At 44.0% G+C, this 71,840-nt stretch overlaps 2 protein-coding genes and 1 long non-coding RNA gene across 3 annotated transcripts; 1 reads left to right on the top strand and 2 right to left on the bottom strand.

Annotated features, from left to right (window-relative positions):
- Positions 1 to 29,312: 29,312 nt before the first annotated feature.
- Positions 29,313 to 34,868, bottom strand: Krt1 (keratin 1). The gene is made up of 9 exons (XM_004872697.3): positions 34,216 to 34,868; positions 33,023 to 33,237; positions 32,642 to 32,702; positions 32,140 to 32,235; positions 31,810 to 31,974; positions 31,555 to 31,680; positions 30,822 to 31,042; positions 30,228 to 30,262; positions 29,313 to 30,138 (listed from the first exon to the last, which is right to left on the bottom strand). The coding sequence occupies exons 1-9, from the start codon at positions 34,798 to 34,800 to the stop codon at positions 29,792 to 29,794; spliced, it is 1,851 nt and encodes a 616-aa protein (XP_004872754.1). The 5' UTR covers positions 34,801 to 34,868; the 3' UTR covers positions 29,313 to 29,791.
- Positions 34,869 to 43,952: 9,084 nt separating this feature from the next.
- Positions 43,953 to 54,394, bottom strand: Krt77 (keratin 77). The gene is made up of 9 exons (XM_087209745.1): positions 53,764 to 54,394; positions 49,973 to 50,187; positions 48,724 to 48,784; positions 48,099 to 48,194; positions 47,014 to 47,178; positions 45,514 to 45,639; positions 45,173 to 45,393; positions 44,695 to 44,729; positions 43,953 to 44,248 (listed from the first exon to the last, which is right to left on the bottom strand). The coding sequence occupies exons 1-9, from the start codon at positions 54,319 to 54,321 to the stop codon at positions 43,953 to 43,955; spliced, it is 1,773 nt and encodes a 590-aa protein (XP_087065871.1). The 5' UTR covers positions 54,322 to 54,394.
- LOC147828496 (uncharacterized) lies at positions 44,240 to 47,002 on the top strand. The gene is made up of 3 exons (XR_015450698.1): positions 44,240 to 44,847; positions 45,065 to 45,424; positions 45,598 to 47,002. It is a non-coding gene; the product is annotated as an uncharacterized LOC147828496 (long non-coding RNA).
- Positions 54,395 to 71,840: the final 17,446 nt, after the last annotated feature.

Raw genomic sequence — 71,840 nt, 5'->3', positions numbered from 1 at the left:
TAAGTGCAAAGGTACAAAAAAGGCACATTCTCCTAACCTCAAACTTGACCCCTTTTCTTACAGTGAAGCTGCTGCTGTTGATTTTAAGGGGCCCTGGCCAAACTTGTAACTGAGAAGCCCAGCTGACAAGCAGCTGGTCCGGCCCAAAGTATGAAGTACCAGTCTCACACACACACACTGTGGAGAACTCATCCAGGAAGGAAAAGATTCCAGGAGATTTCTGCCAGGCTTTTATCACCAAAGCATGGTGTGCCCGCTGCTCAGAAACAATGCGGACCCCAGAAATGGGGAGAAGGCAGAAATATGGCCCTACCAGGGCACAGAAGGTATTCAACACATGTTGAATGAATGAACAAATGAAGCATTTCAGTAAACAGTGATAAGCCAAACAATGAAAGGAGACCCCAGCATAGCACCTGGCTTATAGTAGGAACTCAACAAATGTCACTTCCTTTCCATTGCTGTCACATGTAGCTCTGATTTTCTAACTGGGACCCAGAAGATTTGACCAGAAAATTATGCATTCTAGCTTTCTTCCTAGGGGGAATCAATCTACATCATACTTAATTCAGTTTCATATCATGGGCTTCAAACAACTCACTGGGGCCTGTGTATTTTTGCTGAAATGCTGTCCAGTTAATGATACTAGTGAAGCATTGATGCATGTGTGTGGTCCCAGGTCTTCATTCACAGAGAATGCACAAGGGTCCTCTGTGAAAAACTCTCAATGCTTCCACCCCAACTCTTGCTCCAGCCAAACTATTTCCTGGACCAAGTTCTCCTCCTATGCATAATATTTTATTTTTGTCCATTATCTATGGAGCCATTCAAACGCGGCAGGACCAAATAGTTGTCAAATATTCCATCCCATCCTGGCCAGGATTTCAAATCACAGGAGTCATCTTTATTATACCACTCACCTGACTTCTCTGGGTTTTCCCAGATTTAGCACTTCTCCCTTCCTACCCCACCCCTCAATCTTGGGGAGCCATCCTACTAACTTGATACAGCACTGCTGCCTCTGACAGCCATAATTCACTTCCAGTGCCTCTACCTGCCACTCACAGCAGTACCTTCTGCCAAGTGTTCCCAGAGACACCAGTAGACACAGCTAGCCCTCACCTTTCCTCCCACCTCATCCTCCCCATCACCTGGAGCTACCCCCACCTGTATGTCAGTTCTTTCACTTCCTTCAAGGTTTCTTGTGTTGAGTTCAATGGGGAAGATGTTAGGCAGAGCCTGTGCAGTAAAAGCACCCCTGCAAAAAAAAAAAAAAAACAGAGCTAAAATAAGCATTAAAACAATTTTTAAAAGGACTGGGGATTTTAGCTCAGTGGTTCCATCGCCTGCCTTGAAAGCGCAAGGTCCCGAGTTCAATCCCTGGTACAAAAAAAAAAATTTAAAGACCATATTAAGACCATATTCAAGAGATTCCTGCACCTCAGACTAGCAGCAGAGTTCTTGGAAACACTCAAACATGTGGTCCTCATTTTGAACGGAATAGCCATAGGCATGATCCCAGACAACTTGTTTGCTACAAGGATTCTTATCAAGAAAAAATAAGATAATGCTCAAAACTCTCCAGGTTACTTTTCCTATATCAGAAACTACAAGCCTGCCAAATTCTTCTTTAAAAGACTTTTAAATCCTCAAAAGCAAATAAAATCATTGTTAAGTAAGCAGTTAATATTTAATAGCGCGAGTATAGTCATTCATCTGGGATGTATTAAATTTATGACCAAATTATATTTTAATGAATCATAGGCACACTTTATAGCCCATCAGGTATTCAAAGAAATACAGTTAGTAGTTCTTTTATAGGGGAAGTTGTGTCATGCCCTGTGAAGAGTGTGTTTTGGAGCAAAGATTAAATTCCTCTCCCAGAGATTAGCCATGTCACCTTAGTGTGTCCCCTCCCTTGCTGGGCCTCCCTTTGCTAACCTGTGGACTGAGGGGCTTGAAAACCATAAGTACTGGGAGGGCCAGCGGAAGAGGAGGCAGTGGACCTTTGTCACACTTGCAGCCCTGCAACCACCTGAAACCCAACCATTCTGGGGCCAGCCCCCTGCCTTTCTGCCTTTTAATTTTCTCCTCCATGACATGGAGGAACTGAACTAAAGATGTGAACCCATGGTTCAGATGTCAGTCTGTGCTTCATGGGCACAACAGCTATTCCCTGTGAACAGAGGCAGCTCTGGGGGAGAGCCTGCAATCAAAATTACCGACCTAGACCCTGCTTCCCACAGCTCCTCACTCAGGAACAGAGGTAGAAGCAGCAGCAGAGAGGAGCCAGAGAGGAAGGGGAGGGCAGCCAAGGGCCACCCAACTGGCCAAGGGTTCTTAGCTGTCAGGCAGGACTGAGAACCACCTGCAGACTGGGCAGGTAGGATCCAAGAGGACATTTTCACTACATCTTTGTTCTAAGCTGTGAGCTCAGTGGGGCCTCATCTCTGTTTGTTCAAAGATGCCTAGAAATAGAATGGATGGTACATAGTTATCTTTTGGGAATATCATTCCATCTCCTCCAAATGCTGAAGGAAGAAGCTCAGATCTAACCTAGAAGCTTCTCCTCTAATTCCTTCTCTTCCCTTGGCACCAAAGCTGTCCAGCATACCTGGGGCAAGTGGGAGACTTCACCTCTGCTTCTGGGACTCCATGCTGACCACCTGTGAAGTTTGAGAAAAGTTAAAAAAAGACTGGAGTCTCTGGGCATATAAATTCCCCAGGTTCTCTCTCTCTCTGTTGGGCAGCAGCCCCTGTGCTGTTTCTGGCCTTTTTCCCAATATCCAGCCCCTTTTGGGTTGCACGCTCCAGTGCAGTGGCTCTACGCCTCCAAGCAAGGCCCAAAGACAGGAATGTCTTTGAGCCACCCAAAGAAGATGGTGCCTGGGCTTCTTTCTGTGAAAGGTTGAACACCATGCCATTCTCTTTTGGCAAAAACAAAACTTAGAGAGAAATGACAGTCAGAATTTTCCAATGAGGATGTTATGGCAGGCTTGTCTAGGCAAATCCATGAAGCCAGGTCCTTGCCAATGTTTCCAGTATCCTGGTCTCTGCAGATGCTCACAAAGCACAAGTTCCATCCCCACAGAAAGCAGAAAGGTGCATCAGGATTGACAGAGCAGGTCTGCCCAGGAGGCCCTCCTAGCTGAGCAGAAGATGAAGCATCTCAAGTTACCTTCCCATCAGAGAGGATGAAAGTAACCTGTTCACCTCTCTTTGGTCCCTTTAGTGGGACCTTCAACTCCTCTCATTTGTACAACACTTCATTCTTTACTAGGAGTGTATTTGTTTTTACTTTCCCAGTCTCATTTTCAATCCTCTAACAACTTCGTGAAAGGAGAATTATTACAGAGGGTAGAAACTGAGACAGGAAAGGACTCTCTGCAATCACACAGGGCTTGTTCCCAGGGTAAAAGTTAGTCACATTCACCCCAGAGATTCCCCGGGTCCCTGTGGGCTCCAAAGGGCTGATAGTATGGTCTGCCCACCCTCCTCCCTTCCTCTCCCCATTTCCTCCTGCCCTCCCAAGGCTCTCCCACTTCAGACTCCCTTTACTGGGAAGATTTTGCTGATAGTCCTAGTGGGTGCCCATTTTCCCTTAACAAGTGCTTCCTTACTCTACCACATCTGTGCCTCCATTTCCCCTTCTTTTCTTACACCAGATTTCAAGGTATGAGCCAAGTTTATGGGTCTCAGATTATAAACTCCTCAGCTGGATTCCTAAGCAGGAGTGCCTGGAGAATCCATATAGAAGCCACCATTGGGCTCTGGGCAGTTCCTACAAAGTTGGATGCTGCCCTGGGAGGTGCAGTTTTACTGAGGACAGGCAGTAAAGTTTTTGCAGTTTCTCTCAGGGCCCCGTGATCCACCTGTGTTTAGACACTGCTGTCCTGAATTGATCTTGCTTCCTTGTTTTTCTGCCCTAGGCCCTGGCTCCCAGAAGCAGCTTCAGCATACAATGTTGCTCAACCAATGTGTTGACTGGCTATCCCCTCCTGGCCACTGTTCCCCAGGCACACACCAGGCATGGGTACAAGGGTCTCTGAAGTGTCAGGATGCTCTGGATGTCAGCTCACACCCCAGACTGTGGAAATAGTAGGTGGCCTGGCTCAAAGAAGGGGAGCACTGTGTGGGTGCAGCTAAGAGGAACATCAAGGCAGGGGAGAGAAAGAAAGGAACAGATTATCAGGTGAAGGTGAGGAAAAGAGGTGGTCCCCTACTTCCTCCATGTCCTATGAGTCCATGTTTCACAAACTAGAAAGGACAGAGATTCTTGTTGCCCCCAGCACACACACACACATGCTCACATGCATGTACACGCACACTTAGAGGAAACCGGCTTGCCTCCTTTTGCATGTGTCAGTGCTGAACAGAGCTGAGAATTACTGCAGTCTTGTTAGGGACAAGCTTCAGAGGCCCTTGTTCTGCTCTTTAAGGACAGGGACACATGCAGCTAGCTAAAACTGAGCCAGAAGAGTTAGAAGGAGAGGCATTGGCCTGCCTGCACCAGAAACTCTGCTGGGGTAAAGGGGGAGGCAAGAAGGTGAAAGGACCCCTCCACACTGCAGGAACCCCCAGCCTCCCCTCCAGAGCAGGTCACAGTGGTAGTGAGAAGGCTGGGAGACAGACAGCTGCATCTCCTGGGTGGGAGGGAAGACAGGAAGGTGGAGAGACCAGATGAGCAAATGCAACTAAGAAAAGGGGAGCTGTCAAAGAAACAGGGAGTGCACAGCGAAAGGTGCTAATTACTGAAGCTGTTGGAAGACATCAGGCTATCTGTGCTGCATTTCCCCAGCTCCACACCCCATGACTTGATCTCTTACTCACCAGACACCCTTCTCCTGGATCCTCCTCCACTGCTTCCCTCCTTCCCCAGATTACCAGCAGGGAGACTGAGCCCTGCTGCATACCCCATTGCTCTCTATATCTGCATAACCCAGCTCCTGCAGAAGGTTCCTGAACCAAACCCTCACTCACCCAAGGCCTTGGTTCTTGGCCCTCTTGAGAGACCCGAACTGTCTGGAGCTCCCTAGGGAGGAAGCATCCCAGGAGAGCCAGCCAGCTGCTTACATTATTTTGGAAACCACATGTTGCTTCTATCCTAACAACTAGACATGGGTCTGCTGAGGGGTGAGAAGTCTCCCTGGGATCCCCTGAGGACCAGAGAAAGGAGACCTGCCAAGCAGAAGAGGGGGCAGGATGCAGGTTAGACCTGCAAGAAGCTTGGGAGCGGCTGTCTTGGGTTTCCTCACAAGTGTTTCAGCAGCAGCTTGGGGCCCTTGGCCTGGAGTTGGTGGGAAGCAACCTGCCTGCCCAGGTCTCTTCAGTGGACTGCAGGGATGGCTTCTTATCACCTTCCCTGGAAATGTGGAGGAAAAAGGGACTGAGAGGGAAGCTTCAGGGTGGATCCCAGGCAGAGCTGGCCTGCTCTGAATGGTGGGAGGAACCCCAGGCTTTCACATACTGGGCTAAAGGCCTCTTCTGTCCGTTAGGTCTTCTCTCTGCCCCCTGCTCCAGTGTAAAAAGTTGATAAATTATCCCAAGGGAAAAGATCCTGAATAATTCTGTTTAGAGGACTAAGGCTATAATGATTAGTTACCTGTTCATGAAGAACTAACTAGTCTTGTGTACTAACTAGTAAAAGATGTGGATTTGCCCAACTTCCGTGAATTGAGCCCCACCCCACCACTCATTAGCTTTTTGACCTTAGATGGGTTACCTACTCCTTTGTAACCTCCATTTCCTTAATTCTGAGGTGGGGATAATAGTAGTATCACTATGAAATCAGAGATGCCTATAGCACTCAGCCCTATTTCCAGCACAAAGTAAGTGTTTCTCCTTTCCCTCACTCTTTAGAAGCTATAGAAAATGTCTAGAACTTCCATCACTGTGAGAATAAAATTTTTAAAAAACGGTCTCCTAGGTGCTTCTTGCCAAATGACCATTCATTCTCACCTATGATAGTGGACTTTTTACACAAACTGACCAATGTGGTTCTGGAAGAAACAAATTAAAAATTTGACCAAAATGATTGAAAACATGAACCACAAATTTACCAAAGAAATAAACTGTGAAGAGGTATCCAACAGAAATCCCAGAAATAAAGAATACTATTGAATACATAAATAGCAGAAGTGGCCAACACGAGGAAAGAATTTCAGAAATCAAGTACAAAATTGAACCACATGATAATATATATACTCAGAGAAACTAAAAACTATTAGAGAGCAAGGAAAATTCATCCAACAGCTGCTAAGAGATTAACCTAAGGCTAACTGGATTAGGGAGAAATTAGAGGACAGCACTCTTGAAATTAAAAAATCTGTTTAGAGAAATCATAGAAAAATTTCCAAATATGGGGGGAAACTCATCATACAGGTAAATAAGTGTTACAGTTTGCCAAGTAACTACAATAAAAAAAGAAGCTTCCTATGACACATCACAGCAAAAATCCCAAAAGTCCAACACAAAGACAAAATCTTAAAAGCTGTCAGAGAACATCAAAAAAGCACTTATAATGGTAAACCCACTAAGATTGTACCACAGTAGAGTTTTCAACATAAACATTAAATGCTAAGATAGATTGGAGTAAAGTGTTTCAACCCCTAAAAGAAAACAACCCCAACCTGACTAATATGTGCTGCAAAACTATCTTTCAAAATTGATGGAGAAATAAAGGCATTCCATGACAAAGGACAAGTTAAGAAATTTATGAACATTAAACCAGCACTCTAAAAAATACTCATGAATATCCTCAGTAGAGACAACAATTCCAAAAAGTCAGGTGAAATGAGTACATCCAGCAAGGTGAGTAGTTAAACTAAGAGAAAATTACTTTTCTTAGTAATTACTGAATTACTGACTCTTAGGAGTCAATGACAGAAAAGAATACAATGACAGGAATAAATCAATACCTTTCCATAACAACTCTCAAATGGCCTCAACTACCCAATTAAAATACACACATTGGCTCAAAAAACAGAACACAATGGTCTACTGCATTCAACAGACTCATCTAACCCAAAAAGAAATCTATAGACTAAAAATCAAAGAATGGAAAACAATATTCCATGCACCAGGACCCCATAAGCAAGCAGAGGTAGTAATTTTATTTTCAGAAGAGGCAAAGAAGGTCACTACATATTAGTTAAGGGAACAATTCAACAGGAAGAGATAACATTTGTAAATATATGTGTAACAAATATCAGTGCACATAACTTTAAAAAACAAACACAACTGGATATAAAACATCAAATAAACACCAACACAATCATAATGGATGACCTCAATATTCCATATTCACAAATAGACAGATCAACTTAACAAAAAATTAACAAAGAAATTTCAAAGTTGAAACACATCTTCAAACAAATGGACTTAATAGATATCTACAGAGTATTCTCACTACTATGAGAGAATATACATTATTCTCAGCAACACATAGAACTTACTCCAAAGTAGATCACATACTAGTCCATGAAGCCATAAAGCTTGGCTAAATAAATACAAAGAATTTAAATCATCCTATATATACCATCAGATCATAGAATAGTGAAATTAGAAATCAATTCCAAAGAAACCATGGAAAGCTTACAAATACCTGGACATTAAATAACACACTTCTGGACACTCAATGGGTCACAGAAGAAATCAAGGAAGAAATTGAACAATTCCTAGAATCAAAAGATAATGCCAGTACAATATACCAAAACATGAAAGCAGTCCTAAGAGGGAAGTTTATTGCTGTGAATTCTCACATTAGAAAAACATAGTGAGCTCAAATAAATAACCTAATCATGCACCTCAAGATACTAGAAGAACAAGAACAGTCTACACCCAAACCTTGTACAAGGGGGGAAATCATAAATATCCAAGCAGAAATTTAGACTAAAAGACAACACACGAATCAATGAATAGAAGAGCTGCTTCTTTGAAAGAATAAAAAATATACAAACCTTTAGCCAACCATACCAAAAAAAAAGGAGAGAAAAGACCTACATCAATGCAATTTGAAATGAAAAAGGTGAAATCATAATGAACATAGCTGAAATCCAGAAGCTCTTCAATAACTACTATGAAAAATTGTACTCCCACAAAGTGGAGAATCTTGAAGAAATGGACAGATTCTTAGATACATATGAATTACAAAAACTAGACCAAGAAGACATAAAATCTCTGAACAATTCAATAACAGGCAATGATATTAAAGCACTAATTAAAACCCAGCAATTAAGAAAACCCCAAGACCTGACATATCCACCACTGAATTCTCAAAGAACTTTAGGGAGGATATAAACCCTTTAATGAGATTTAAAGGGAAAGAGTATTTCCAAACTCATTCATGGAAACCAGCATGATCTGAATCCAAAACTAGAAAAGGACCCAAATAAAACACAAAATTACAGGCCAATCTCTTTAATGAACATAGACACACACACACACAAAGATCCTCAACAAGATTCTAGCAAACAGAATGCAACAAATCATTTAAAATGTCAGATATGACCAAGTAGGTTTCATCTCAGGCATTCAAGGATGGTTCACCATATGCAAATCGATGAATGTAATATACCACATAAACAGAATCAAGGACATAAATCTCATAATCATCTCAATAGATTTAGAAATGCTTTTGACAAAGTCCAACATCCATTCATGTCAAAAAAAGAAACCTGAAGAAAATAAGTAGAGAGGACCTGATTTCAATCTGACAAAAGCTATTTATGACAAAACAATGGCCAACAGCATATTAAGTGGGAAAAAACTGGAAACTGTCCCTCTAAAAACAGGAATAAGATAAGGATATTTACTATTTCCACTCTTGTTCGATATAATACTTGAAACATTAGCCAGAGCAATCAGGCAAGAAAAGGAAATAAGAGGGATACATAAAGAAAAGGAAGAAGTCAAATTATCATTATTTGCAGATGGCATAATTCTTTACATAAAAGACCCCAAAAATTCTTAATTAATAACTAATTAATAACTAAATTCAGTATTGTTACAGGATACAAAATCAACACACAAAAATTAATAGTGTTCATGTGATAGGGAAAAGTTTTAAAGTAAATATAGTAGATTAGCTATTAAAGTAGTCAGGGAGGCAAAATAGGTAGTGTATCCCTTTAAAAGCTTGCCTTAGCCCATTACTTCTGCTGTGTAAAATGCAACACAAATTTTTTTGGGGGGACACCAGGGATCAAACTCAGATCCTTGTGCTTGCGGGGCAGGCGGCAGAACCACTGAGCTAAATCCCCAGCCTCTGCTGTGTAAAGTGAAGATTATATAGTTCCTTTGATCTGTAGCTCCACTATAGATAACATCCAAGCTCTGGAGCCTGCTGCAGACAGGCAGGTCTGCGCATGCCCTAGCGAGGTCACGTGGAACACTCCAAATCAGCCCGCTCCAGACAAGCAGGTCTGTGGACACCTTACCAAGGTCCCGAGTCGAGCAGAACATGCCAAATCAGCCCATGCCCCGGCAACAATCCACTGGACACCCGCCCTGCTCCTCTGTACAGCCACCTAGCTTCACACTACCAAGACTCAGAGGACACCTGACCACCAGAACACAGTACTGAGTCCTGCCGCTCCTGGCCCAGAGGTAGGGGCTTCTGAGCCATCGTCCCACTGCTCCTGGTCCAGAGGAAGGGGCTTCCCAGCCACCATCCCCCCCGCTGCTCCCAGCCCAGAAGAAAGGGCTTTTGGGCCACCTTCTGTCCTGCCGTTCCTGCCCCGGAGGAAGGGGCTTCCTGGCCAACATCCCTCCCACCACTCCCTGCCCAGAGGTAGGGGCTTCTGAGCCTCCATCCCACTGCTCCTGGACCAGAGGAAGGGGCTTCCCGGCCACCATCCCTCCCACTGCTCCCAGCCCACAGGAAAGGGCTTTTGGGCCACCATCCCTACCGCTGCTTCTGGCCCCTGTCCCACCTCTCCCATCTCAGAGGAGGTAATCCATGCAGGCGCCAACAGCCCCCCCAAGGTCAAAATGAGAAAACACATAAATAAATCTCAAGACCAGACTTCCAGATCACCTACAGCAACTCCAAAGGGAAATGAGATGGAACACTCTGATACTCAACCACCTGGACCCACTGAACTGGCAACAAAAGGGGATCTGGAAAAAATGAAATCAGAAATAATTTCTCAGATAACAGGAGAAATTGTGCTCCTAGTGCAAGACATGATTAATAAATCTAGAGAGGAGCTGAGGAACATGATGGAATCCCAACATAGGAAATAAATGGAATCTATAAAACAGATGCAAATACATTCCCAGGAGATGAAAAACTCCATTGAAAGTCTACACCACAGAATGAGGCAATGTGAGGACAGAATTTCAGATATAGAAGATAAGATTGCAATTAGTGACCAGGAAAAGAAAAATTGCTTCAAAATTAGAAGGGAACATGAGAAATCAATCCAGCAACTGCTAGATGATGCAAAGAAGAATAACATAAGACTAATCAGAGTCAATGAAGAAACAGGAGAGAGTGGAGATGACATAAAAAATCTTTTCACAGAAATAATGGCAGAAAACTTCCCAAGCAGGGGGAAAGAACTTGACATACAGATAAGTGAGGCATATAGGACTCCAAATAACCTTGATCAAAAAAAATCTACACATAGGCATACAATTGTTAAGATTCCAGAAACACAGCAGAAGAACAAAGTTCTACAAGCAGTTAGAGAAAAGAAACAAATCACATACAAAGGAAAGCCCATCAGAATCACAGCAGACTTCTCAACACAAACCATCAAGGCAAGAAGAGCTTGGAGTGACATATTCCAAGCCCTAAAAGAAAACAGCCTCCAACCCAGATTGATGTACCCTGCAAAACTATCTTTCAAAATGGATGGAGAAACAAGATACTTTCATGACAAAGAGCACCTTAGGAACTTCGTGAATACCAAACCAGCACTCCAAAGAATTTTACACAATAGCCTAGGAACAGACATTGAGGATCACAATCCCAGGAAGCAAAGCAGAATGAACCCATCTGGCATGACAAGAAATTAAATGTAAAGGGGGAGAACCCAACAAAAAGAAAAAGTCATGGCAATGACAAGGCAATACATTTCAGTTATAACCATCAATGTTAATGGTCTCAATTCACCAATCAAAAGAAACAGACTGGCAGAATGGGTCAAGAAGCAAAATGCAACAATATGCTGCATACAAGAAACACACTTAATTCAAAAGGAAACTCATAGACTGAAAGTTAAAGGGTGGAAAACAATACTCCATGTGACAGGAACCCAAAAAAAAGCAGGAGTAGCTATCCTCTTTGCAGAACAAGTAGATTTCAAACCAACACTGATTAAGAGAGATGAAGAAGGACACTACATCCTTGTAAAGGGAACCATCCAAGAAGAAGAGATGACAATCATAAATATCTATGCACCAAACACTAGTGCACCCAACTATATAAAACAAATACTAACGGACATGAAAAGTCATTTATGCACTAATACAATTGTAGTGAGAGACCTCAACACCCCACTGTCACAAATAGATAGATCAACTAGACAAAAAAAAGTAATGAAATAATAGAACTCAATCAAACTCTTGAACATCCTAGCTCTGAAGAACAAAGTGGGAATCCTTGAACAAACTTGTGATGTATGTGCCTTACCTGTCAAGTGTTCAGGACTGTAATCAGTGACAGAAACCACCTGTATCTAACCATTAAACAGGAACTGGAACTTTATTTACTTAACAAAGACCACTAGGGATGAGATAATGACTGACAAAAGTATAAAAGGTGATGGACAAATAACGCAGGGTGCGAACTGTGACCAGACCAGTTTCTGGCAGTCCTGCCTACTTGCCAGTAAAGCCTTTGTTTTTTTACCGAAAGTCTGTGTCTCTGTGCATTTCTTTCCACTATTCCAGAACATTTGGTTCCCTGACCAGGAATCAGGAAAGAAGTGGCCCTTTTGGGCATCGACCTGATCTCCATCAGAGGGAGTGGCTCTTTGCCTCCTTGAGGGGAATGGCATGGCCCTGGGACTAATTTCCTCGGCTCCCCAACAGGACACAGAGACCCGCTCACCAGTGGCAGATCGCCTGAACCCAAGACAGAAGACAACAGAAGGAGGGCTGTTGCTGTTGGTGTCTCCTCTGTCTCTTTCCTTTGCTTGGTGAGAAACCCCAGGAAACCCCCTAGTTGTTAACTTTTGGTTTTTCTTTGGTTTCACTTTGTGAATTTGTATCCTGTAACTTTGGGCAAATACAGCTCAAGAGCCTGATCACCCCTTGTGCTTTGCCATTTGGAAAGATAGCTCCTCCCATTTGTTTTGGTTCAGTTTATGAACTTTGGGCAAAGATAGTGCAGGGGCCTGATCACCCCTTGTGCTTTGCCATTTGGGGAGGTAGCTCCTCCCATTTGTTTTGGTTATGGTTAGGGGGTCACTGGGAGGGAATGTGATAACTTCTGAATAAATGTGTGAATGAAAGAATTCTGGATAGTAGAATGTGTGGAACAAGCTGTGGAACAAGACAAAGGGAGGAAGTGCTTGAGCTTAAAGAGTCCTCCCTGAGTAGCAGAATTTGTGTGAGGTCTGTCCCAAGATTCTGTGGTTGTGTTTAACAAAGGCACAATGGTGAGCTTATGCAACAGCCCACCTTAGCCTGAAAGGACCTTAAAGTGGCCAAGAGGCCCGCAGCCAGGCAGGTGAGCAAGTGATCCTCCACCTTTGTCTTGCATCTCTGTACAAGGGTACCCATACACACACCAACACTCTGATCAGCCGATTGTGGGGACAGAAACATCTCATCCTACTGTTTTGGAATGCATGCTTAAGAATTTTAAGAAAGGTTTTACTGGAAATTATGGTATTAAGATGAAACCCCCCCAAAACTTAGAGCCTTTTGTGAGTTAGAATGGCCCACACTTTGCCCAGCTAGGCCAACTGAGAGATCCCTAGAAGAGGGTCTTGTTTGGTCCATCTGGCGAACAGTCACCACCCCTGGATGGGACCATCCAGATCAATTTCTCTATATTGATTCATGGCTCAACTTGTGTCACAGAATGCCTCCTTGGCTTCATATGTGCACCCTGGAAGCAAAAATCAATATCCTGGTCCTCCATCAGAAAGAGGACCATGCTGGAAAGAAACCGGTCCTTTCAGATCCAGACCAAGAGAATTTAGACTTTCCTCCTCCTTTTGTGTTGCTAAATTCACAGATGCAGAGGAGGTGGGGACAAAAGTCTGAGAATTGCTTGACTTTAGTGCACCAGAGGGTGCATGCTGTGGTCAGACTCAAGGAGGATCAAATAGGGCTTGCACTCAAATTGGAAAAAAGAATTGAAAAAAGAAAATAAGTAATGGATTAAAAACAGCTAAGAAAGCTCTGAAGGGCATAAAACAAAACCAGAGAAAGTAAGAAATTTTACAAGAGAAATCAAGTTACAAATTTTAGCTAATTGATAAATGTATCTGTGTTTCAGTTTGAATTGATGTTTAATTGGTGTGCTTAAAATATTTCTTGTACATTGCAAATTCTTCAATTGTAATTATAGGGTTAACTTGCTCTTTTCTGTACTTTGTTGATTAAAAAAAAACTCAAGGTCACTACTGTTCTATTGGCAGCCAACCAAATTTAAAGTGTAACAATCTGAGAACAAAAAAAGGGACACTTTAAAATTTTAACAGCTAAAGACAAGTCTGTCACAAAAGGTCTATAGTAAGTGAGATAAAAAAAAATTAAAAATCTATAAGTAAAAGAGATGCAATTTTGATGTAAGAAATTTTGTATGTTTGTCTTGTTAGAAAGATAAAAGAGATATACAAGACCAGAAAGTTTAGGTATGTCAAAAGATGTACAAAAGTGAATTATCAAAAAATATGTATGCTTGTTTGTTGGTTTCAAGTTTGTTATGAAAAGTCTAAATATGTTTACATTGGTTGTCATCAAAGGGTTAAATTCCAAGTATGTTACTACTATGTGTACATCGGTCATCTTCAAAGAGTTTAAGAGCCAACAGGTTACAATATGACCTCCTCCTTTATAGTGAGTTTTTAAAAAACTGTTAGAAAAAGGCACAAATATGTCAGACCAAGGTGCGATATTTGAGATTTGACTTTAAAAAGGATAAAAAGAGGCTTGGTCCAGAGAAAAAAGTCATTTATTCTCTGCCAAGACCCCTCCAAAATGCTTCAATTATTTGATTCCATCTTTGCTACCCATTGTCCTAATTGGGAGGCCTGTAAAACACTTTGTAGAACTTTGTTAACCTCTAAAAAATACAGAGAGTTTTAGGAAAAATTAAAAAGTTAATGCCACTAGAATTCTGGGTGCTGCGCAAAATCCAGATGCTTGATATGAAGAGCAGTTTCCAGTAAATATGTAGCCCGGATTGGAATCAGGCCTCATATCATGAGATTAAAGGAATTTGGACTTATAAGAAAATGTAAGTCGCCTTGGAACACCCCTTTGCTCCTGGTTCAAAAACCTCATGGGGACTATAGGCCAGTGCAAGATCTATGGGCTGTAAATGACAGAACAGTAACACCGCACCCAGTGGTCCCTGACCCTTATACTTTGCTGGGTCCAATACCCCTAGAGGCAGCATGGTTTACTTGTTTGGACTTAAGAGATGCCTTCTTTTGCCTTTGCATCACTCCCCTTAGTCAACCCATCTTTGCATTTGAATGGGAGGACCCAAGTGATGAAAGAAAGACTCAGTTTACTTCAACCAGATTGCCACAGGGATTTAAAACTCACCCACACTTTGTGGGGAAGCCCAAGCCAAGGACTTGCTTGCCTTCCCCACGGAACAATATAGCTGTGTCCTATTGCAGTATGTGGCTGACTTACTGTTATGCAGTTCAACCCAAGAACGGTGCTGGGAAGGCACCAAAAAGTTGTTGCTGCACTTACAAGCAAACTGTATAGAAGGTATCATGGGAGAAAGCCCAGATTTGTCTACAACATGTTAAATAGTTAGGATTTCAAATAACACAGGGTATGCATTGCCTAGGAAATGAAAGGTTATTAGTGCCATCCTTAAACCCCAAACAAAGAAGCAGCTGAGAGAGTTTCTTGGGGCAGCAGGCTTCTGTAAAATTTGGATTCCAGGTTTTACAGAAATCTCTAAAATCCCTTATGAAGCCCTAAAGGGACTGCATTGGACTGTAGAACAGAAGGAAGCTTTCAAGAAATTAAAATTGACTTAGGCAGCCACCCCAGGCCTAGGCATATCAGATGTAAAGTGGCTTTTTACTCTATATGTGACTGAAAAAAACCATGTGGCCCTTGGAATGTTGACCCAAGAAGTAGGCCCATGGAATCAACCGGTGGCATATATGTCTAAGAATTTAGATTCAGTAGCAAAAGGATGGCCTCATTGTCTTTGGGCCTTAGCAACTTCAGTTCTGTTGATTCAAGAAACAGACAATCTGACTTTAGGTCAGGAACTGACTTGCAGGTTCCACATGCAGTCCTAGAACTGCTGAACAGAAGGGAGCATCATTGGCTCTCAAATAATTGGGTTACTCAGTATCAAGCCCTTCTCTGTGAGAATCCCTGCTTGTGGTTTATTTCTGTAAAAACTTTAAATCCTGCTACCTTTTTGCCCACGGAGACAGGCCCTCCTGATCATGACTGCTTGAGTGTCACCGATGAGCTCTTTTCCAGCTGCCCTGACTTGCAAATGGCACCCTTGTCTGATGATGACCTCGTTCTGTTCACAGATGGGAGCAGCTTCTTGGAAGATGGGGTTTGTCATGCTGGATATACAGTAACCACAAAGGATGAGATGATCCTAGCCAGGGCCCCTTCCTTTTGGCTGGTTGGCACAATGGGCTGAGGTCTGGACACTCATACAGGCACTCCAATGGACAAAGGGTAAAAAGGTAAATATATATACAGACTCACTATGCATTTGCTCCATGGCATAATTCATCAAGAGCAAGGTCTTCTCACAGCAGAAAGGAAGCAAATCAAAAATAGATGGAAAATTGTGCAGTTGCTAGAGGCAATGTGGGAACCTAGCAAAGTCACAGTAATACATTGTTCAGGACATCAGAAAAACAAAAACTTCATTACACACAGTAACAATAAAGCTGACAGTGAAAGCCAAGAAAGACAACATACTCAAAGCCCTGCTCTCACCACTCCGGAGGCTGGTAAGTCAATGCACGGCTGAAGAATGGGAGCACTGGGAAAGACAACATGGATTCTTGTGCTATGCCAGATTGCTACTGCTCTGATTTTCTTTGTTTTCAAACTGGATGTTTAAGCCTAATGATAAAAAGTTTGATGAATAATATGTAACTTTTTTTTTTTTTGGTACTGGGGATCGAACTCAGGTCCTTGCGCTTGCACAGCAAGCGGCAAAACCACTGAGCTAAATCCCCAGCCCCAACAATACGTAACTTTTAAAATGGTAAAATGAAAACCGGAGGGCTATCCTTTTACAATGCTCTTTGATGCCTGCCCAAAGGAACATTATGGGGGGCCTGGGGTAACTTCTGACTGCGGAGACTATTCTAATGAAAAATTATATTGCAAAAAGAAAACACAAGTTTGGATCAATGGCCCCCTTGTTGGATAGCCATTGGTAATTGTAATAATTGTAAACAAGGTCAATGTAATCCTATATCTATGTATATGCCGGCCCCATGGGATCCCATTTGGCTACAAGGAGTAATATATTTCATTAGGACAAGAAATTAAAAAGATCTTGAGAAAATTCAAGATACACTTTAGCCTTTAGAAACCCAGTTAGATTCTTTAGCCACCATGGTGCTACAGAATAAGTGTGCTCTCGATTTGCTAATAGCCCAGAAAGGAGGGACTTGCTTATTCCTTGGTAAAAAATGTTATTATTATGCTAATGAATCTGGTGTAGTACAAAAATCACTAGACAAACAAAGATTGGATCAAGGCTCTTGATGAGGAATTTGGTATAGGAGAGCTGTCCTATCAGATTAATTTTACTTGGGCAGGATGGAAAACCTGGATAGGACCTCTTATGAGTCCTCTTCTTGTTATAATATTAGTATTAATATTTGGCCCTTGTGTTATTCAATGGATCTCAAGATTTGTACAACAGCATATTGCTGTTACCAAATGCTAGTATTAAGAAATACAGATGAGTTAGATAGAACATATTACGGATAGAAGATTTATCCTGAAGTAGACAAAGGGAGGAATGATAGGGAAAAGTTTTAAAGTAAATTTAGTAGATTAGCTATTAAAGTAGTTATGGAGGCAAAATAGGTAGTGCATCCCTTTAAAAGCTTGCCTTAGCCCATTACTTCTGCTGTGTAAAGTGGAGGTTACATAGTTCCTTTGATCTGTAGCTCCACTATAGATAACATCCTAGCTCTGAAGAACAAAGTGGAAATCCTTGAACAAACTTGTGATGTATGTGCCTTACCTGTCAAGTGTTCAGGACTGTAATCAGTGACAGAAACCACCTGTGTCTAACCATTAAACAGAAATTGGAACTTTATTTACTTAACAAAGACCACTAGGGATGAGGTAATGACTGACAAAAGTATAAAAGGTGATGGACAAAGAATGCAGGGCACAGACTGTGACCAGACCAGTTTCTGGCAGTCCTGCCTGCTTGTGAGTAAAGCCTTTTTTTTTTTACCCAACTTCTGTGTCTCTGTGCATTTCTTTCTATGATTTCAGAACACCTGTACAACAATATTAAACTTACTGAGAAAAAAATTTTAGGAAAATAATCCCAGTCATGATAGCATCAAGAAAAAATACTTAGAAATTAACCTAACCAAGGAAGTGAAAGCCCTCTAGAGAGAAAACTATAGTACTCTGAAAAAGGAGATTGAAGAGGACATCATAAAATGGAAAGACATCCTGTTCCTGGATAAGCAGAACCAATATTGTTAAAATGGTCATGCTTCCAAAACTGACATACAGATTTAATGCAATTCCAATCCAAATATATGACATCTTGGTTCACAAACACTTTTGTTTGCAAAAAATTTTGTTTGAAAACAGAAGAGTTTGGCAAATTTTTGTTTTTATTTGCAAACTCTGCATCAGGTAACAAACATGACCATGGCCATCTTTTCCACACAAACATGAACGTGGCCATTTTTTCAGAATAGTGGAACAAATTAAGTTCATAATAAAAAGTAACACTGTACCAACAACATTCCTCAGAAAACTAGAGAAAATAATCCTAAAATTCACATGGAACCAGAAGAGACCCAGAATAACAAAAGCAATCCTTGACAACAAGAGCAAAGCAAGAGATATCACAATCCCTGGTTTGAAGTCATATTTCAAAGCTACAGTAATGAAACAGCATAGTACATACACTAAAACAGACATGTGGGTCAATGAGACAGAATAGAGGACACAGAAACAACCCTAGACAATTCAGCCCTCTGATCTTTGACAAATGGGCCAAAAACATACACTGGAAGAAAAGTAGTCTCTTTAGCAAATGATGCTGGAAAAACTGACTGTGCACATGCAAAAGATTGAATCTAGACCCATATCTCTCATCATATACTAAACTAAAATCAAAATGAATCAAAATATAAATGTTAAAAGAGAAACACAATCTGTTGGAAGATAAAATAGGTAAAACTCTTGGAGTCATAGGCAAGAACTTTCTCAACAGAACCCCAATTACACAAGAAATAACATCAAGAACCAATAATTGGGATTATTTCAAGTTAAAAACTTTGGCATAGCAAAGGAAACAGCCAGCAGAATGAAGAGACAACCTACAGAATGGGAAAAAAAAATTCCAACTATACCTTATACAGAGGACTAATATCTAGAATATATAAAGAACTAGAAAATAAGACACACACCCCCAAAATAAAACACCAAATCAGAAAATGGGCCACTGAAATAAATATACAGGTCTCATTAGAAGTTTACAAATAACCAATAAATACATTTTCTAAATGTTCGACATTGGTGACCATTATATAAATGCAAATTGAAACACCGCTGAGATTCTTACTCCAGAAAGAATAGCTGTCATTAAGAAATTAAAGAATAGCAAATGTTGGCAAGGCTGCAAGGGAAAAGAAACACTTCTACATTGTTGGTGGGAATGTAAACTAATACAACCACTATGGAAATCAGTGTGGAGATTCCTCAAAAAACTAATAGAAATTCCATTCAACTAAATTATTCCCTCTCCATGTATCTTCTAGAAATAGTTAAAACATCATATTATAGTGATACATGCGTATCAATGTTTATAGTAGCACAATTCATAATAGCTAAATCTTGGAAGTGGCATATATGTCCATCACCAGATGAAGTGATAAAGAAAATGTAGTGTTTATACACAATGGAGTATCATTCTGCTATAAAGAAAGATAAATCTAAATCATTTGTAGGAAAATAGTGTACCTTGACATTGTAATATTAAGTGAAATAAATCAGACACACAAGCTTAAATAATGCAAGATTTCTCTTACATGAGAAACTCAAAGTATAAATAAACCAAGGAGCAAAATAAAAGACAGATAGTAGGAAACAGGGAGATAGATCTTTTGCAAATGGAGAAGGAACCATCAGATGGAACAGGGAGGGGGCAGGGAGGGGGCAGGAAGGGGATGTAAAAAGAATTACGATGTGCTATGTACATATACCAACTACCCACAGTGCATGTTGTCACTATGTACTGCAAATAAATGTATTAATAAAATTAAAATTTAAGGAAAAAAGAGAATGAAAGGACTCCACCTTGGTCCCCAAGGAAGCAGCCTTTCCTAAGTACCCCAGCTTAGCCTCTGCTTATTGGAGTCATCCCCACACTCAGTACCCTCTCAGGGAAGAGGAGCAGAAGTAAGGACAGCTCTCTTAGTAATCACCGCAAGGCACTTTGCATGTGTCGTTTCACTTTGATGACCTCCTTCTGAAATAATTAGGGCAAATCTTGTCCCCTTTTAACACACAAGCAAATGGAGTTTGTATGAGAGAGAAAAGACCAGCTGGTGACCACAGATGAGTAAGGTGGCAGAGCTAGGTTCAGTCGCATATCCCCTAGGATCACCACTCCTGCCCACTTCGCCTTCCTCTGCCTAATTCCCTCAGCTTCAGGGGTAGGGACTGAGTGAGAATGTTCTGCCCCCTCAAAAGGTGCTCCACCCATTCTGGCATCTGTACTGACAACTCAGAAACATGCCAGAGATCTCACCAGCTGATGTCATCATTTTTAAGGTGAATAAACTAATTTCCATGGCTTGTCAAGATTGCATGCTATAAAGGATCCAGCCCAGAAGCTCCCCCTCCAGCCTTTACAGCACTGAACTACACAGCCAGCAAAGGCTCCAGGTAGACCGCAGGCAGGGATTTAATAAGTACTGCAGCCAACACTCAATTACCCATAATGATGGAAAATAGGAAGCAAACCAGAGTTGTGCCCTTTACATGCTCCTAAATCTTTCAGTGCAACGCTTCCCTCAGGGCTACCAGGGCAACAGACCAACCACACCTTCTTATTCACACCCCTGTGCATGGGCGGGAAAGGGGCTACGAAGTTCAGTTCAAAGTCAGGACTTCCAAATTTGCTTCATCAGAGCATCAGTAACCACAAGCTGGTGACTGTTCTGCTACAGGGTGGACTGTATCTCCCTGGTCTTGTGGCAGGCCACAAGAGCCAGTGAGGTGGTATGAGGCTCCTACCATATCACCTTGCCATGAAGCCTAATGTCCTCACCACAGAAACTCATTTATCCATTGTCAAACCAAATTCACAAAGAAGATGAATAAAGAGAAGGCAGCCAAAACAGGGCACACCCCCTGGAACCTAGAGGGATTTCTCTAATCCCAAGTCTACTCTAGCACTTAGCACAGTAGGGATGGAGATACCTCAGATGTTAATTGGTACATGCTGATAATGGGGGTGGTTTCAACTGCAGAATCATCTCATTCTTCCATCAGGGACACAGAGGTACACACGGTCTTCTCCACTTGCCTGGAATGTTCTTCCAGCCCCAGCAGGTATAGGGCAAAAGGAAATCAACTATTCTAGCATCAGCAGAACCTTAAGACTAACAACAAAAGGGACCAACCATCTGCCCCACTGCATATCAAGTAGGAATGTGTAATATATAAATTCGTAGTATTTGGGGTCTAAGAAGCTATGACAAGGACCTGCTCTACATGTTCCTTCCCATATTCCATACAACTAAGGTTAAGTGGAGACCTAGAGCTAGGGCAGACAGATGAACCATTCAAATGAAGACTGCATCACAGGATCTTCTTCTCAGACAAGACTTGCCTTGCACTGGAATTGGTAATATCCCTGGGGATTCCCGCCTACCTCTCCCCACACCACTTCCCATAGCCATCAACCACCTGCCAAGACCCGATTAAGATGTTCTCTCCTCTGGACTGCTGACATGACCTGGTGTGGTCCCCTTTCTGGATTCCTCCAGTGTTTACTGTCTGTCCAATTTATTAAAAAACAAATATCCACGGACCACCTGCAGTGAAACACGTGTTCTGCTGTATCTGTTGGATGAAAAGATAGAAAGACAAAAATTTAAAAAAATAAAAAGACAAAAGATAAAAATCCCTGCCCCCAAGAAGCTCATTATCCCACAGGAGAGTTTCACAAGCAGGGGACCCAAGCAAATGTGCAGCAATAGGGATTGGCAGTTGTGTGCTGGTAAATGTTTAAAAATAGGCTCACCAGGGAAAGGAAAGCCTTGATTGGTAGCATTTGCAAATTTCTGTAGAGAAAATACACCTACGATAGATAATGTCAAGCTATCAACGTGACTGTACTACACAGAGTTAGAAAGAGAGGCAAACATTGGTTTTCATGAGCTGGTAGGAATCAATTCCAATACCAGTAGACATAGGTACCAGCAGCAAGGAAATCAAAATGGGACAGTAATGCATGAGACAAGGAAGGCCTCCTGGAGTTGGACATGTGAACTGGCTTTTAAAGGATGGATGAGTGTTCACACACAGAAAAGGGAAACAAGAACTCTGAGATGGAGAAGAGACATTTGCAAAGACCTAACAGGATAAATATGGGTAAGTTTGGTGTATTTAGAGAACAACAGTATCACTTATTCCTACCTAGGCCTGGCCCAGATAGGAAACCAGTTGGCTCTAACAGTCCCAACAGATGTCCATGAGAGGTGTGCTGTGCAGGTTCTTTGCCAGGACCCTGATGACCCTACCACCTGTCTTCAACCTTTGGCTGCCCAGCCCACCCCAACATGGCCCAACCTCTGTCCCACATGATCTCAGAGGAGCCTCTATAGTGTCTGAGTCTTCTAGGTATATGGGCAAGGGATAGCTGTCTTGATAAAAAGCATCATAAACAGCATTTTTCAAACTAAGATCAGAGGTTCTTCTATAGTTTATTTAATCACTCACATCCTATATTGGGTGACCTTGAGATCTTAAAAGGGAGTGAGCACCTTATCTTTCATCCCAAAGGACACTCATCCCAGGGGCAAGGCTGACAGGACCTATCTGTGACTGAAGCTGAACTCCTATAGGTTTTTGTTTATCTCCCTAATAAAAATGAAAGTACAGTGCAAAGGGTCAAGAGTCCTACAGCATACCTAGGCCATTCTTATTCAACCAGCACAAATTTCTTTATCCAGTTCTCCTAGAAACTACCATTGTATCACCCACTGTTGCCCTGTGAGAAATTCTTCACTAGTGAGTTATTATGTCTCTGACTGCACTCGCCCTACCCCCCAGCCCAACCCCTATTCATGAAGTGTTAGCCCCCTGAAATCTTTCACTGGGATATGGCCTGAATTCCAAACAGTCCCTGTGCCTTCACCTTGCTGGATACTTGTCTCCCCATGGATGGTCATTAAGGGACCTCTGTAGCCCAGGATTGGGCAGGCATCACTGCATCTCCTGGCCAGGCGAACTTGACCTTCTAGAGGACACCTTCCCCATACCCCCCACCACAACCATCAAACCTCTGCCGCAGAAAACACTGCCCTGGCAGGGGGCAAGACACCAAGGAAAGCTAATGAATGCACATTCTATACCCTGAAGTGTGCTTTTCTAGAAAAAGTTTCTGCAACTGAAACAGATCAGGGACTCACAAATTAAGAACCCTGTGCTTTGGGCCAGGGAATTAGCTCAGTGATTCCGCCCAGTGATTCCGCCGCCTGCCTCGCAAGTACAAGGTCACAAGTTCAATCCCAGGTACCAAAGAAAAAAAGAACCCTTTATTTATTTAGAGATTTTAACATATTTTGTTTAAAAGCATCAGAAATAAATAAAGCATTTCCCCTATCCACTCACATACTTATGACATCCCACATCATTGGAATAGACAGACATGTACACAGGAAATATTATATTATATATTACAAATGTTAGGATACAGGCAGATAAAATAGGATGGGAACACAAAAGAGAGCTTTCTTGTCTTAAGGATAGTCCTGGCATTTAGGTGGGCCTTGGAAAAATTATCAATAATTAGTATTTTTTTCCCCATTAACTTTATTGGTACATTTTTGGTATAAAATACAGTTACATTCATCATTGGGATCTTGTACCATTACATCAGTCTCTTGGTTCTTATTTTTTTTCCCCTTCCCTTGCCCTCCCTTCACCCTCACTACCCTTCCCTATTTGCAAAGACCTTCCTTCCATTTATTTCCCCTTCTCATATTTTTTCCTTTCCCTTTTTTCCCTTCCCCTACACCTCCCAATTCCCCTGCTCTTTTAGACCTTTTCTTCCTGTTACACAATATCAGTTATACATTTTTTAAATTACAATATCAAGATCTAGGGACATTACCACAGATTTTACAGAATTTAAAAGGATATAGGAAGCATGTTACAAAAATCTTTTTTGAAATAAATTTGAAAACTTCTAAGAAGTAACTTGGAAGACAAATTAATGAAACTAACTCTGGAAGAAATATAAAATTTGAATAGCACCTATTAAAGAAAGCATATTCCTAGCTTGAAAACCTACCTATATGAGAACAGCAGGCTCATAAACATTTTAACTGATAGATTATATCAAACAATTAAAGCAGAAAAAAGAAGGAACACTTCTCCCCTCATTTTAGGAACACAACATTGTGCTAATCCTAAAACTGGATAAAGAAAATAGAAGAAAAAAGTATGAACATAGATAGAAATTTGTTTAACAAAACAAACTATTAGAAGTCAGATCTGGCAGGATGTAGAAAGTGGTTTTATTATAGGGATGGCAGTGTTGGTTCAGCATTGGAAGGAAGATCCACCCCCAAAAGTCATCATTTTATCAGAGAAAAGGAAAAAGCCATCTGATCCTGTCACTAGTTGGAGAAAAAGTATTGGAGTAAATTCTACAGCTGTTCGTCATAAAAGCTATCAGGAGACTAGAAGTAGAGCAGAACCTTCTCAACAGATTAAAGACATGTACTCCATACTTCCAGCGAGAACACCTTATATGAATGGAGAAGATACAATGCTTTCTCCTTAAGGTGGGGAACAAGGGCAGATATGCTTACTCTTTACCTGTCCATTAAACTTTGAAACCTAGGCCCCACCAAAATAGTCTGGCAATAAAATGACACAACTAGGATAGGATTGGCATGGTAGAAGCAAAATCTTTATATGTAGATGAAATGATCATCTACAGAGAAAATACTAAGAAATCTCTAGGAGCCCCTAGAACTTGTACTTGAATTTAGCAGGATTAGAAAATACAAGGTATATATAAAAATTCAGGTCTGTGTATACTTGCTATAAATGAAGAATTGGATATTGAAATTTAAAAATTATGTAGGAGTACAAAGGACCTAGAAAAGTTAAAATAAACAAAAAAACAAAAACAGTGTTGGAAGACATTCAGTACCTAATTTTAAGACTTCTTCTAAAGCTACAGTAATCAAGGCAGTGTCGGTGTAAGGAAAGACATACAGATCATTGAAATAAAACAGAGAATCTAGAAATAGAACCACACATATATGGTCCACTGAGTTTTGAAAGATTATTTGACGTTTGCATTTTATAGAATATAATTTCAATTCAAGAGCCGAGGAAGAGATAGTGTTTGCAGCAAATGGCACTAGAACACCTGGTATCCATATATAAAAAATTAACCTCAACCCTTTTTTTCCATACTTGAAAATAACTTGAAGGGATCTGTGAACCTAAATAAGAAAGCCTAAAAGTATAAAACTTTAAGAAGAAATTATAAGGGAAAATATTTATGAATTCAGGGTGGACAAGAACTACCTAGGATACAAAAGACATGATGTACAAAAGAAAAAAATTGATAAATGAGATTCCATCAAAATTTACCACTTTAAATGACATCATTAAAATGAAAAGTAGTCCTTAAACAGACCATATTTATAATGCATGTAACCTATGACCAGAATATATAAGGAATTCTTAGAGCTCACTAATAGACAACCCAATTAAATTGTAGACATAAGAAGATGATAAATAGCCAGTATAGCACAAGGAAAGGTGTGCAACTCTAGAATCAGAAAAATACTAATCAGTGCAATAACAAGATTGAATTATACACTTATTAGGGAGATGAAGTTAAAAGTTATAAAAGCCTTGTCATGACTTTTTCTTTTTGTTGGATTCTCCCCCTTTGTGTTTAATTTGTCATGCCCAATGGATTCATTCTGCTGGGTTTCCAGGGGTTATGATCCTCATTGTCTTTTCCTAGGGTATTGTCTAAAATTTTTTGGAGTGCCAGTTTGATATTCATGAAGTTCCTCAGGTGCTCTTTATCATGAAAGTATCTTATTTCTCCATCAATTTTGAAAGATAGTTTGGCAGGGTACATCAGTCTGGGTTGGAGGCTGTTTTCCTTTAGGGCTTGAAATACATCACGCCAAGCTCTTCTTGCCTTGAGGGTTTGCATTGAGAAGTCTGCTGTGATTCTGATGGGCTTTCCTTTGTATGTAATTTGTTTCTTTTTCTCTCACTGCTTGTAGAATTTTGTTCTTCTGTTGGATTTCTGGAATCCTAACTCTTATATGCTATATGTAGATTTTTTTGATCAAGGCTAGTTGGAGTCCTATATGCCTCACTTATCTGTATGTCAAGTTCTCTTCCCCTACTTGGGAAGTTTTCTGCCATCACTTCCGCGAAGAGTTTTTTTATGTCATCTGCACTCTCTCCTCTTTCTTCATTGACTCCAATCAGTCTTATGTTATTCTTCTTTGTATCATCTAGCAGCTGCTGGATTGATTTCTTGTGTTCCCTTACAATTTTAAAGCAATTTTTCTTTTCCTCCTCACTAATTGCAATCTTTTCTTCTATATCTGAAATTCTATCCTCACATTGGTTCATTCTGCTGCGTAGACTTTTGATGGAGTTTTTAATCTCTTGGAAATCTGTTTGCATCTGTTTTATGGATTCTATTTGTTTCCTATGTTGGGATTCCATCATGTTCCTCAGGTCCTCTATTGTTTTATCTGTGTCCTCTCTAGATTTATTAATCATGTCTTGCACCATGAGCAAAATCTTTGCTGTTATCTGAGTAATTATTTCTGATTTCATTTTTCCCAGATCCTCTTTTGTTGCCAGTTCAGAGAGTCCAGGTGGTCGAGTATCAGATTTTTCCATCTCATTTCCCTTTGAGGTTGCTGTAGGTGATCCAGAAGTCTGTTTCTGAAGTTTGTTTACATGTCTTCTCATTTCCACGAGGTGGGGGCTCACCTTCTCTGCCCTAGGAGCCTGGGATGACTACAGGGGAGCTTCCTTCTGGGTGCTGGACCGGCTGAGCTTCTCTGCCCTAGGACCGTGGGATGGCTGCGGGAGAGCTTCCTTCTGCTATATTTTTCCTTTAGAATCACTCTAATATTGATGTATTCAAATACAAGATCTTGCTCAACTTAGTTCTTTATTGTAAAATGACTTACACAGGGCTTTCATTAGTTCTGGGAACTTGGCAACCCTTGATAAGATTCACTGTAAACTGTATCAGTCTCTGTTTCATATCTGACCTTACCAAGGAAACTCCAACTCCAAACAACATGAGTAGGAGTATCCTTAATACCGAAGTGTCACTAAATAAAAGTATAACCTAAGAAAGAATCTAGAAAATGAGGGCAGAGTACAATAATACTTCACTGTTCATTCATCCATGAATGACTGGCCTCAGAGATCAGCTCTTTCATGGATGAGGGTAAATCATCTCTCTCAATGTCAGTCACCTAATTCCCATTGTTCTAAATCCGCAAGCACCAAACCACCTTTTGTGACTAATTTAGTTTCCTAGGCATCTTGATAAGATGAGAAGGCTCTGATATTTCAAACACTGAAAATATAGGTTCTCCCAACAAGATAATGCATGGACATTCTTGTTGTCACACCCTCCTCTTATATGTTTGGTTCACATAAACTAGTCCTCAGGAGCATATTCAACTTTGGGTGCACTAACCAAATCAATTTCATGTCTCTATAGACCTGTGTCTGGGCCATAGAGAACAGAGCTGTCCTTGGAGGTCCTGAGCAGATAGCCAAACACCTTCTTTTACTTCTTGATCACTCCTTTTTAATGTCATTTAACTACATTTGTATATACTGTCACAATTTACAAAATATTTTCACATTATGTGGTTTATCTTCTTGATATCTAGAGGTAAATATTCTCCCGTCAATTTCACTAAGAGACAACTGAGACTCAGGATGGTCAAGTGATTTTTCCAAAGACTTACGTGTCCTATAAATTGTGAGTTATCTTCTTTGTCTGCCCTTTAAATATCACAGTGGGTTAAACTCCCATTTTTCTAACCAAAATTCTTTATTCTTTCTACTCCTTTTCAAATTCTCACATCATTCCAGACAGAAACAAATCTGGTGAAGATGTTTCTTTTAGCTGAACCCATGGCTGAAATCAAACCAAAAGTGTCATCAGGGAAACTTTCAGAAAGGAGTACCTAAAATGATGCCAAGATGGGAGCAGTTTGGATTCCAAAGAAAACAGCACTAAACACTAGAGTAATCTGTCTAAATTATATAAAGGAGGACCAGCAGCATTCTTACAATGTACAACAAGACAACCATCCATCTAGAATATCAGCAGTGAGCAGGACAAGTTATGGAGTTTTACATAAGGGCTTAAAGAATTTGATTTGGGGCAGAAGCTAGTTTCTACATGTCTAGGATTAACTTCTCTGTTTTCAAGCAACAACATAAACAAGTTTATCAGCTCTGGGGAATGTTCAAGGCACCAACTGAGCACAAGTGTGCAGGGGAAAACATGCAGCTGGCTGTATCACAGAGCAGTCAAGGTACTCTGAGTTTCTCAGTCAGGACACAAAGAAAGCAGTGGAATGGTGAACCCTACAGAACAAATGACTAGGAAGGAAGGATAGACCTCATCCTACACCTCCTATTCCTCTTAGCCCTGGCTGAACATGAAACTAGGAAAACTTTTTCTAATTAGAAACTAAGAAAAATGATCCTCAGAGAAGATGACTGACTTTTTTCATTGGCTAGAACTGCTGGGAAGCTGATGTTTACCCCTTCTTTGGAGAACATCTCTGAGCTATCTGGAGTCCAGCAACCAATGTAGCAATAACCAACTCATCTTCATCACTACCACCTTTGTCATTAGAATTGGCACTTACTGAGTGTGTACTATATTCTCAGCCACACTCATTCATCTTATTCAATCCTCTCAGTAATTCCCATTGGGATGACTTTATTATCCTTGTTTTAGAGATACTGAAACTCAGATACAGAGAGGGCTGTAACTTGCCCATTTTCACATAACTAGTAGGTGATGGTGGCAAGATGCAAATGCAAATAAATCTGAATTCAAATGCCCATCCTTTGGGTCACTGTGCTATTCCCTGTACTACTTCATAAGTTCAGCCTGTGTGTCAACAAGGCTACTTCTTATATTAAGTAGCACTTTAGGTGGTAGCCAGGGAAACTGTCATATCCAACTCTCTGTTACCACTCTGGGTTCTTGAACTCCCCGGGAAAAGTATGTATTTCTGCTGCAGCAGCTTCAGACCCTGCATTTTCAAGCCCCCTCTAATCACTGGCTGTTCCACATGGACGATTGCTTTTCCACGCAATACTTTCCCTTCTTCACAATGCCTAACTCCTCCCTCCCAACCTGTTTTTTCACTCCCCTTTTCAAGAATACCTTCTCAGATAAATAAAACCTGCCACCCCAGTCTCTCCATTTCTGCAGGGCCGTCCCATCCCTGAGAAAGAGCTTGAACCCTGGTTCCACCCTGGTTAAATGGTGCCCAATCAGCCTCCCCCTCAGCTCAGGCTTATGTGCCCCAACTCCCCCACATGCCATGTCATTCTAGCATCTTTATTCACTACCACAAAATACCCATCCAGAGAAAGTGCCATAAACAAGAGAGATTGAGACTGGCTGATACTTTCAAATGCAGTTTATTGGAGCAAAACAAGGAAATGGGGAGTTGAATGCCTCTCCGTGAGAGACAAACAACTTGCATAAACCTTATGTACAAAACCAAAACAGCACAGAGCTTGCTGCAAGAGACAAGATACTGAGGAGCTGGCCAGAGCATTGCTCTAAGCATGGCAGAGAAGCCCTGGGTCTAATGGTCCTCCTCTGGCTGGAAGAAGGAGGCTCTTTGAATTGTCACTTGTGTCATGGTAGTGCTGAACTGTTTCTCAGGCAAAGCACAAAGCAGGGCCATAGCCAGAGAATGAGATTGCCACTGGCCTGAAAACTTCTTTTGAGAGCAGAGCAGAAAAGAAAGAGCAAGGGTAATTGGATGAACTGGTGTGTCTAACCACAGCTCTTTTCTCTAATAAGGCTAAAGCCTTGATCTTGCCAACCCTATTTAGTGGTGATGGAAAGGGAGAGCTAATGGAATAGAGAGCGTATTTATCTGGAATAAGTGGTGGAAACAAATTTTATGCTAGAACTGCCACTAGAGGTCTTCTGGCCCCCAGAGCTGGATCCGCGGCCTCCAGAGGAGCCAAAGCTGCCTCCAGAGCTCCCCCGACCGCCAGAGCTGCCACCACCCCCTCCAGAGCCACCCCTGCGTCCCCCACTGCTGCCTCCGGTGCTGTAGCTACCACCTCCACCTCCAGAACCGTAGCTGACACCTCCGGAGCTGTAGCCACCGCTGCCGCCACCACCTCCAGAGCTATAACTGCCGCCTCCAGAGCTGTACCCTCCGCCGCCTCGGACACTGCCTCCACTGATGCTAGTGTGGCTGGTGCTCACAGCTGCAAAGAGAGACTCGGTCATCTTCAATCCCACCCTTTCCACCCCATCAAAATCCGGCCACGCCCCTGAGAAATCAACTTGTACTTACACACGCTCACGTTGGGGGAACACTCTCCAGACATCCTGTAGGATTTATTTAAAAAAATACCTCAGAATACTGCTGCTTCACGCCCCTTCCTCACACCGTCTCGGCTGCCCCCAAGACTCTCCCCAGCTGAGGAGCCCCCAGTTTACTCGGTCTGACATCTGCTCCAGGCCCTCTGGCCTCCCAAACCTCTCATCTTTCTCAGTATGAGTACAAAATTGTAGAAATCGCTCATAAAGGCTACCTCTAAAGGCTTGGACCTTATGTCAGATGACATCTGAGCCAAGCCAAATGAAAGATGCATTGCTGCATCTCAAATAGAAATGTTCCAGTGGGAGAAAGGAAAGGGGAGGGCAGAAAGGGGGCCGGGGAGAAGGAAGGGAAGAGAGAAGAGACAAAAAAGAAAAAGAAAGAAAAGAAAAGTTGAAAGTTAAGTTTGGGACTCTGGCCCCAGAGTGAATCCAAGTCCTTGCTCCTCCCTGCGTACTTTTCATTTCCCCAAACCCAGGAGAAGCAGCAGTCTGATGGCTGTGTCTTCAGTAATAGCCAGCTTGCAAGGAAGGAAGCCCTAAGAAGCAATCTAGCTGCCTCGCTCACCTGCTTTCCTCTCCTTCTAGGAGGGTCCTGTAGGTGGCGATCTCCATGTCCAGGGCCAGCTTGGTGTTCATGAGCTCCTGGTAGTCACGCAGCAGCCTGGCCAGGTCCTCCTTGGCCTGCTGCAGGGCATCCTCAAGCTCATTCAGCTTGTTCTGGGCATCTTTGAGTGCGTTCTCACCACGCTGCTCAGCATCACTAATGGACTGCTGCACCTGGGAGATCTGAGAAAGGAGAAAAGAGTATATCACACCTGTTCAGATTACCTAACCCTCACCTTGACCTTCCCATTGCAAATCACATCTCCCACCTGGTAGAGCCAATAGACTGAGTCCTGCAGGACCACTTCACCTCTGGATAGCACATCACCCTGCTGACTTCCTTCCACCACCTTAGCGGTGATGCAGCATCCTCTCCTGTCTCTGAATCAAGGTTCCTCTGCCCCTTACCTCCTTGCTGCCTTTTCTGCCTTCAACTCTGAAGTCTTACTTTGGTCATGGGCTAGATCATTCATACTGATCATTGCATCTTTCTCTATTATGTCATTTTCACAAATTTTTCTTAAGAAAATTCCATATAATAGCTAAATTCTGGAAATCAGCATAGTCACCAAAGAAATTGAGGGTAATATCTCACCTTGGTATGAAGTGTAAGACTTCAAACTAGAAAAGCCTCCCCATTGTCTGATGGTTACCCTATTCCATGCAGCTGAGCTCTAGACAGGGAAAGAAAGTACCTGCTTCTTGACACTATCAATTTCAGATCTAAGTCTCTGGATCATTCGATTCAGCTCAGCAATCTCCATCTTTGAGTTTTTCACACTGTCACCATGTTTGCCAGCAGTGATCTGCAGCTCTTCATACTAAAGATGGTAAGTCATGTGAGTTAGATGGGGGCAGACCCTGCATGCTCAGGCACAAAATATAAGAGATAGTACAGAATATCAAGGTGAGACATTCTAGGGGAACTAGTTAGGCAGTCAGGCATCGACCTTGGTCTGGTACAGGGCCTCAGCCTCAGCTTTGCTCCTCTGGGCAATGTCCTCATACTGGGCCTTGACTTCAGCAATGATGCTATCCAGGTCCAGGCTGCGGTTGTTGTCCATGGACAGGATGACATTGGTTTCGCTGATGTGAGTCTGCATCTGAGATAACTCCTATAGGATATAATAGGTCAATGATTCATAGTGCTAAAACAAAAAACTACATGAACAGAGAAAGAGCTCAGGGGGTGGGAGGTATATTCATATTCCTCTGGAGAGCAGTAGGTTTAGGCTCAAAGAGTCCAGTTAGGTGGCCTTGGTTGAAATTAGAGTACTCACTGCTTCATAGAGTGCTGTTAAGAATTCAATTTCATGCCTCGAGTTGTCAACTTTGACCTGAAGATCCACCTTGTTCATATAAGCAGAATCCACATCCTAGAGGAACAAAGGATAACATGAAGGCTATTCTTTCCAGGATGGATCCCTCTCTCTAGCTATGAAAGTGTTTTCTAAGTAGAAGTGGAGTTTGAGCTCTACTGCCCTCCTTTTGGCTCCAGATATATCACAATTCCTGGATTGCCCTCCCTTTTGGAATCACAATCCAGGGAACTTCCCTGTCTCACTGAGAACTTGTCTCCCTGCTTCCTACAGGAAATGCTGAGAAATATGGAGAAGCTGAGCAGCTAGATTAGGTCCATGGTAATGTGAGCGAACAACTCTGCTCCAGATATTCAGCAGTCCCACTACCTGGCTCTCCACATCATGGATTTCTGCTTATAATTGGAGACCCTCTTCTATTATTTATTTCAGAGCTAAATTCCAACCTACAGAATTCACTTACCTTCTTGATAGTCACAAATTCATTCTCTGCATTTGTGCGCTTGTTGATCTCTTCCTCATACCTGCAGGAAAGCAGAAATGATTAGAAGAGTGATTAGGGGAAGGGAGATCTGAAGCCCAGGATTCTAAACTAAAAGGAGCACTGCTGTCCTTGTCTTTCTATTACAAAATATGACATTTGGGCCACCTGCTTCTTCTGAATGATGAAAATCCCTAAACTATTTTTTACCTTCTGAAAAGATGAAGATTTCTGAAAATGTCAAATTTATTTGCCTCTAACCTAAGGATGACATAGCTACATACTACTACATATTCTTAGCTTATCCCTCTCTGGAAATCTTTTACAGCAAGAGTCAAGAACTACCCAGCCAGATTTCCTTACTTGTTCCGATAATCCTCCACCATATCTTGCATGTTCTTCAGTTCTGAGTCCATCCGAGATTGGTCGCTCTTCAGATGGTCCACTTTCCCTCTGAGGTCACTGATATAAGCCTCAAAGAAGGGCTCTAAACTGTGGGTTCTTGTGGAGGTGTCCACCTGCTGCAGCAGCTCCCATTTTGTTTGCAGCACCTGGTTCTGCTGCTCCAGGAATCGCACCTAAAAGCACAAGACCCATTACCCTGGTGCAGCAATGGGGTTCCATGGCCACCGAGCAAGGCCAGTGTCTCATTTGAAAAAGAACATCAATTTCTATTTACTACTCATGCCAAACAGAAAAATAGAAAGGTCAAGTTAGCATCCTCTTCAAAACAAAACCCAACTCATTCTTAATTCAGTGAAGCATTAAAAGGAAGTAGCTATGCAATACCAATAGCCAAGCATATATACAATTCTGTTTTGAAAATATATATGCTATTTAAGAGATTTACCTTCCAATTTTTTTTGGTAGCTAGCCAATAAGAATTACTTTTCATTGCCTGGGTATATATACAGTTAAAAATTACTTTGGAAAAAAATCCCAGATTGAACTTGAAATTTATAGTGGATAATTTTGGATTAACATTATTCATCACTAAGCAGAAAAGTGAAAAATGGTTTGAATGTTCTTCCAGAACTGATGCTTGGAATTATTAGTATAAAAAAATCTGCACCCTGACCTGGTACCAATGTAAAATTCTCAGAGGGCAGACCTCCCCCCCGACAGCAAAAGGTGCTTGGCACTGACTCACTCTATTGCTTTTGCTAACCAGCACAAGCCACTCTCGCATTCAGTTCCCTTTTTATGGCTCAGTTCTCATTTGCACACTTGAAATTTCTGTTAGCTTCATTTCTATTTTCTTCGTTCAGCCCAAGAGTGTCAACTCAGCTCAAGAACTAAATAAGGAACATTTAAAGGTAAACATCAAAACTGACCCATGCTTAAATCAATCACAAACCCTGCTGTCCAAGGAAGTTCAGATATTAGCATCATTTCAAAGCGTACTTCCAATATATCTCCTAGAAGCCCATTCCACAAAATATCTTTTTAGCTGTCCAAACACAGAAATGTAATGTTAAGCCCCAACATGTCTTTGCTGCTTGAATCTCAGAAGAAACAGGAACAGCTCTCCTAGAATACTGAGCAAATAAACTCACCTTGTCAATGAAGGAGGCAAACTGGTTGTTGAGTGTTTTGATCTGCTCCCTTTCTTGAGACTTTACTTTTTGGATCTCAGGGTCAATCTCCACATTGAGGGGTTGCAGAAGGCTCTGGTTGATGGTGACTTCCTGTATGCCACCAGGGGGGCAGACAGGCCCAAAACCGCCCCCATATCCAACACCCCCAAAACTACCTCCACCATAGCCACCACCACCAAAACTACCTCCAAAACTACCTCCACCATAGCCACCACCACCAAAACTACCTCCACCATAGCCACCACCACCAAAACTACCACCACCAAAACTACCACCACCAAAACCACTACGACCACCTCCTCTAGCCACACTAAAGGAGATGCTCTTGCAGCCACCGAGATTAACAAGACTCCTGCTTCCAAAACCACCACCACCTCCTCCACTCCCACAAAATCCTCCTGAAAATCTCCCACCACCTCCTCCACTGCGGCGCACAGAGCTGCTAGTGGATCTACGTTGGAAGCTGACCAGCCCTGCAGAGCCAGAGCTGAAGCCCCTTCCACCACTCCGGCACACAGACCTGGAACTACACTGCCGACTCATGTTGACTTAGAAAGAAGTAGGAGCAAAGGAGAGAGAGGGAAGAAGCCAAACACTCCTCTGTCCTGAGACCTGAGACTTTCCCTTATATACAGGGAAATTGGGCTTGGTCCTCCAGAGTCAGCGGAGATGCAGTGCCTCTAAAGGGTTTGGTTGCCTGCAGCCATACAAGATAATACATACACACCTAGCTCCCAGGATGGGCTCTTAAAATTGCTGTGCAGGCAAGATTGGCTAGTGTGGTAATCATTTTATCAAATGAGATCTCTATTCAAGCATTTGTGGCTTTGGAAAATAGGACCCCGCATCTGCTACCTGTTGTCTCTTAGAAAGATTTCATAATTGCTGTCATAAAGATATGCGAGTTTCTATTTTTGCCTTGTCCATATAAGCTACTAACCTTGCTAGGAGCAGCAGGTGCAGTGCTCTACATTTGCATCTCTGAAGGAGCTCTCTTGACCCAGCTCTAAGACCTGCCCCGCCCCCAGCCCCAAAGCTCACCAAGTTACATCTCCTGACAAAGGCTAGAGCTTTAACAACTAGAAAAATTAAATGTTTCTAATGCCAGCTTTTAGAAATGTACTGCATTGACTTGTTGAAGGAAAAGGAGCTGTCATCAAACAAAAAGGATGAGTAGATGATCTGGAAGAACCAGAAGGGAAAGACATGTTCTCTTCTAAGTTTTCCAGTTATTCCTTTTCTCCAAAGACAGATCAGGGTGGAAATTAGACAAGACACCAACAACAGAAATCAGGTACCAGTGAGTGGTATGCAAAAGCCAGTGGAAAAGCACGTGGAGCAATGAGATGAGTAGATATGTGATACATTTGGTAAAGTAAAGGAGTTTCCAGTTGTCTAAGCCTCACACTGGACAATAAAGAAAGATGAGGGTAGGTTTAAAGGGAGGACATTACTGGGAGTTTTGAAAACCTGATCTGATCATTTCTAGAGGTGATTATAATACTGAAGATGATGATGATGGTGGTGGCGGTGGTGGCAGTGGTGGTAGTGTAATATCAAAACCCAACTAGGCACTCTTCTACATATTTTATATGTATTGACTCAATTTTCACAAGTTTCATTTTTAAAATGAAAAAACTGATGCACAGGCTGTGAAAAGCCTGCCAAAGTCTACACAGATACAAAATGGCACCACTGGGATTTGAACTGAGGATAGTTATCTATATACAGTATGCAAGACCCTACCCCACATGTTGTAAACAGCATAGCAACTGAGTTCAGTCTCCCTGCCTGCTGTAGGTAAAGCCAGAAGCTGTTCTTCTGTGGAGGGTTCTGAGGACAGAAGGGCTGGCTAAGACAGGTACTTGCAAAATGTTTCTTAATTCACTCTGAAAAGAGATGCAGAGTTCAGGGAGATGCTGCTTCCATGTGAGAGGGCCCAGCATGCTTTGCAATGGGCCAGGAAACCCTAGGGCCTTCCTGGAGAGCATCATTTGATCAATATTAATGGAGAGTAGTGGCATTGAGATCTGGAAAGACCAGAATCCTACATACACTTTCATTTGAAGACTTCTTAAAAGCCTAGCATACTCCCCAAGCTTGCATATAAACACAGAATGAAAGAGGCAGTGGAGAGATGGCTACTCTAATTTTAGCTGGATGCAAGCAGCTCTGTGAGCAGCAAGTCATAGACTTGCATGGAAAGTGTCCACTCTGGAATGCAAGATCTGCAAGAGAAGGAAGTTCACGAAGACCATTTGTCCCCACTGTCCTGTGGCTCTGAGCCAAGACACTATGTTTTCCTCTGCACTCCTTCCTCACTACCAAGCTTCCTCCTCTCTTCCCACAGCATTTGCCATATACCTTCCTCCAAAAGTGACCCTCATCTCTTTATTACTCCCCTTCCCTCCTCCATCTCCATGGCACTGTTGTTTGGGACTCCATCCTAGCACTAACATCCTCAGGCTGCTAAACCAATCATCTCTTTTGGGAATGAGTAATCCAGGTCTTGGGAACAATGGGACTGGGATGATCTTGGCATAATAACTGTTGCTTAATCATCTTGTGACAGGCAATCAAAATTCCTTTAGTTCAGCATACTCCCTATGAGACATATCATTCTGTACAATCGATTCCTTCTAGCATTTTGGAAGGGTGTGCATATGTGTATGCATGCAGGTTGGTGTGCACATTTGTGCCAAGCAAAATCAGATCTTTGCAGTGATCTGTGCTTCCAAACTAAGAAACTGACAGAGAGAAAAAGAGGCAATAGTCAAGCAATTGACAGACAATTTACAGAGCTTCAAACATGTTCTAGGAGTTATCATGAGAAGGCAGAAAATCGGGAACTAGGAAGAACAAGAAGGCATGAAAATCACCACCAGCTTACATCTGCACAATTCACCTCCACCAAGCACGTACACAAACACCATTCCTACAAGAGCCCTAAGAATTAGGCCATAAAGCTACTTCCAAATGATTATACAAACTGAAGCTCAGAGAGATTTATTCTACCCTCAGCTAGGAAAAGACACATCTGGAATTAGACCCTTGGTTTTCCAGTAATCTTCCTCCTACACTGGAAAAGAGATGCAAAGACAAGTCATTGGGACTAGTTCCTATAAATGAGTGCAGAAAATCACAGAATATTCCCATCCATGAGTGCTCAAAGGCCATACCATCTAACTTGCTTAGCAGAAAAGAACATGAGCCCAAGGAAGTAAACAAAATTTGTCCAGCCCATATGATTGATTTCTGGGAATCCTCTAATTACTGAATCAAACTCCTTATCACTGCTCACTTTTGAGGCATCCCAGTAGGGTTGCAGTGGCAATGGTGTTGGCTAATCAACTTCATCATTTCCTTTGCTGTCCCTAAAACTGGTAGGTGCATGAGGATATTGAAAATCACATGTGGAGCAAAAGTGTGATCCACACACCCTCACTATTGCCTTATGTATATACTCTGCATTTACCACACAAAGACAGAATGAGAAAGCAAAGAGGTACTAACATCTGCAAGGTACCAACTACACATTAGGAGCTACATCTCACTTGAGCATCACCAAGAAAAGCTCAAGCTGGTAGTTACTAGGCCCATTCTAGAAAAAAAAGACAGCTTGGGCTCATAGAGATTAAAATGTATGCCTAAGGTCACTTATCTGGAAATTGACATACTAAGCTTGTCCAACTCCAGAACAATGTCCTCTCATCCTTGGGCTGCCTTCACTGCCTGCACCACCTACACCTTTCCATGTTCACCTTACCACCCAGCTTCATGACGTGACCCTTCTCCCCCGACCATGCTTTGCCTACATTGTTCAACCCTTCTGTTTTCCTCTCCGTGATCCCAGCTCACTTCTATTTTTCTCTTCCCTGTAAGACCTTCAGTTGCCCTGGCAACTCTCTTCAAACCCCTTTCCACTATCATGCTCTGGGACCCCAAAGATCTCAAGCCTTGAGCTTTTCATCCTGAGTCTGTTTTCAGTCCACCACCCCTTGAGTGTGAATGTATTTCTCCCTTCTGCTCCATGTGGCTGGGGCCAAGCCCAGCTCTCATCTCCTCCAGGGCGTTCTCCTTGGTTAACATCATGTAGCTGCTCTCTGGTTTTATTTTCCTAAGCTCAGTTGCTACCAGATCCAAGCGCACACGAGTGCATGCATTAGCCCATTTCCACATGTGTCTGTATGTGTGTTTGTTGGCCACCCACCCCCAATTAATCTGTAAGCCTTTTGGAAGCAAAACCGCATCTTCTGTATCTTTGGGTGTTCCTCCTAGACTCCCACACACCCCTCTGCACTTGAGGGGTACCCCAGGCAGAACTAGATGTACAGTCCCAAAACACCTGTGCAGGACTCACATCCCAGCAATGATGGCTGAGGTTGCCACAGGAAGGCTGCAGGGCATGGGCAGAGGCAGGTATCGTGATGTTTTGAGAGCTTTTTGAAGGAGGGGCCTGGAAAAGAATTGAAGAAAGACACGCAATGACAAGCCACCCAGCCCTGCAGGACTCCACCAGGGACGTGGGAGAGGGAATTTCAGGGGAGTGGGGAAAGTCGAAGCCTGGGAGGAGTACAGGGGAGTCCTAGACAATGGGGAGGCGGGGTGACATGTTGAAAGCAACAAGCTGACGAGGAGGGGCCGAGGCTTTTTATTCGGGAGGGAAAGTTACAAAGAGAGGGGCAGCCTTGACAAGGACAGACAGCAGGAGGGAAGCCCCAGAGCCATTCAGAGAAGTGAGAGAGCAGAGCAGAGGCCAGGCAAGAGAAAGCCAAAGATACAAATGTAGGAGAGAGGCAGTGGACCTTGTCGTCCTCACTGCCATAGAGTCAGCCAGGCCTGTGGTCAGTCTTGGGTGCACCATTCTAGCTAATTTTCTCCTTTGTAGATGGGGACTATATGTGCCCTCCAAGGAGACTGCCGGGAGAAGGTACAGAGAAGAGGAAGGATTCTCTCCTACCTTGCATTTAGGACCCAGAAAATGATATAATAATCAGAAAAACCTTGGAAAAAACCCACTTCATGGAAACAGTGGAAAGCCTAGGAAAGAAAGTTTAAGTTCTTAAAATGAGATCATCTCGTGAGAGTAAGCCTTAGGGAGTCTATAAAGTGGTCACAGAGAAGCCAGGAACCCGTCACTTAGAAGTGGCACTAAGTGCACCTGATTCTGAAGAAAGTTGAGGCCAGATACTAGGAGCCTCACTCACTTTGAGGAGAGCCTGCTCTGCAGGGAGAACACCAGCCTCATGCTCAGCACACTGAGCCAGGGGTGAGAGCCCTTCCAGGCTTGGGATTGAGCTGTTCGGAGCTAACTGTTCATGCTGGAGAAATTCCCAACACACCAAGTTCCCAGCCTCACCCCGCAACAGAGTGTTGATCAACTTGAAGATGTTCCATTTTCTGGATTGATTGGAAAGCTGATAAAACCTGGGCAGCAGGTCCAGCAAAATCATGGGAGTTACATTGAGTTTGAAGAGGGACTGTTGGAGTTTCTTGCTCATTAATTTGAAGATGCCACCTAGGCCAAAGTGCTGAGCAATGAGGATGAGGCAACCTTCTCAAGACTTCCTTTTAGATCAAGGACTTTCCCAGCCCAGAAAAGAACATCTGGCCCAAGGGCAGATGGAGTTAGAATTTTATTTAGCCAGTCGTTGCTTCTCACATTCACCATGTCCTGCAATAAAAATCTCTGTGTCTGAGAAGCTGGTGGAATTAAATTTAGATTTCCAGAGCACCCTGTCCTGGCAACCCTCTCAGAGGGAGGAGCAGTTGGCAAACTTCCCCTGGGAACTCACACCCAAAGTGTCTGGTGAATGGATCAGGTAACTTTGCTCTCCCTCTGAGTATCTTCCTGGTAGGAAGCATTGATCAGGATGAGGATGGAGTGCTCCATGGGCCCTGGAAGGAACAGAGCACCCACGAGTGGCCTCCTCAACCCTCTCAAAGAGAGAGTGAGAACCAGATGAGAGAATGCATATGTGCCATTTTGTACATGGATTATAAAGTTGCTTGTTGTCTTCACTGGGGTGAGCTAAAGGTGAACAGCATTTGCTCCTGGTGGGATCTCTGTCTATCCATACCAGGAAACCTCCACCAGCATGTTATGGTGCTAATTCCCCATTGCTCAAGTCCCTAGAGAAACTTCCTCCTCCCTAGAACATCAAACACAGACTGCTCTTCTAGACACTGAACCCCTCCTTGCTTAACTCCTCTCCCCTTGGGCTTCTATTCCTCAGGCATCTGCCCTATGGTATTTCTGCTCCAGTAGCACTAGGATTTGGGCACCTGTTTCCTCCATCTGTCCCCTGGTCTTCCCTGATTGAGATGGTTAAGTCTTCTAAAGAGAAAATTCAGGACCATATTTTCTGGAACAATACTGATTCTTGCCCAGGAGAGGGACGAGAAAGATGACCTCTGGCTGGCATTGCTCTTGTGCTCTTTCCAAGAGCCAAACTGGATTACCTTAGAGCATCATGCACAGGTACATGAAACCAGGGTTAATTAATCCATACCCTGTAATAGGTCTGATGGTGCCAGAAACTTGGATTTGTTTTATAATTCAAGCTAGGCCTTCAGAGCTCTCCATGACTTTCTCCTTCCCTGCCATTTGATCTTATTCTTTCCGTAAAATACAGAGTGTAGAATTGAGTGGAATTTTTTTTTCTCAGGCTCTGCCACATGAGGTCTTAGGCAGCAAAAATGTAAAATGCCTCTGTACACATGTCCCCACCCATCCTTCCCTTTTTCTCTCAACCTTCTGCTAAACGGTTAGCCAACCACTGCTTGAAACTTGATAACTCCCCAAGTGCCCTCTCCTATCGCAGGATCATAGGAAGGTGCTTCCTTCATTGAGCCAAATCTGCTGTAGTCTCTACTTGTCTATCTGGGCCATCAGCTGAGACTGACCTCATTTTCCTACGGAAATTTCTTAGATCTTTGAAGTTATCTCTCACATTTCTCCCAAGACTTCTTTCCAGGCCCTCCAACCATTCTTCATGTGGCCAGACTTCTGCCTCCTCATCACTACTGTACTGGTCACTCTCCTCTGAGTAGACTCCTCTTACTACTCCCCCTGGCACTCAGAGCTCCCAGAGTGGCCTGAGGACAGAAGGGCCTGCACAAGCCCTTTTCCTGGCTCTCCTCTTCCTGGTTCCCACGGCCTTACCCAGCAGCCACCATACCCTGTGACTAGTGTGTTTTCACTGCCAACTGAACACTGTCAATCATTTTTATGAACACTGCTGTCTATTCAAGTCTTCCTGCCTAGTCCTTGTGCCCTTAGGTTTCATCTCTCTGCCCTCTCTCTTTGTCCTTTTGGGTACCCCTTCGAGTCACCTTTCCCTTGCCCAGGCTGCCTCCAACAGGCCTGGTACTAAGACAAGTGAGATGGGGAGAAACTTCTTGGAGAGAACTTTAGTTGTGTCTGAGAATTTAACATGTTATCAATATGGGCAGCAGTCATATTTGAATAAATCCCACATCCAAATTCCATCTGTATTGCTTCAGGAAATGAGAAAGCAAGTCACAACTTTTATGGGACTCCTTTACAGGGACTTGAAAACACCTCACAGGGGGCTGGGGATTTAGCTCAGTGGTTCCACTGCCTGCCTCGAAACCACAAGGTCCCAAGTTCGATCTGCAAAAAAACACCTCACGGGATAAGATGATGGCTTAACTCATTCCCTTTTTAAATTTCGGGATCTTCACCTCCCTCAAGGCATAAACACCTTCACTCTCATTCAATTAATGGGCCTCATCCGCGGGCCTCATCCGCTTGCCTCCCAGCTGCTTCTCCTGTCTAGCGTCTCCTTTTCATTCACACACATTCACTGTCTCTCATCTTCGAGTCTTTGAGAAGACCAGTCACACAACAACCAGTGCCTGTCCCCACTTTCTTCTCCAGGCCTGATCCTCTTTCCAGCCCTCCAGAAGCCTGTTGAGACCAAACTTCCCTCCCCCAGCACTGGCACCTGCTGTAGGTCCCACTACTCCTGTCCCGGTAGATCTGGCTGTGTCCTCCGGCTAGGTGGTGCACAGAGGCACACACTCTGATTTCTCCTCCCTCTGAACCTTCCTCTCCCTCACACTACATCATTTGAGTTGTGAGCCCCTTAAGATTCAGAAACATGTTCATGCATTCCCAGTGCCTATGCCACAACCTGCCACATGATAGGAGCTTAATAAATGTCACTGAACAACGTGCAATTGACTTTTGAATGACAGGCCACTTTAAAGACTAGTAAAATTATATCTATAAGGATCTTCAAGATTGTGTGTTGCTTGTACAATAAAAATAATGAAAATAATAAACTACAACTTCCCAAATATGAATAATTTCAAAGACGTGAAGAAATTAAAGAATTAATTCATCTGGCCCGGTGGCATTTTGAGATCACAGAAAAATTTATTTTAAAGAGAACAGAAATGCCAAGCCCAGAGGGTACAACTTTTGACCAGGAAATGATGAAGTCATAAGCCCTCCCAAGGGGCCCATACAGGACCCATCAGATGCCCTGAAAGAATTATGAACTTGGTGATTGTGTCAGGACTCAGCAAGCACATCTAGTGGACTCCAGATCTGGGAAGCAAGCCACACTCCCTCTGTCAGGGCTGATACTGTCCCACTCCAGCACAGCTCAAGCATTTTATATATGACTCTAAATTAAGAGTCACATTCTCACAAAGTACGCAGAGCCACAGAGAACAGAGGGTAGAAGGAACTTACAAGGTCTTGGAAAGAACATCCAACTGCCTTACAAAAAAAAATGGGCAGATTCCAGACGGACTCAAGCCCAAACCCCAAGCCAGATGCTCACACTCCTCGGGCCCAGGGGCACTGGATGGAGAACAGCTGGGAAATTCTCAGCACAGCCTTAATGGAGCAGATTCTGGAAAGGGACAGGCTTCCAAAGAATAGAGCTGCCTGGAGGGGTAGGACAGAAGCAGAACTTGACCATCTGTCCATCACCCTCCACCCACTGCTAAGAACGAGTCTCCCTTTGGACAAGGATGCACCCTCCTTCCTCCTTTAGACAGGATGTGATCTTCTGGCTGCTGACATACTCCCACCTGGGACTGGGTATAACGCTTCTGGGGACAGGATAGGGACAAGTATGACCTACAGGTGTATAATGTAGGCAGCAAATCTACACCTGCCATCAACATGGAAGTGTAAGGCTACGGACCAAGAAGCAGGAAATGGCCCTGGTACAAAGGTTTACCTTACCAAGCTAGCTTCTTGGAAATCAGCCACTCGCCCAAAGGGATCATTCCCAGGTCCCTGAGGGTCGGACTGTTGTTCATGGAGAGGCCCGGGTGCGGGCAAAGGAGCTTGGAGTAAGACCCTCGGCGCAGGTGACATCGACTCTGGATTATCTGCCTCGAGGATGCTCCACAGGCTCTTTTCCTCCACCGCTTAACTGGGCCCTGAAGTGTCCCCAGGGACAGGAGTAGAGGCAGCGTAGGGTAGGCTGAGTGAGGTGTCTGACTGTGACATCACGAGCCAGTGCCCTCCAAAAAGAGCTGCTAATTGGGCTTAGCCACCCTGCTTCCCCGCCTAGAGCTGCATTTATTAACAAAACTGCTGAGAGCCATCAGGTAGAGCTAAGTGAGAGTCAGGGAGAGCGTGGCGGGGTTGGGGGCGGCGACCAGAGGAGTCCAGCGCCGTCTTGGGGGACGGGACTCCTGACACCGCCTCAGCTGGGCCTCTGCTCCACGACCCGCCTGCGGGAGGAGCTGGTGGAGGTCTGGATGATCTGCGTGCGCGAGGAGCCGCCGCCGCCGCCGCTCCTGCCGCCGCCGCCGTACTTGCTGCTGCTCCTGCTGCTGGCTCTGTAGCTCCCTCCGCTGCCGCTCGCGGAGCCACCGCCGCCGCCGCCGCCGCCACCGTAGCCGCCGCCGCCGTAGCCGCCGCCGCTGTAGCCGCCGCCTCCATGACGTCCGGAGCCTCCTCCAGCACCGCCGCTCAGGGTCACCTGGCTGCTCTGCACCGCTTTGAGGAAGAGGACAGCGCAGACGGTCAGAAGGACCCGGCAGGTGGGGAGAACCCAGCCTTACCCGCCCTGGTACCTGCAGCCTCCTACATCCTAGATCCTTGGTGGTACCAACTTGCAAACATACACTGGAAGTCAAAAAGTACCCCCACTTAAAAAGCACTCCCCCACCTTTGAGTAACACATTCTCATTGTTTGTTGAATATCTATCCTGAAGACTTCTAGCTGCTGCTGATTAAGTATCATCGAAATTAAGACAAGCAGACCTGAAATCATAACCACGATTTCAACCAATTCTTCCACTCTGCAGTGACGTTTTGGTGTTCTCTGTACAGGATTGGAAGCTAAAATGCCACATGCCAGTCCTTGCTGGCCACCTGGCAACCTCCTCAGCCCTGCCCTCCGCCCAGATCAGCCACTGCTGTCCCTGGACCCTGCTACTTACAGATGCTTACTTGGCTCTGCATCTCTCCCGACATCCTGCAAAACCAAAACACACACATCAGCCAGACTCATGTGGCCTGAAGACCTCGGCTGAAGACACCAGGAGCAGAGACGTCTGTGTGAAGAAACAGCTGTCCCCAAGCCTCAAGGACATGTGTGTGCATAGGGCAGAGGCCAGGGGCCATTGGGGCTAGCAGGAGTTTCAGCCTTGTCATGAAGCCTTTCCGCATGGGGGCTGCCACCTGGCTTCCATGCCTTGGGTTAGGCTATGGACACATGGCGCTTGAGGGCTGGGTAATGGTCACAGTGGCTTCTCTCCTACCAACTCGCACATCTTCCACTTCTAAAGTGAATGTCTCTGCCCACCCTAGGTTGCCAATCTTCCCAGAAAAATAGAGAATACTGTCTTCTCTCCACACAATCCCATTACTCCACGGTTGCATCCTCAGCTTTGGCCGGGAAACAGCTGCCACACCCACCTGCTCTCCTCACACTCCAGCAGCTTGCGGTAGGTGGCGATCTCCACATCCAGGGACAGCTTGGCCCCCAGCATTGCCTGGTAGTCACGCAGCAGCCGGGCCAGGTTCTCCTTGGACTGCTGCAGGGCCTCGTCCATGTCCTGCAGCTTCTGTTTTGCATACTCAAGGGCCCGCTGTCCTCTCTCCTCTGCATCCGAAATGGCAGAGTGCATCTGTTCGATCTACACCAGAGGGAGTTGGAGAAACACATAGGTAGGTGCTGAGTTTGGGGACCTGATCTGGCAGGGCATGGCAGGAAGCAGACAGCATGTCTGGTCAGCCACCCTGAGTATCCATCCCACCTGCTTCTTGACGTTGCCAATCTCTGCCTGCATCCTCTGGATGTTGCGGTTGAGCTCAGCAATCTCCATCTTGGTATTTTTCAGGTCGTTGCCATGTCTCCCTGCTGAGATCTGGAGTTCCTGGTACTAAGGGTCAAAGGCACATCATGGTCAGCACCCGCTGCCCACTGTGAATCCTCCAGGAAGGGATGGGTCTGGGCTGTTCTCCCCTGGGAAGTTCCAGAGTTAGCCCACCTACAGCTGTGGTCCCACACACGAACGTACGTACACCCATACCAAACCTCTCTCACCTGAGCTGCACACACACACACACACACACACCTCTATACCAAGTCTCCCTAATTCCCCACCACTCAGGCAGGCAAACCTGCTTCTTGATGTTCTTTTTGTCTTATTTATTTTTACACATAAACCTTCACACTGGTCCTTATCCACACTGGGACCTCTCACTTTTTCCACTCTACCATATTCCTTCCTACCATTTAGGAATCTGCTAATATGCCCTGTCCTGGGGGCAGGACCGCCTGTCCTCAGACGCCCTCAGCGTGCTCCTTGTTTGTGCACATTTCTCCCTCTCTCTCCCTCTCTCCCTCTCTCTCTCTCTCTCACACAACACATGGTGAAGGGAGAGTTGATTCAAGAGAATCAGCTTTCTGATGTTTTCACTATCTTCCTCCCCAGTCCAATAACAAAATCCATTCCATCTCAGAACATCTGTTTGCAGAACAGTGGGACAGACCAAGATCAACTAGGATTGGAGTTGGCCATAAGTAATTCACAGAGCATATCTATCACCCAGTGCCAGTTGTTCAGAATTTGGTGACTCAGCTGTCATGTTTATCCCTTCAACTATAGTCTTCATCATCCAAATGGGCCCAGGTCAATTTATAGTAAAAAAAAAAAAAAGAGTAACCAAAGATACACCCAAAGACTTAACCATGTATATGTTTATCTAATATGTGCAAATGTAGTCTCATAATGGAATATGTTGTACTAAAATGTTGTAGAATATTTAGCATCACAGTAAGGTATTCATAAGTGGTAAGTAAAACAGAAAAGTGAAAAATACAAAATTATATTTTAATGGATATTATTATGAAACAATTAAAAGCATTCTAGTTGTTAAGAGCAAAGGTTTGTAGACAGCACATCCAAGTTTAATTAGGTTCTGATACCACTTGCTTGCTACAAAGTATAGGGAATCTCACACTGTATTATTTATAAAATGGGGATAATGAAATCCTTACCTGTTAGGGTTGTTGTAAGTATTAAATGAAAAAATATAGTAAGCATGTGTGTGGTACCTGGCACCTATGAATTCTCCATAAATGTTAGCTACCAAGAACTGGTAGAACCACGGCTGATGAGATATGGGTAATCTTTACCCATAATTTCTAAAGTTTCTGTAACATGTTGTACTATAGAAATAAAAGGAAGCTGATACCAGTCCTTGGAAGTATCTGTTTATTTGGGGGTGCAAGTCTGGGGTCCCTGGCTCACCTTAGTCTGGTACAACAACTCAGCCTCATCCTTACTCCTCTGTACAATCAGCTCATACTCAGCCTGCACTGCTTCGATGATGCTGTCCAGGTCCAGGGTGCGGTTATTGTCCATGGATAGGATGACATTGGTGTCGCTGATATGGGTCTGCATCTGGGACAGCTCCTGCAATACATGGGGCCCAGTTGATTCCTTTCACTCCCCTCCTAGAGTCCTCAGTTTCCCTGGGGAAGCCAGAACCTTAGTCCAGGAGGGGTCTTGGGAGAGTCTTTAAACTGTGTAATAAGAAGGAATGGGAAAGTCCTAACTACCTCAGGTAAAGGGAATGGGGCCCAGGCTTAGCCTCCAGGGAGAAGGAAAGAGCCTCCCCATCATGTCTGTCCTGCCCCCTCCATCCTGGCCTTATTCCCACCTGGCTGCCATGAGCTGACCCCCACAGCAAGCATACTAGCTCCTTGAAACCACAAAAGTTCTGAAGCAACAGAAAGGACACCAGCTGAGGAGCCACTCACTTGACTAGCTTGGTGACCTAGCAAGTAATTGAATCTTACACTGTCTCAGCTTCCTCTTCTGTAGAATGGAGGTACTCATCATGTAAGTAGAACTCCTACCACAGCATAGAGCATGGACCCCATCAGACACAGGTGACAGGAGGATCAGGGCAAAGGAGCATACCATACCCCTGCAGTCTGCCTTCACTCCCTCTAAGATGCATATTGTCATCTCCTGCAGAGTTCTCTAATGACCCCGTCAGCTCCCCACCAGAGTGCATGTTCTGGAAGGTTTCTGGTTGGGTTTTCTGCTGTATGTCCCAGTGTTAACTTCATTTTCCAAACAGACTGGGTGCCGTGAAACAGAAACAACTTTATCTCCTCCTATCTTTGGATTCTCGCTGACCCCATCTCCACCACCCCACCCAGGAACTCTGAGAATTGAGGGTTGAGAGGATGGCTGACTCCAGACTCACAGAGCTGGGGGCCTGGGGACATGAGCTGGTAGTGGGGAGCGTCAGGTTCTAGACATCTTTCTTTCATCCATACCTCTTGTGAGAAAAGAAAGGGGTCCCTCGTAAGAGCTGAACTCACCATTTGAAATAAATACTTCAGGAAATTGACCTCCCCAAGCAATGTGTCTACTTTGGATTCCAGATCTGTTTTGCTCACATAAGCAGCATCCACATCCTGAAAAGCAAGCAAAGATGGTTTGAAATTGTCACCCAGGAATTTCCTGCCATATTAGCTTTCTGGAAGGCCTAGGAGCGTGTCAAAGCCTCTCTGGATTTATTTCCTGGCCTGAAAATGCCAACACTCAAATCAGAACCTTGCAAACCCTGACTATCCTGGCCAGAAGGAGGCATGACACAGACCTCCATACCTCTGCCAGCCACACACACACACATACACACACACACACAGACCCTGGGTGCCTCCCCAGTCCCGTGGACATACAGAACTGACACTCAAAGCTGTCAGCTACTTTAATGTCACTTTCAGAAGCCTGGAGAGTTGTGAACAGGATGATTCCTACAGAATCACAGCAACATCCATTTCAGATTTCCTTCCCCTTCAGTGCAAGAGCCCCATTTGGCAGCACCCATCAAGATGGCCCCAGAAACCATTCTGTCCATGTCACCAAACATCCCACAGGGGTGTCTCACTCCACCCAGTCTCTTGTGTCCACAGCCTCCCTTGGGACTTCCCTTTCCCTTACCTTCTTCAGAACCACAAACTCATTCTCAGAGCTGGTCCTCTTGTTGATTTCTTCCTCATACCTAGGGAAGGCGGGGAGCACAGACAGGCTTCGGGGCTGACCTTGGCTCCCTGAGGTGTCTGCTCACGGCAGAAAGCTCGGGCTTTCCCAAACTACTGCTGTCCTGGACTCAGAGAGCCCTGCTCACAGCACTCACTGCCCCCTGCCAGGGCCTGGCGCTCTCACTGCTGAGCTCTGGAGCCAGATCTCAGTTCCCAAGCTAACAGAGCAGATGAGGACCCAACTTAAAAAAAAAACAAAAAAACCCAGAGCCTCACAGCCCTCAAAATGTCAGTTTTTATTCTGATATTTTACCTATGTAAATATGTCAAACTCAATCATTTTTTTCTCCATGAAAAATATAAACTAACCACCACTTTTACTAAATTTTTAAGAAAAAAATTTGCACCTACAATTCTGCCACCCAGCACCTCCAGTGTGAGTTTGATTTTCCCCTTCTGACTCACACACCCTTGGCTCGCCCTGGCACAACACAACAAGCACATCAGGGAGGGAGAGAGAGGGAAAAGCCACTCTGCCACTTACACAATTGCTCAGGAATAGCTGGTCTTGAGTTTGACAACTCTTGCAACCTCTACCATTACTACTAATAATAGCTGGCACTTATTGAGTGCTTGGTGTGTGCGGGCACTGTACAAAGAATTTACTAAGCAAAATTTCACCTAAATCAGCCATGCTCAAAGTGTGGTCCCCAATCCACCAGCATCAGCACCACTTGGTGACATGTTAAAACTGCAAATGCTCTGGCCCCATCCCAGACCTACTGAAGCAGAAACTCTAGGCTGTGGAGCTCAATGATCTGATTTCAGCAAGTTGATGCACGCCAAAGTTTGAGAACCATAGACCTATCTGTTACAATAATCCAGCAAGGAAGTATCCCCACTTTAACATGAGAACCAAAGACATAACTCATTAACAGATAATAAGTGGCAGAGCCCATTTAGCCCTAACATCCACAAAAGCTCCCCTGCCCCTCCCCACTCAGTACAACTGACAGCTCCCATCCTACCAGGGCTGCCATTGTACAATGGTGCCCTCTGCGCTGTGCAGGGCACAGCCCACACACCTGCATCTAATGGCCCCAACCCCCCCTCTTACATATGAACACTGCAGCAGAATGTCTTGCCCCTTATGAATCAGCTTCCTGCTGTGCTGCTTCCCAATCCCTTTACCCTAGCAGGGGCCTCACTTGTTCTTGTAGTCCTCCACAACATCCTGCATGCTCCTGATCTCTGAGCTTTTGCGCATCTGCTCATTATTAAGAAAATCCACGTTCTTCCACAGCCCGCTGATGTAGCTCTCAAAGAGAGTTTCCAGGTTGCTGGTCCGTGTTGAGATGTCCACCTGCTGCAGCAGCTCCCATTTTGTTTGTAGCACCTTGTTCTGCTGCTCCAGGAACCGCACCTAAGAGCAAGGACCGCAGCCCATCCCCAGACGGTGGGTCAGAGCAACTCACCCACAAGAAAGGGGATCAGCAGCCCTGTTGTAGACCCAGACCCCAAAGAATCAGGATGAGCCCTCTAGGGATCAGAGAGCTTTTCCTTCCCTGGGACCAGGACAACAGAAAGCAATATGGTTTCCGATGGTGACCAATGGCTACAGGTCAACTAGCCTAAAGTTAACACTGAGCCCACACTGGTTTTGAGGACACATCGCCTCCAATGAGTGCTATGTTTCTTTCTGCCTCAAATATTTACATCATAGAATTGTCACCTCTGCACTCAATTTACCCACGCCAACTTAAGGAAATGGTGTTTCTGGACCTGGGAAACAATAAAAAGTCAAGGTTCCTTTCTCTTTATGGTTGATATGCATTAACTGAATGAATACAGGGAGGAAATAAGGAGAGAGAAGCCACAATTGGGCTTGGAATATTAAAACTGATTTCCAAGCAACTTCCCTAGGTGCACCCTATAGCCTAAGTGCTGGTATGTTTCAGGAAGGCAACCTATAATGTGTATATAGTGTGTATATAGTCCAGACAGGATTTTTTTTAATGGTCTCATTTTTTCAATTGTGTAATACGTTCAAGTGAACTTTTGGGTGGGTCAGCAGGTCTTTGGGAAACACTCAAGTTGCTGTTTCCTAAATAGCTCAGGAAATGGGGAGTGGGTACCCCCCCTGAATTTGCACTACCTCTTCCCCAAAAACTGTACACAAAGGTGAGATGAAGGGGCCTGAGAGGTAGCTGGCTATTCAGACCAAGTACATGGCCTTGGTACTTTACATCGTGACAACCAGCTTTTACCCTTCCTCTGCCAGTTGCTCACAAATGGAAAAATAGAGCCTCTTCTCCCCTGTGCTGAGAGATGATAGCTCTGCCTCTTTGCTCAGACCCTGGCATGTGTCTATACATACACTCATACATACACATACCACGTTCACATATACATTCACACTCCCTCACACATACACATCCCTCCAAAATCTAGCACCCTCCTCCAGGAGCTGTGCAAAGAAGCAAACCCACCCACTGCTTTATGCCATCAGAGCAGAACCCTGCAGGCATGCCTTATAGCGTGGCGCTAAGGAGGACACCCAGAACCCCAGCCCCTGTGCCTATCCATCCAAAGGTCAGCCCTTAGTAACTCCCTTTGGATCATGACTCTAAGCTGGACAATGTTCATGGAGAGCACTATTTCCCATGGCTAATTTTTGCTGGCTTTAGCAAGGCCAGAATTTGGGTAATCAGCAACCTCTCACAAGCTTGTCAACACAGCCTGTAATATTCCTGGGAGGAGCTCCTGCCGCTGTCTATTTTTACTGTGTGGCAGCACACCCAGAAAATTCAATTCACTACTCATTCAGAAGCCTGTGCTTAGTGGCAGTGGCATTGTGGGAACCAAAGGAAGAATGTTGTGGCAGTGTCTGTGTGGTGAAGGTCAGATAACATAGGGCCTTTTATAGGGCCCTGGCTTTTATTCCAAATGACACAAGAAAACAGTGGAAGATTTAAATGGGGGAGCTATGGGCTCTGTTGTACTGCTAAGAAAAGGTTGTACAGGGCTAAGGAGAAATACAGGAGACCAGGTCAGACACCAGGATCAGAATCCCTGTGACTGAAACCTCCTCTTTCCAGGACAGAGGCCACTTGGCTGATGAATCTCTCCTCTTGGCCACCACAGACCTTGCCCTCAGAGAAAGTCAGGAAGCTAAAGACTCTTGTACCTTGGCCTCTGCCCCATGCCATAAACCTGGACAGATGCTCTGTGAACGGCAGCAACCATAATCCAATAAGAGTCTCAGATCAGTACCAGAGCCTGTGGTCATCTCACTGGCCTCAACCACCTTTCTCGCTGCTCCCCCATGCCCCAATCTTGACCTCTTGGTAGTATCTCCTTCACCTTTACCTTTACCTTCACCTTCACTGTCTTTCTTGTTCCGGTCAAACCCTCTCAGTTTGTGCCTGTGCCTTAAGTGTGATATTGAGCCGAATTTCCAATCCAGGGTGACCAGCAGTAGCCAGAAACACTATGCTTTGCTGAACTCCTTTTTGGCTCCCTCTGAGCCTCAACACTCTCCTCTATACCCCTCCTCCTCTTGCTCACATACTCTGTCCTGTCCCCAGTATTTGCCCTGATACCAGGCAGTGGCCACTGTGCCTCCAACTCTGAGTGAAAGGCAGGCATAGAGGAAGGTCTTTACCATGGCTGTTCTGCCAGCCTCTACCTGGACATTTGGGCCTGAACCAAACCTAAGGTTTAGCCAGGGACTACAGAGAAGAGCTTCCACAGCTCCATTTTCCCCTTTCTTGGCCCTGGAAGAGCTAGAATGCTGCATTGAATGTCACTGACTTTAGCTACCAGCAATACCCTAGTCACCTAGGCCTTTCTGCCTGCCTCCAGAGCTTCATCTCTACTTCTTCCATCTTCCTTCTATTGTGCCATTTTCCCCAGGAATATTAACCATCTGAAATTCCCAAAAGATGTTACACTTTCATGTCTCCTGGTCCTTCTTCCAGGAAGTGCCCTCTTCCCTGCAAAGCTGTTTGACTTCTCTCCTACCTTCAAGACTCAGGTCAGACCCGGGACCTCAGAGAAGCTCTCCTAGAATCCAGCAGGAAGAGCTTATAGTGCCTTCCTTTGAATGTCTATGGTCCAGAGAGTTCTACCCTTATTAATGCACTTCTCATACACTTTTGCATTCATTCTCTTGCTTTTAGATGTGGGACTGACTCCTTGTTTCCTGTCATCCTTATAGTACCTGGCACATACTAGATGGCACATAATAAATGCTTAGTAAATATGTGTGAGCTTGAATAGGTAGATAGATGAGTAGGTAAATTTATAATTGTGTAGGTCAATGGATGGGTGGGTGGATGGATGTACTGGTAGAGGTAGGTTGTGTGTGTGTGTGTGTGTGTGTGTGTGTGCATACAGATGGATGTGTGCAATTGTGTGGGTAGAAAGATGGATGGATGTGTAGATGGGTGGGTAGATGGATAAATGCATAGTGTGGGTAGGTGGATGATGAATGGATTGTGTGGACAAGTGCATGGATGGATATGTGTGGATGGGTGGACAGATGGAGGGAGGAATGGATGATGGATATATGGATGGATGGATGGATGGATGGATGGACATGTGTTGATGGGAATATATGGATGGATAGGTGTGTGTGTGTGTGTGTGTGTGTGTGTGTGTGTGTGTGTGTGTGTGGAGAGAGAGAGAGAGGGAGGAAGGGAAGGATGTGGCATGTGGCTGAGTGGATGGATGGACAGGTGCATAGGTAGATGAAAAGTGAATACTGTTGAATGAGAATTAGCTTATACACTGTGTATCTGTTGAGTATTTTCACACCCTTTATCTGCTTTCCTGAAAAAAGATAAATATAAAAAGAAAATCCCACCAGATAGCTGAAAAACCTTCCTAAGTCTCAAAGCATACATATCTGGAAGTAACTGTCATCATCAAACTGAAATAGCACAATGGGGTGAGAAGTTTTGTGATCAAAGACTCTGCCTGGCCTTAAAGTACTCACCTTATCAATAAAGGAGGCAAATTTGTTGTTGAGAACCATAATCTGTTCCCTCTCCTGGCTCTTGATCCTCTGAATTTCAGGGTCCACCTCCAGGTGGAGTGGCTCTAGGAGGCTCTGGTTAATGGTCACCTCATGGATGCCCCCCGAAAATGAAGGACCAAAGCCCCCAGGCCCAAAATTGCTAGCCCCAAATCCTGCACCCCCTAAACCACCTCCTCCAAGGCCAGCACCTCCAAATCTCCCACCTGGAAAGCCACCCCCCCCAAAGCTTCTGCCCCCTCCAAATCCTCCTCCTGCTCCCCTACCCTGATGGAAACCACTGGCACTTCTCCCCACCAGGCCCATGGAGATGCTTTTACTGCCACCCAGGTTGAAGAGGCTCCTAGAGCCAAACCCTCTTCCGTGGCCCCCATATTCACCAGAATCACACCTCCCCTGGGCCTGACTCACAGACCCCGCCGCCCGACTCCTACCACCAGAGCCTGAGAAAGACCTGTTGCTATAGGCCCGCCTGCTCCTTGAGCTGAATGCAGATTGAGAACTAAATTGGCGGCTCATGGTTGCTGGAGCAACCAGAGGCGCAGACAGAGCAAGAGCACAGCTGGAAGAAGGCAGAGATCAAGGAGGGAAGGAGCTATAACTCCTGGGAGAGACCTGGTTCAGTCCCTATATATTCACATCAGCTGGGCTGGGCCCCTTCAGAACCCTGGGAGGGGAGTATTAGTGTTTAGTTGCCAGCCAGTGACACCTGTTTAAACCTTCACACCTATGTGTTGCAGAAATCACATCTCAGAAAACTTCCCTGACTTGATCATTTGTCACTTATCTCTTGCCACTGAGAGATCAGAGTGCAATAATCTCTCAGGATCTAGTTACGGTAATCTCCTGTACAGTTTCTCCCCCAAATTATTAGTTGATGTCTTCCTAAGAAACTCCACCATTTAATTGTTTGTTTGGGGCATGGCTTGGAGATCTGGTGCAAAGCTAGGGGGTGTCTACTTCCTGTCTTGGCATTTCTAATCTATTACAGACAATATTTTTGTAAAATAAAATGAATTACCCTTTAAAGAAGATTTAAGGACCAAAGACATACAAAACATGTTCTAATTTTTCTTTTATTTTTATATTCAGCAATCATAAAATGGTTCTATTGTTTAAAATAACAAGGTGCTGGGGATTTAGCTCCATGGTTTTGCTGCCTGCCTGGCAAGCGCAAGGTCCTGAGTTCAATCCCCTGTACCAAAAAATTTTTTTAAATAAAAGCAAGTTCCTAAGTGGTTGCTCTTCAGTTCTGTACTTAGTAGGAACCAATAACAGAGCACCCATGGACCAGCAATAGCATATTCCCACAATCTGGGAGCCACCATACCAGACAGTCAGCCTCAGGCAGAGCTCATTTCATGTGTATCAGTGTCAGCCAACAGAAATGTGTGTTTGTCCTCTTTGTCTTTTGACCAGAATATAATAATAATCCTTTTTTTTTTTTTTTATACCGGGGATCGAACTCAGGTCCTTGCGCTTGCGAGGCAGGCAGCAGAACCACTGAGCTAAATCCTCGGCCCTGTAATAATAATCTTGTTAAATTTGAAAGGAGAAACAACCCTGAACTTCCAGCCTCAGAATAAATGGCTAAGTGAAGGTTTGCCCACTTGGACACAATAAAACTGGAAAACAGATATAATGTTAAATGAAGGAATCAGAATACACAATGGGGTGTGTGTTGTGAACTTATAAAAATTAACAGTGCAGATAAGACAGGGTCCAAAAAGTAACATAAAAAGTACATGGGTCTATTATGGATTGTCAGAGATTTTTTTTTCCCGGAATTTAAAATGGCCTTTTCCCCTTGCATTTATGCAATAAATAAATATTTTTTGCAAAAGCTGAGGCAGAAATCATAGGTGCCCCCAAAAGTTGGGGCAGAAATGCCAATTGAGGTGAGAAAGAGTTAGTGGTAGAAAGAAGAGAGGCAGCACAGCAGCAGGGAGGAGAAGCAGCCTACAGCTGGGAGAGGCTCTGAGGGCAGCTCCAATTTCCACACTTCCTTATCACCCTCCTCTGTCCTCTGCTCAGTGGGTCATCTCCAGGAGATACTGTGGCCTAGAAGAGAGATGAGTGTGGGATGTGCAGACAGAGGAGCTGGTTTCAGCTCCCATCCCTGTTCCTTTAAGGCGATGCAATCTCAAGCATGCACCTACTCAACAGCCTTAGCTACTAAATGAATTGTAGTGTCTATTTCTCAGAAAGTCAATGCCATGAAATGTAAAACTAATAGGATATACATAATACATTCAGCAACTGTTAATGTAGCTGCTCACAGATCCTGGTAGGGTAATAACTATCCGACCTTGCCTGGAATTCTCAATGCTGAAACTGTGACAGTCCTGGGCAAGTCAGAAGAATTGGTCATGCTAGCTCTGGGCACCTTTGGGCAATCCATCCCTACTCCTAACCCTCATATCTTTGAGGATGCTTGGTAAGAGATTGAAGCCAGGGTATGTGATAAGAAGAAAACAAGTGGAGCCAGAGGAAAGAAATAGAATATATAAAGAATTGAAAAAAATCAGACCCCCCGAATTCAAAGACCCAATTCAAAAATGGCCATCTGAAATGAACAGACATTTCTCAGACAAAGCAGTAAAAGCAACAAATAAATATATGAAAAAATGTTCAACATCACTGGTCATTCTAGAGATGCAGATGCAAACAACATTGAGATTCCACCTCACCCCAGAAAGAATGGCTGCTATCAAGAAATCAGCCAATAACAAATGCTGGCGAGGGGGGTGTGGGGAGAAAGAAACCCTTCTCCATTGCTGGTGGGAGTGTAGACTGGTGCGACCATTGTGGAAATAAGTATGGAGATACCTCAAAGAACTAGGACTAGAGGTCCCAATTGACCTAGCTATTCCCCTGCTGGGTATCTTCCCAAAAGAATTAAAAGAATCATACCACTGTGATATGTGTCCACCCATGTTTATAGCACCACAGTTTGTAATAGCTAAAGCTTGGAAGAAGCCCAAATACCCATCAACTGGAAACTGGATAAAGAGGATGTGGGTTTTTTTATAAAATGGAGTACTACTCAGTAATAAAGAACGAGAAACTAGAGTCATTTATAGCTAAATGGATGCATATTGAGGCCATACTCTTAAGTGAAATAAATAGGACACACATGTGTAAATACCTAATAGTTTCTCTAGTGTGAGAAACTGAAAGTGTAAATAAGGGTTAAAATGATTAAAATGAATAATTGATAATTTGAAATAGGAAAAAAGGTCCAAAGAGGTAGGGGTGAAGGGAGGGGAAGGGGAACGGGAAGAAGGGAAAGGAAAAATTATGAGAAAAGAAAAAAATGGAAATGATGTCTATGTAAATAGGGAAGGGTGGTGGGGGTGAAGGGTGCACAGGTAATGGGGAAAAAAATAAGAATCAAGATACATCAGGTACCGGTCAAACACCCAATGATAAATGTAAACAAATTGTATACCTAAAATGTACCAATAAAAGAATTTAAGAATTAAAAAAAAGAAAGTCATACTAATTTTAAGATTTGAACATTTTATGTGAAAGAATATCAAATGTTATATCTTAAGCGTTTGATGAAAACTTTTATAAATCTGCACATTTGAAAGAAGCATACATACATATTCAGGTCTTTTGAAGTCTCTGTCACTGATTTCTAGAGATGCTTCATGTTTTGAATTAGATGTTTAATTTTTCTCAAAAAAAAAGAAAAGAAAGAAAGAAAGAAAGGGCAATGGAGCTCAGGAATAGAATGGGTTAGTGTGAGGAAGTTGCCTGAAGGTGAGAATTCTGAGTCGGGTAAGGTCAAAGGAGGCAGAGAGAACAAAGCAGGGAGAAGAGGCAGTGATCAGCAGGGAAGTCAATGCAGAGTCCAGCGAGAAGGAGCCAAGGTCCTAGATAAGAGGAAGTGTGGCCTGGTAAAAAGATACTTGAGTTGAGCATTTTAAAGCCTGTCCTTCCCCACAACTTGGCTATTTAAGTCCTTGGGCCTCAGTTTCCTGGCCTGTAAAACAAAGGTAATAATATCAGCTCTACAGGTGACTCTAATAAGCAGTAAGCTCCAAATGGATGAACACTTTTTTCACTCCAAGGAGCGATCGGAGTGGGATGCCTTCCCCTAGCACCTTCACTGAGCCTTCCCTGAAGACTAGAGAGTCTAGACCTCATGAGCCCTCCTCCCTTTATGCTCCAGTGCTTCCCAGGACCCCTCACTTCCAACCCCAATCATGAAAAACAAGCATAATTAACCCCATTTGCCTCCATCTCTACTGTCAGCTAAAAAACTAAAATCTCCTTGATTTAGGGACCAAACATCATGGGTCAAGTGCCCCTTTTCACTATCACAGTGCCTATCAAATTGCTAGGCAGACACTGCCTCACTCAGTTAAAGTGAAGACCAGCACACAGATATCTTGGGGAAAACAAGAACATGGACCCCACCTTGAGTGGCCCTGGAGTTGAATGCCAGCTGTAGCATTTACTAGTTTTTTACTGAAGTAATGACTGAGCTTTTTGAACTCTGCTTGTCTGATGCTTAAAGCACCTGGCACAACATTTGACAGCAAGTATTAAAATTATTTCTGGTCTCAATAGCAATGGTTACAGTATTGAGACTTACAAGTACTATGAGTTTTTAGAAAGAGAAGCACCTGAAGCAGGCATCACAGAAGCAAGAGCCTAGCCCCGGCTGCCCTTGAAGAATGTGTGGCATGCGAGTAGGCAGAGTACTCTGCACTCTTACTGAGTACTTTCAGTGGGCAGTGGATGGTCTCATTACATCTAAATACCAGCATCCTAAGGAAGGTATTCTTATTACTATCTTCTATTTACAGATGGAAGATGCAGGGAACTAGTACTGGTGAAGGACCAGGGGAGCTGCTTGTGCACATGCCTAGAGGGAAGAGTGGACACAGTGAGGAGGCAAAGGGATCCAGCCATAAAGAGGCCACTCTCCTCGAGGGAGGAAGTGGGAAGTAGCAGAGCTGAGGCTCATGGGTCACAGCAGGTACCAGCAAAGTCCTGGAGAAGAATCTGCTCAGCACTCACCCAGGTTTGTGTTCATCCTCATGCTAAATATGAGCATGTATTAAGCTGGGATAAAATAAAAAAGAGAAGCCCTAGACAGCAACGTCTGGAAAAACTACTTGGCTCTTGACTATGACCAGCTGCCAGCATCCAGTCCAACACGCCCATCCATCTCCTGTCAGTTCGACAGCCCTTGGTGGGCTGTTGTCACTCCCAGGAAAGGAAAGGTGGAGAGGAGGGATACCAGCAAACACTAGTAACAAAGCCTTTGGTAGAGGGTGACAGCTATTTCCCACTCCCTTGGAAAAAGAAAAAAAATACTTAAAATAAGCATGCAAGGTTTTACTTGTCCCAAGGAAGATATTTAACTTCAGGTCAGCAGCAGAAGGTGAATAAGGTTACTAGGAAGAATCACTATCCCAAAGGGAACCAACTCCTCAACTGCTAGGTCAGCACAGAGTAATGGTTTCAAAATTGCTGCACATTGCATTCACCTGGGCAGCTTCAAAACCACAGGTACCTCGGTCCCCCCACATGCTGGGACTTAACAGGGATATGGTGTGGTCTGGACCTTAGAGTTTTTCAAAGCTTGGAACCCAGGGCTTCCTTCTCCAGAACCCACGTGTATTACCAAGAAGATGGGGTCTTCAGAGAGGGATGTTCTCCTTCCTCCCCTCCCCTCTCTCCCTTCCTGTACCAGAGAGTGCTCTCCTTAAAAGGCAATGGGCAGTCAGCTGAAGCCCCTAGTGTGCCCCCACACACACTCAAAGGTACTAAAATCCAGCCATTATCAGCCTGGATCACAGGGCTCGAGAGGAGCTGCTGGCTGACCAGCAGAGGCAGCCCCCACAAATCTGTTCCTCACCTCACCCTGCAGCTCCCAGGGTCTGGAGGTGGCTATCTCAGGGGTGTGTCAGTGATGGGGACAGAGAAAGGGAGGGAGGAAGAATTTCACTCACTGGCCCTCACCCAGGAGGGAGGGAGAGCTGCAGTCCTAGTATAGACATGAGGTCCTTTTCTTGCCCTGCAGTGGGAACTTTGGGGCCTGTAGTCAGCAGAATAGAGGCACTAATATAACACAAATGGGGACAGCAGGCTCCTGGACTACACAGAAGCTCCTAGCTGGCTTCCCATGCCCTCAGCATACTCTTCTCCCTGTGTGAACATCAAAACCAGACGTGTAAAGATCATCAGCCCAGTACCTTCATTTTACATGGAAGAAATAGGTATGGAGAGAGAGACTCTGTAGAAGTCACAGAAAAGGTTGGTGGTACAACTAGAACTGGAGCATGGGTGTCCTCCCTTTCACCCAAAGAGTACACAGAGCCCCGAAGAAAGCCCCAGGCAGTCTCTGCATCCGAAGCCTGAGAGAGAGGGATAGATGTGGGCTCCTCCTCCAGTCCCCACAAGGCCCTGCGTGCAGGGGTGGGAAGGTAATGATAGGGGGTCGTCCTGATTTCTGGAGTATGGTGTATGTTGGGGGCACCAACGAAGGTCTCAAAGTCCTTCTCAGGCCCCCAGAGAAGCCAGGACCTCACCTTTGATGGCCCTTCGACTGGAAGCTGAGGCTCAGGCAGTCTCCTTCCTTCTTACAAGACGAATGGGAGGTCTTTGGCCTGGAAACTGTCCAAAAACCCTCACCACGTCTCTGCAAATTCCCATGGTAAAGTCCAGAAACAATATTGTTCCAGACACATTAAGGGTCTTCATTCAACATGGTGGGAGCCATGACTATTCATATACCCTTTCACCAAGGTGATAACTGGCTCTTGTCCCTGAGGCACCGGGAGCAGCTGGGCAGGTGTGCCCCCAAAGGAAAATAAGACTTGGATTCAATTCCAAGAGAAACAGTGAGGTCCCAGCAGAGGAATGGGCCTGTCTGGGTGGAGGGCGCTTTTGGATGCTGGATCAAGAAGGAGAGCAGAGTTGCAGATTCGTTGGTGGTGGGATGAGGACCAGACTCCCACATCCCTGGGCGGGGATTGAGACCTGTAGAAAAGTGCCAGCTCATGTCTCACCTTGCCCATGGTGGGAGAGAGTAGAATGGAATACAGACATAAGGAATTAATAATTTATGATAATTTCTTCACTTAAAGAAGAGGCAGGTTACTAAACATTGACCGTAAACAGTAACAACCCCTTTTGAGCTCCTGCAACATGCCAGGAGTTAACCGATGGGGTCACTTGATCTGCACAACCTCATTTACTTGGGGGGAGGAGCCTGGGGGTGGCCAAGCAGCCTGCTCATGGTCTCATGGCTTGGGAGCGCTGGGCCAGCATCACACCTGGGCAGCGTGAGTTCAAAGCCTGGGAGCTTGTCACTGTGCTATTTTATCCTCTACTATGTGGGACAATGTAGGGAAGTTTTGGGGATTGGACTGTTGGTGTTGGAATCCTGGCTCCACCCTGACTATCTATTTCTATGACCCTCCATAGGTTCATTGATCTTTGTTCTTCTGTTCCCTCATTGTGAAGTGCAGGTAGTAGCGCTGCTGACCTCACAGTTAGTTCTTGAGGAACTCTTACCACAGTGCCAGGCAAATAACAAGAGAGCATCTATTTTAGCAATTACTCCATTGTTACACATTTCTTTGTTTGTTTTTGGTTTGGTTTGGTTTGGTTTTTTGAGACAGGGTCTCACTATGTAGTTCAGGCTGGCCTTGAACTCACTATGTAGCCCAGGCTGGCCTCATTAAGCACATTTTTCTCAACCAAACTGTGTTTTCCATCCAGCTTCCTATGATAAATTATAGAGTGATTGTGACAGGAAAACACAACCCAGAACATATTGTAAAGCATATAAAAATATCAAAAAGCTTTTCCTTAATAATCTATTTAAAGGAAAAGTAGCAAAGCCCTCATAAATTTGAAACAAGTTAAAAGATTCTTTTCATCATTACATGAAAGGCCCCATCTCCCCAAGGTGCATGCACTGCCTAGAATGGGTGTGTGACCCCAGTGGCCTTTATTTTCTTCTTCCTTCTCCTTATTTATAGAATTTGTTTCTCATAAGTGATGGCACATGCCTGTAATCTTAACACTCCAGGAAGGTAAGACAGGAGGAATACAAACTCAAGTCCAACCTGGACAACTAATGAATTAGTGAGACTCAGTCTCCCAATGAAAAGGGGTTGGGGGCTGGGGGCTGGAGATGTAGCTCAGTGTGAAGGCCCTAGGTTCAATCCCTAGTATAGAAAAAAATACAATTTTAAAAAAATGTTTATTTACAAACCCGAAAGTGTGTGCCCTTAGATCAACATCTCCCCATTTCTCCCACCCCCTAGCCCCTGTCAATCACCTTTCTCTTGGTATTTATGTACTGAACTTTTTTCAGTTCCACATATAAGTGAAATCATACAGGGTTTTTTCATTCTGAATCTAGTTCATTTTACTTAATGTAATGCCCTTTAGGTCCATCCATGTTGTCACAAAGATCAGGGTTTCCTTCTTTGGTGCAGATGATTAATATTCCAATATATGTATCCCATTATCTTTCCCCACTTCCTTGCAATGGACAGGCAGGTTGAATTCATATCTTAGCCATTGTGGATAAGGCTGCAACGAACTGATTTTATTTCCTTTGAATATGTACCCAGAAATAAGACTGCTTGGTCACATAGTGTTTTGGGTTTTACTTTTTAAGGAATTCCCACAATGTTTTCCATGATGGCTGTCCTGTACCTGTTTACATTGCCACCAACAGTGTGCCTGGAGCTCAGCACCAGAGAACCTTCAGAGAAATGCAAATAAAAACCACAGTAAGTTAGCACCTCACCCCAGTTAAGATGGTTGCTATCAAAAACATAAGAGAGGCCGGGAATTTAGCTCAGGAACACCGGCGCCTGCCTCACATGTGCAAGGTCCCGAGTTCAATCCCCAGTATCAAAAAAAAAAAAGATAAGAGATACATGTTAGCAAAAATGTGGAGAGCAGGAAGCATTTGCCCCGTGGTTTTGCTTTTGAAGGGTGATGGGACAGCCCCGCTGAGATCCGACGGCAGTGACTGCCCCCACACTCCGCTCTCTGTGTATTAGACTATTCCAAGGAAGATCTTCACGCCAGAGCTGGAGCAGTCCCTGCTGAAGCCACAGTCATTGTTATGTTTTTCTAGACCCGTGAGCATTTGGCTATCGCTCAGCCATTTGTTTACTCATCTAGGAGTTTCTGTGATCACCACAAGGAGCGTCCTCTCATATTTATCTGACATCTTTGTCGGTCCTTTATGCTAGTGAAGACAAGACTTTATAAGGAAGGACTTACGCTTTGCACTTGCGCCTACTGCTTCTTCCACCTGCCTGCCCCTAGTTTGCCAGGGCCTCCCGAGCCTTGCACCAACCCTGTGTTCTGTCCACGCCACATAAGGACATTTCAGCCAACCACAGCCCACATATATTGTGGTGACCCCTAAGATCACAATGGAGCAGAAAAACTCCTATCACCTGGGGATGTTGCCACATCATAATGCTTTAGCTCAATGCATTATTCGTGTGTGATGCTGATATAAACAAATCTACTGTGCTGTCCCTTACACAAAATAGTGCACAATTATGTACGATGCAGAACACCTAAGAGCAAACAACTTTGCCACCTGTTTATGTATCTTCCATATTACACTTTTATATTATTTTGGAATGTACTCCCAATTATTAAAAAAAAAGTTTACTGTAAACAGTGTGCCACATACATCTTATACTTCCAGTGCTTCTCACTGTATCATATTCTCTCTCTTTTCTTTTGGTTTGGTTTTGTTTCTTGAGACAGCATCTTGCTATGTAGTTCAGGCTGGCTTTGAACTCACTATGTAGCCCAGGCTGGTCTCAAACTCCTGGCAATCCTCCTGCCTTAGCCTCCTTGGTGCTGGGATTACAGATGTGCACCACACACCCGGCTCCCACATCATGTTCTCTTGTGTTTGGCTTAATCTCGTGTTCATCATTGCCATAGAAACCACAGGCTGTGCCATATTCTGGGTGTATGCCATATGCCCTGGTGTATAGCAGGCTACCCCATCTAGGTTTATGTAAGTACACTTCTATGCTGCTCACACAATGGCAAAACCACCTAAATACACATTTCCCAGGGCAAGGCCCCATCACATAGTGGGCCACCTGGATCTGCCTGAATTCTGTGTTCATGTCAGGGGCAGAAGTGGAGGGCAGCCAATTACCAGGCCAATTACCAGAAAGTTTTCTCCAGGCTCTCATATATCTTAGGGTTTGAAGGCTCCACCCCATATCATATCAAAAATGTTGACATGTAACCTCAGCACGTACAATTTTTTGCTGTAAAATACTTGAATTTTTATGTGCTTTTGAAAATATTTAACTACCAGTAACTCATTCAATTACAGGAATATTACTTGAAAAATAAGGAAATCTAACCTACAACTTTTTTTTCAAATGCAGTAAAATTTTTGAGTTCAAAATGTCATCAATGATCACAGTGGCAGGTAGGCGAAAACCACTCCCACCCCCCAGCCTGAGAACTCAGTGCTTCCTTCCCAAGGATTCTCTGTTGGCCCAGGCCACATTCTCCCAGTGAAAGGAACTATGGGTAACACATTAGACTTGGAGATAAACATAATGGCAGTGGAATCCAGAATGAAAATTCTTCCAGGATATTTGGAACATGTGCATTTTATTAAAGATACAGAACAAAAATTTCCTTACTTGGAGCCAAGAAGGAACAAGTATTGTGCATGGGAAATGGAAGCATCAGCAGGACGTGGTGACCACTGGAACCCCTGGCTAGGAGTGTGGGAGAGGGCTAGCTGGAGTGAAGGCACCTACGGGGCTTGGCTCAGATGCTGGGTGCTGCCTTCTGACCTGGCCCTGTGGATGAGTGGTTTTTCAACCAGATCAGTCTTCCCCATAGCTTTTGAGTTGCGGGGCCAGCCATCTGGGAAGATGAGGCTGGGGCCCAGGTCAGAAGGAGAGGGGAAAACATCCTGCAGAGAAGTGGAAGAGCCCACAGAGCTGGAGTGAGCCAATGGGGAAGGGGCCCAGAGACCCCTTATAGCATCCCATTCAGGAACTATGGTGCGACTGCTGGCTCTGGGAGGAGTTTGGAAAGACACAGGACCACAGCTGCCACTGCCACGGCCACCACCAAGTTCCTTAGACAGTGCAGTTGTCCCAGGAACTAGAGACTGGCAAGATCCTTGGACCTGCACCTGCCATGGCTGCTGGGGCTCTGCTGCCTCCGCTGTCACTGCCCAGGCCCCCACATGCCCCAACTCTCTTCCCAGGCACCTCCTCCCAGAGCACTGCTGCAACTGGATGGTTAACATTCTCTACAAAGAGCATTTGGGATCAGTGAGCATCTGCATGTCCAGCCCAAATTCCTGTAACCACCCCCACCTGCCCACCTGCCTTCTCATGGCAAACCAGTGAGGATTGTGCAAAGGGTGGGGAGGAACACCAGTTTGATGTTTATCAGTCCTGGCACTCCTGAAATATCCTAGCCAGATCCTCCCTGGCCTGCTATAGGGCAACCTTGAAATCATGAAGCTTGTCATTGGTGTCCTTGAGGGTCCCCTACCCATAGTGCTCTGTGTTAACAGTGTCCCTCGGAAGGTTAGCACTGGTGGGGAGCCCGGAGTCTGATTCAGATTCAAGTGGCATTCACTGAGAGCCTCGCATGTGTGCAGGTGTTTGTGCCTAGTGCTAACCTCATGTGAACAGCAGGATTGGTTAATGCAGGCAGGCAAGGGCCCTAGTTTGCAGAGGAGGAAACTGAAGCCAAGAGATAACCAAGGTCACACAACAAGTTAATTGCAGCAGAACTGAGGCTCCCTGATATACACCCATTCAGCTCACCCATTCAGCAGTCATCAGATAGCAGGAGATTCCAGCCTCCTACAGCATATGCAGTCTCCTGAAAGACATTTACAGTCCTGGGCACACTGCAAAAGTAGAAACAGAGGGTGGCAGAGAAATGGTTCTCAGGCAGACCTAGTCCCAAGAACAAGGGTCCCAAGTGCACCCCAGGATCTGGCCCTCTGCCAAACCTGGTCCCTGAGCCCACATTTAAACTTCACCAGTGGCTAAAAATGTCTCAAACTTTCATTTGCTGCACAAGTTCAAGCCCAAGTTTATAAGCAGATAGAATAAATATGAATCAATTGAGCCTAGGGACATTGGCGGGAGATTTGAAGTCAGAGAGAGTTGGGGGAGGAGGCAGTCTGAGATAGTTAGGAATGAGCAGGGGATAGGAAGAAGTAAAGGTGACAGCTGAGGATCCAGGAGGACACAAGCAGACAGAATGGGTCACCTGAGAGGGTACCAAGGAAGCCAATCCAGGAAGGGACTCCAGTCTGCTTCAGGAAAACCAACCTCATGGCTCTGAAACTCAGAAAAGAAGCTCTCGGCCAAGTAACTTTTCTTTGGGCCCACAGATAGCAAGTGGCAAAGCCAAGCCTCCAATTCGATTCTGTCCAATCTGGAGCCCATGCTGAGGGAAGCAAGACATACAGGACTCGAGCTCTAGAAGAGACTCCCGATGTGGACACCCACAAGCTGCTCTGGGTATGTGCCTGCCCAGGGTTCAGCCTACCAAACAAGCCTGACTGAACCACTGACCTAGATGTGAGCACGTCTGAAACAGCCCCACACTTGTCAAGAAGGGTCCTCGGGATGGCACTTCATGTTGTTTCCCTTCAAAAGGCATGGTTTGTGTGCACAATCTCACTCCTTCCTGATTAGGACTAAGGGCCTGACTTTGTAAGCTGATGGGCCAAGAAAAGACAACAGTTTTGAGCCATAGACCACAGTGAAAAATAAACAGTTCACAACTGGGGATGCTGCTGCCTTCTCAGCCTTTAATAAGGTCCCATTGAAGGCTCTCCCTCCCTCTGCCTTGTCTACTCACCAGCTACTACTTCCTGAACACCCTTTCTGTGTGGGGCAGACACTGACTTTCTCTGGCTGGCTGCCCCACTGTCCTGTTGATCATAAAGAGTCCTCTGACTCTTTCTCCCTTTCTCGTTTTCTCTCCTACCTCAAAGCATCCCAAATAACCCCTCCATGATTACAGCTTTTCAGCCTGGTCTCTCAAACTCCCCTACCCTGAAGCGCCTGGGACACTCATTGCTCCTACCATGCCCATAAGGCAAATGAGACACCTTACTTCCATCCGCTCCATAGGAAAGGCTTGAGAATGCAGACCCCATGCCTAGCACCTGTGCTGTACCCCAGAACCCAGCTAGACTTCTTATGCAATTTGGGAAGTTCACGGTTGCCCCGAAAAATCAAGTCACAGTCTCATAAGCTTAGGTGCCAACATGTCATAGTATCCGACATCTGTGGAGGCTCCTCAACTTTTTAAAGCCCTTTCACTTATCTAACCTGAGAGACAAATGGGTAGACTTGCCACACACAGACACACACCCTCTCGTGACTTACAGACAAAAATCTTTTCATTCAACCTTGTGATCCCAAGTGAAAATCAGAAAAGCATTTATCATGAACCAGGTTTGTAGACTATGCCCATGTGATGCCAACCTGCCCTTGGCTCTGCTTTCTGCCAAGAGGCATGAAAATTACAATATAAATCAATCCAGGCAGGAGGGGTCCTCCAGCACATTATTCAGAGAATCCAGGCACAGTGTCCAGCCCTGGTTTCCCCCAGGTCTTTGTTCCTTCTGTATTAGTCAGCTTTTCATGGTGGAGGAAAGCTGCTCATCTCATAGCAGCCAAAAGCAGAGAGCAAGTAGTGAGACAGAGAAAAGTTACACCCTTCCAAGCACACACTTACTGATCCACTTCCTCCAACAAGGCCTCACCTCTTAACAGCACATTCAGCTGTGAACTTAGCAGTGTCAAGTAAGAGCCTTCAAGATCCATTCAGTTTCTTAAAGCCCATCAGCTCTGAACACTTGAGTTTTTGGAGTACTTTAAGATTTTTTAGATCTAAACCATAACATTTTCCAAGAAGTAGAGCATTGGCCAGTATACATTTTGTCTTCTCTCCAAATATTCATTCATTCATTCAATAATCATTTATCAAGCACTGCTTGTGTCAGGAACCAGGCTTCTGAATATATACAATGACAGACAAACACAGTCCATAGTAGGGAGGAGCCCATGGTGTTACTGAAGGGGATATTTGACATATAAACAACTCCTTACTGTACACTGGCTCAGGGTTATTGACAATGAATCAAATAAAGTACTATGGGCATGAAGAAAGGCTATGGATAGTATCATAGGGAGATGATGTTAAGCAGGGTATTGAAGGATGAACAAGAGTGGGTTACTGGGTGAACAATATGAGAAAGGCACCCCTAGTAGAGATGGAAATTTTCTAATATTGTGAGGGGAGTATTGGTAAGGATCCCACATATTGTCAGAAGAGGAGACATGGAGGAGGAAGAGAAATGATAGAGAAGGAGTCAAAGGTGTAGATTAAAAGTAGCTGTGGTAGTCTCTCTGTGCTGTGCAGTGGGGCTTGGGAACTTTGTTGTGTGGGCTGTGGCCCTCAGCACATCAGGATCACTGGGCAGCTGTTAAAAATCCAAATCCTCCAGTCCCATTTGTGGCCTCCTGAATTAAAATCTTTGGGAGTATGGCCCAGACACATGTATTTTTTAAAGCTCCAGTTTGCTTTAATTCCAATGAGCTAATTCCTATAATGAAAGTTCCATGTTCTATAAAAGGCAAGGGGATTAACAAGAGATCATCCCTTGTCCTGTCTGTAAGACAAAGACATAGAGTTTGTCTGGTCTCAGAGCCTGGGCCAAGTCTTTGGCCTCAGAATGGAGGTGCAAATGCTGATGATTGGGGAACACCAGCAGACTGACTCAAGAGAGACAGAAAGCTTCCAAATGTATCATCAAAGAAATTAAAAGCCAAACCACAGGCCTGGGAAAAATATTCATGATACATACACCTAACAGGCCTCAGAAAGATGATGATGAATGAAAGAAGCCAGACACAACAGCATTCGTGATCCAATTTATATGAGTTTCTAAGCTAACCTATAGTGATAGAAAGCAACTCTGCACAAGCCTGGGGCTGGGGGCTATCAGGTGATTGGTTGCAAAGGGGCATGGGAGAGTATTTAGAAGATGTCTTATATTTAGATTATGGTTGTGGCTACACAGGGATATGCATCTGTCAAAACTCAAGGAACTGTACTTTGAAAATGGGTCCATTGTTATCATATGCAACACTTATTTGAAAAGGGAGTGAGAAGAGGGACAGGAAAGATAGAATACTCATCTTTAAGACAGCATAAGCTCTTAGCTGTATTTTGGAATAGCTATTCCAAGAAACTATGCTGCGTTTTTGCCTTCCTATATACACAAGACCATAAGTCCTGGAAGGAGGCTCCATGTTATATTCATCTCTGTGGCTACCACCACCCTGGACATGAACCAATTGGTCTCTATGAGATTTGAACACATATGGGAGTAGGTAAAGTCAACCAGGAAGATCATGCAGCATGAAAAGAAGACACCTAAGAGGAGTCCCAGGGGAATATCAGTTTTTAAACATCTTTTATTTTATGTTTAACTATAGGATATTTCAATCATACTGAGAACAACAGCAGACACCCATGTGTTCACAACCAAAATTAACCAGGTATACATCTTTTTTAAGCTGTTAAATGTTATAAACTCTCAAGTTTGATATCTACATGAAAGAATATATCATACACACAATTTGACTACATATCTGAACATGAAAGGTAAAACAATACAGCTTCCAGAAGAAACCAGAGAATGTCTCCAGGATCACAAATTATACAGCAGAGTTCCTAAATAGGACACAAATGAAAAATAGAATGAATTTGAAGCAGCAAAAATAAGTAAGATACTTGTTATTCATATATCTGACAAAAGGACTCATGTCCACAACATGTAAAGGACCCCTACAAATCAATAAGAAAAAAGACAATGTCACCAATTTTTTAAATGGGCATAAAAAAGGCACAAAAGAAGATAGTCAAATGGCCAATAAACATGTAAGAAAGATCTCAACATCACTAATCACTGTGGGACATGAAAATTTAAACCACAAAGATTTTTTTTTATTAAATTCTTTTATTGGTACATTGTAGGTATACAACACAATTACATTTCTCATTGGGAATTGTACCTTTACATAATGCATCTTGGTTCTTATTTTTTCCCCATTCCTAGCCCTCCCTTCACGCCCTCCACCCTTCCCTATTTACAAAGACTTTATTTCCATTGTTTCCATTTCTCAGCATTTTTCCTTTCCCTTCCTTCCTTTCCCCTGCCCCTCCCACTACCCCTACCCCTTTGGACCTTTTCTTCCTATCTTACATTATCGACTATTCATTCTAATCATTGGTACATTTTAGGTATACAATATAATGACATTCATCATTGGAAATTTGCACCTTTACATAGTCTCTCTTGGTTCTCATTTTTCACCCTTGCCCAGCCCTCCCTTCAACCCCTCCAGTCCTCCCTATTTACAAAGATTTTGTTCCTATTTTGCCATTTTCTCATATTAATCCCATTCCCTTCTATCCTTTCCCCTAGCCCTCCCACTTCCTTCCCCTTTGCCCCTTTTCTTCCTATTTCACATTACCTATTATACATTTAGTCCTTATTTACATTTTCAGTTTCTCACACCAGAGAAACTATTCAGTATTTATACATGTGTGTCCTATTTATTTCACTTAAGAGTATTCCCTCAATGTGCATCCACTTAGCTATAAATGTCTCTAATTTCTCATTTTTTATGGCTGAGTAGTACTCCATTTTATAAAAAAACCACATTTTCTTGATCCAGTCTCCAGTTGATGGGCATTTGGGCTGTTTCCAAGTTGTAGCTATTACAAACTGTGCTGCTATGAACATGGGCACACATATATCGCTGTGGTATGATTCTTTCAATTCTTTGGGGAAGATCCCCAGCAGTGGAATAGCAGGGTCAAATGGGACTTCCAGTCCTAGTTCTTTGAGGTATCTCCAAACTGATTTCCACAGTGGTTGCTCCAGTCTACACTCCCACCAGCAGTGGAGCAGGGTTCCTCTTTCCCCACAGCACCCCCAGCGTTGGTTATTGGTTATTGGTTGATTTCATGATAGCAGCCATTCTTTCTGGAGTAAAGTGGAATCTCAGCATTGTTTTCATTTGCATCTCTTGAATGACCAGTGATGCTGAGCATTTTTTCATGTATTTATTTGCTATTTCTACTTCTTCCACAAAGATATTTTACAGTACCTACTCCAGAAAAGCTAACATACAAAAGATAGAAAACACCAAGTACTAGCAAGAACATGGAGCACCCAAAACTTCTATACATTCCTAGAGCTATAGTACTTTGGGACCAACCTGGACCACCTGCTGAACCTGAACGCATGTGTACCCTGCAGAAGGGCAATGCCACTGGTGGACAGACTCAAAGACATCAAGTGCACATTTGACTCCAGCAAACATATACTAGAATGTTCCGAGAAGCTTTGTCCTAGTAGCCAAAAGCTAGAACTTAATCTCATACTCATCAGTAGTAAAGTAGATTAATTAAATTGGGTTTAGGCTCAGAGTGAAATACTAATAAAATGAATGTTCCGAAACTTCATGTAACAATGTGAATGAACTTCACTAACTTTAAGTTAAGCCAAAAAGTGTAGATGCAACTGTATAACTTCATCCATATAAAGAAACCAAATCATATGAACCTTCTAACCTCTGTTGTTAAAAGTCAGGTTTTCCTGGGAGAATGGGGGAGAGTGTCTTTAGAAGACCAAGGACCAGGTTTCCTCAACAAATAAATTACAAGGAATAAAGAAGAGACATAGGAATCTGCACATATTAACCACTCACACTGTGAGAACACTACTAGATCCTGATACAAACAAGTAGTTTTAATCAAAATGGTCATGAGACATTAGGGGAACTGTGAAACCTGCCTGGGTATTTTATTATATAAAAAATTAATATTTATCCTGTTAAAGGTGATACTGTTATTATTAATATATTACTTAAAGAGTCCTTGTCTTTCAGAGGAACTTTTAAAACTCTTCATGGGGCCGGGGATGTAGCTCA

This window comes from Heterocephalus glaber, unplaced genomic scaffold, assembly GCF_053883595.1.
Source record: "Heterocephalus glaber isolate CG9 unplaced genomic scaffold, H.glaber_assembly_v1.0 deba00001060, whole genome shotgun sequence".
In the NCBI taxonomy this organism is placed as follows: Eukaryota; Metazoa; Chordata; class Mammalia; order Rodentia; family Bathyergidae; genus Heterocephalus; species Heterocephalus glaber.
The sequence above is the reverse complement of the archived record's forward strand: the minus strand, read 5'-3'. Positions and strand labels throughout refer to the sequence as shown.

Bases quoted from the DNA above. Each gene is read 5' to 3' on its own strand.
- Krt1 (XM_004872697.3), bottom strand. From the start codon at position 34,800: ATGAGTCGGCAGTGTAGTTCCAGGTCTGTGTGCCGGAGTGGTGGAAGG. The intron at 32,703-33,022 runs GTAAGGAAATCT...GCTTTCCTGCAG, and splicing joins GTGGAGGATTATCGGAACAA to GTATGAGGAAGAGATCAACA. The intron at 30,263-30,821 runs GTGAGCGAGGCA...TAAATCCTACAG, and splicing joins CTAGAAGGAGAGGAAAGCAG to GATGTCTGGAGAGTGTTCCC.
- Krt77 (XM_087209745.1), bottom strand. From the start codon at position 54,321: ATGAGCCGCCAATTTAGTTCTCAATCTGCATTCAGCTCAAGGAGCAGG. The intron at 48,195-48,723 runs GTAAGGGAAAGG...CTTGCTTTTCAG, and splicing joins AGTTTGTGGTTCTGAAGAAG to GATGTGGATGCTGCTTATGT. The intron at 44,730-45,172 runs GTGGGTGTGGCA...TTGGTTTTGCAG, and splicing joins CTGGAGTGTGAGGAGAGCAG to GATGTCGGGAGAGATGCAGA.